At 38.6% G+C, this 72,089-nt stretch overlaps 2 protein-coding genes across 2 annotated transcripts; one reads left to right on the forward strand and one right to left on the reverse strand.

Annotated features, from left to right (window-relative positions):
• Positions 1 to 20,657: 20,657 nt before the first annotated feature.
• LOC107792758 (plastocyanin) lies at positions 20,658 to 23,325 on the forward strand. Its single transcript, XM_016614988.2, has one exon. It carries the CDS (start codon positions 22,700 to 22,702, stop codon positions 23,201 to 23,203), a length of 504 nt encoding a protein of 167 aa, XP_016470474.1. The 5' UTR covers positions 20,658 to 22,699; the 3' UTR covers positions 23,204 to 23,325.
• Positions 23,326 to 24,105: 780 nt separating this feature from the next.
• LOC107792757 (calcium-dependent protein kinase 29) lies at positions 24,106 to 28,308 on the reverse strand. Its single transcript, XM_016614987.2, has 8 exons — positions 27,485 to 28,308; positions 26,012 to 26,155; positions 25,621 to 25,773; positions 25,283 to 25,398; positions 24,912 to 25,079; positions 24,666 to 24,793; positions 24,472 to 24,571; positions 24,106 to 24,384 (listed from the first exon to the last, which is right to left on the reverse strand). The coding sequence occupies exons 1-8, from the start codon at positions 28,149 to 28,151 to the stop codon at positions 24,310 to 24,312; spliced, it is 1,551 nt and encodes a 516-aa protein (XP_016470473.1). The 5' UTR covers positions 28,152 to 28,308; the 3' UTR covers positions 24,106 to 24,309.
• Positions 28,309 to 72,089: the final 43,781 nt, after the last annotated feature.

Consider the following 72,089-nt stretch of genomic DNA (forward strand, 5'->3'; position numbering starts at 1 on the left):
CAGTGGAAATACTGCTATTCTGCTGATTTTTATTACTGTTGCAACTGCTGAAATTTACTCCTTCATTTCCAAGTACATATCTTTTAAATTCTATGTTGGAAAGAGACTCTTCATGACAAATCAATGAAGCTTGAATTGCAATTCTATTCTTCATTTATCTAAGTTCATTATTGTAAATTTCAATTTTGTTTCATGTTGGTTAGCATAGTATTATGCTTGACATGATAATTATCAGTTGATCATTCTCTTTTGAAATTCATATAAGTGTTGTAATAGTATTATCTATTCCATAATTTCATTAAAGTATAGTTATGATTGAATTGTTAAGATAGGGAACATGGCATGAAGTTGGCTATTAATTAAGTCCTATGACATTGTTAGTCAGGTATAAAGTATTCTAAAATATCAAGAAAATGCATGGTTAGCGTATTTCGATTTTTTGGTTGTGGATTAAGGCTAGATGATGTTGGTTGCATTTTGTCCATATATGGCGTAATAGCGATTATGATTATAATCAATAGTCGAAAGTTGTATTAGTATCTTTTGCTATGTTTGCAAATGTCAAAAATATGACGAATAATGTTGTATGCAATATCATCTTATTAAGTCAATTATGTAGATTTGTTCTCTCTCTTAATAACAAATGGCCTAGGATTTTTACAATGCGAATGTTAGTGTTTAGCAATGGTTCACATAAATTGAGAATCAAATCGGTTAGATTGTATATATCTTACATTCAACCATAAGCAAAATTAACAAAATAATTAGGCCTATTAGATTAAAAGCAAGTATATGAGAATAAGATGAGATGTACAAGCACAAATTGCAACACTTTATATCAGTGGTAATTAGAAATAGAATTTGCACTAAATAAAAATAATGAAAAATTGTTCAAAAATACTTCTTCCCTTCATAAATCATTTTTTTTAGTTTCATATACAATTCATTCTTTGACATATATATATATATATGTTGTATTTGCTAAAAATAGTATTAATCATATTTTTTATTCTTTTCTTTGAATTTGAATAGTTTGGATAAATATAATTTATACTCGAAAATTATAATCGACGGGCAACATTTAATAAGTTGTGAATTATTTTAAATTTTTTTTTAAGGCATCCCTTAAATGTGAATTTCTAAGGATTTTCATATAAAATGTGTAGATATAATAAACAATTCGTGGAAAACCCATAATACCATTAAGAATATTTGGCATAATTAGGGATACGTTCGCGTAACCTGATTATATTGCTAAAAGCAATTCGAATTATGCGTTCGCGCAACTTCGAGTGAACATTTTAATAAAAGGGATTTCTTCGAGGATGTAAAATAATTTCATACAACCCGGGATGTGCAGTTCACTGTTTAAATATAAGGGTGGTGACGTTCTTAATTCTATTTTAAATCACGAACATATGAATTTGTAATAAAGGATATAATATGGTCAATTATATTGTGTACACGTATGCGTGACATGATCCCCGTAATTATGGAAGGTATATAATACGAATATACGTACGCGTAATTCGTTTATATAATTGTAAACAATAAGTAAAAGCGGTAGTGAAATCATGCAATAAAAAACGTATTTAGTAAAATCAAGATAATTAAGCCAATAATAAAAACAGTTGAGCGACCGTGCTTGAACCACGGAATTCGGAAATGCCTAACACCTTCTTCCGGATTAACAGAATTCCTTACTCAGGATTTCTGGTTCGCAGAATAATAAACAGAGTCATATTCTCCTCGATTCAGGGATTAAAATCGGTGACTTGGGACGCCTTAAAATTCCCAGGTGGAGACTTTGAAATAATTAAATAAATCCCGTTTCGACTGTCCTTCAATTGGAGAAAACTCCCTACGCGCCCCGCGGGCGCGGAAAAAGGAGGTGTGACAGTTCTAGTGCCAAAGAAGGATGGAAAAACTCGAGTGTGTGTGGATTACAGTGATCTGAACAAAGTCCTAAGGATAATTTCCCTTTGCCGAACATCCACATCTTTGTTGATAACTGCACCAAACATGAGATACAGTCCTTCGTGGATTGTTACGTAGGATATCACCAGGTGTTGATGGATGAAGAGGATGCAGAAAAGACAACTTTTACCACACCCTGGGGCACGTACTGTTACAGAGTCATGCCTTTTGGTTTGAAAAATGCTGGAGCAACCTACATGAGGGCCATGACTACCATTTTTCATGATATGATACACCAAGAGATAAAGGTGTATGTGGATGATGTGATCATTATGTCCAGGACCCAGGATGACCATGTTCGGGATTTGAGAAAATTATTTGAATGGCTGCGTAAATATGATTTGAAGCTAAACCCAGCCAAATATGCATTTGGGGTTCCATCTGACAAACTTTTGGGATTCATAGTAAGTTGGAGGGGAATCGAGTTAGACCCAACAAAGATAAAGTCCATTCGAGATTTGCCTCCTCCAAGAACCAAGAAAGATGTTATGAGCTTGCTGGGAAGATTGAACTACATCAGCCGATTCATTGCCCAGTTGACATCTACATGTGAACCCATCTTCAAGATGCTAAAGAAAGATGCAGCAGTTAAATGGACATACGAGTGCCAGGAAGCTTTTGACAAAATCAAAGAATACCTGTCGAACCCGCCAGTCTTGGTCCCACCTGAACCGGGAAGGCTCCTGTTCTTGTATTTGACAGTGTTGGAAAATTCTTTTGGATGTGTCCTCGGGCAACATGACATGACCGGGAGGAAAGAACAAACAATCTACTATTTGAGCAAAAAGTTCACAAGTTACGAAGCTAAATATACCTTGTTGGAAAGGACTTGTTGCGCTCTGACTTGGGTTGCTCAGAAGCTGAGGCATTACTTATTGGCCTACACCACCTATCTCATCACCAGGTTGGACCCTTTAAAGTACATATTCCAGAAACCAATGCCCACAGGAAGGTTAGCAAAGTGGAAGATCCTGCTCACTGAATTTGACATAGTCTATGTCACCCGCACGGCAATGAAAGCCCAGGCTTTGGTGGATCATTTGGCTGAAAACCCGGTTGATGATGAATACCAGCCTTTGAGCACTTACTTCCCGGATGAAAAGGTAAATTCAGTTGAGGCAATATCCGAAGATACCAATGCTTGGAAAATGTTCTTTGATGGAGCGGTAAACGCGAAAGGGGTTGGAATCGGGGCAATCTTGATCTCTCCCACTAGCCAACATTATCCAGCCACGACCCGACTTCGATTTTTCTGCACAAACAACACCTTCAAGTATGAAGCCTGCATTAGGGATATGAACATGGCAATTGACCAAGATGTCAAAGAATTGTTAATCATGGGAGACTCGGATCTGATTATCCGACAAGCTCAAGGAGAATGAGAGACTCGAGATGTCAAACTTATTCCCTACTAGCAACATGTGGAAGAGCTTACCAGGTGATTCAAGTCAATAGAGTTCAAGTACATCCCTCATTGTCACAATGAACTAGCTGATGCACTTACTACTTTGGCCTCGATGCTTCCATACCCAGGCAATGCCCACATTGACCCCTTAGAAATCTAAATTCGGGAAAGGCACGGATACTGCAATACAGTTGAGGTAGAACCGAATATTCAGCCATGGTGTCACGACATCAAAAGATTTTTGAAAACTAAAGAATACCCCAAGCAAGCCATTGGAGACCAAAAGAGAACCATTAGACGGCACACGAGTGGTTTCTTTCTGAGCAGTGATGTCTTGTACACAAGGACTCCGGATCTCAACTTGTTAAGATGTGTTGATGCCGAAGAGGCCGGAAAGATCATGTATGAAGTGCACGCCGGAGTGTGTGGACCCCACATGAACGGGTATTTTTTGGTAAAAAAATCCTTCGGTGGGTTATTACTGGATAACTATGGAAAAGGACTTCTTCAGCTTCGTCCGGAAATGTCATCAATGTCAGGTGCACGGTGATTTTATTCATGCACCGCCTACAGAACTGCATTCTATGTCAGCACCTTGGCCATTTGTTGCCTAGTGCATGGACTCCATTGGGCCGATTGAGCCGAAAGCTTCAAATGGGCATAGATTCATATTGGTCGCAATCGACTACTTCACAAAGTGGGTTGAAGCAATTACTCTCAAATCTGTCACCAAGAAAGCTGTAGTAGACTTCGTACATTCCAACCCCATCTGCCGTTTTGGTATTCCTGCAACTATCATTACGGATAATGCTACAAATTTGAATAGTCATTTGATGAGGTAGATATGTGAACAATTCAAGATAACATATCGGAACTCTACTCCTTATCGTCCCAAAGCCAATGGTGCCGTCGAAGCAGCAAACAAGAACATCAAAAATATTTTGAGAAAGATGATTCAAAGTTCCAGGCAGTGGCATGAAAAATTGCCTTTTGCATTGTTGGGGTATCACACTACTGTGCGCACATCGGTCAGAGCAACCCTGTACCTTTTGGTTTATGGCACTAAAGTCGTAATACCTGCGGAAGTTGAAATCCCTTCTCTCTGAATCATTGTTGAAGCTGAAATTGAAGACAGTGAGTGGGTCAAAACCCGTTTGGAACAGTTAACCCTGATCGATGAAAAGCGAATGGCCGCAGTCTGCCACAGGCAGTTGTATCAACAAAGAATGGCCCGTGCCTACAACAAGAAAGTGCGGCCTAGAAACTTTGAAGTGGGGCAACTCGTTTTAAGGCGTATCCTTTCCCATCATCAGGAAGCAAAAGGAAAATTTGCTCCCAACTGAAAAGGCCCATACACTATCAGAAAATTGTTGCCAAAAGGGGCATTGTATCTGGGAGACATTGAAGGGAATAACCCTGAAACAGTTGTGAATGCAGATGCAATCAAAAAGTATTATGTCTAATCCTTATACAGCAATAACATTATCCGATTGGGATGGCGAAGGCTTTCATTCTCGCTACCCCAAACACTCTAATCTTTTGCTAACCCTTTGGGCCGGTTACCTTTCTTTCATTACCCTCTTTGGAACTTGAAGATGCTTGTAAAAAAAGAAAGAAAACAACAAAATAAAATGTTTTCCTGAACTACGTTCGACTTGATTCCAAAAGGATACGTAGGAAGCCTCTCTCTGGGGTTCAGTCACACCAAAATTAAAATCCAAATTCCCCAAAAGTAAAACCAGGGCAGATGTTATAATGGTTCGGCAATGATCCCGCCTGAACGGTTCCAAAGTTGTAATTCCATTCGAATTCTTCTTACCCAAACCTTGTTCAAGTCCTTCCGATCAATCGGTGAAAGATTTTCAAAATCGGAGAACGCAACTGTTTGGATCCGATGTAATTAGGATGAGAGAAATAAAATGAGAGAGTCTTATTGGTGAAAACCTATGGGCACCATAAGGTGATGGTGAGCAGAGAAACTGAAAATGAGAGAGTCTTGTTAGTGTAAACTCGTAAAGAGAACTATAAGGCAATGGCAAGAAGAGAAATGAGAGACGTCGATTGGCGAAAACCCGCAAAGGACGCCATTGATCGAAAAGAAGAAACCCCTCACCACCATTGGTATTTGAAAGAGTCCTGGCAAGGTTTCTCAGTTTTAAAAAATACGAGTCGCAATGGGTTTATGAGAAGTTGGATAGTTGTGAAATCGGGTATCCAGTTCAAGAAGCATGTCATGTCCATTGAAGTCTGCATGCACTCCAAATAAGTCCTTCTTTCCTCCCCTAAAAGGCCACTTCTCCTTAAATTCACTTTCTTGTCCTTTGTTTACTTTTTCTTGAATCCCTTTCGGTCTAACTCTATTCCGAAACTAATACAAAGAAAATGTGGCAAGATTGGTTTTACAGGGTTTTGCTTATTAAAAGCCAAGTCCAAAGAAAAGTACCCAGCCTCAGCAGGTGCATCAAGTCGATCCCGATTGGCCATGATGGCCGATGCTCTGAAATCAGAGTTATTGAAATTGAAAAGAAATCCAAAGTCAAAAGACCCTAGAGGCAGAATAAAGTTAAAGGGCCAAAGCCCCATACGGGTGAGCCGTCATGAGAAATTTTGAAAAAAGTTGAGGTCCTCGATTTTAGGAGAGAGATCAATCTTCAGAAAAGCCAGCAAGCAGCAGAAGTTCTCACCAAAGAGTTGGGCCGAGATCAAGTGATCAAAACAATCAAGGCCACAAAACCAACCACTGTTTCAAACTAACAATTGCTCTTTATTTGAAAAATTAAAACAGGTGCAATCCAAAGCAACCGTGCAAGAAGCAGGTGCAACCAAAAGGAAAAGATGCACAAGAGCTAGAAACAGCTTCGCAGCAATAATTAACCCAAAAGGGAAGTTTTCTCCAAATTCTTTCCTGCATTTTTACTAAAGAAAAAAGAAAAAAAATGAATGAAAAATGAATTGAACCGAAAAAAAATGATGATGATAGCTTAGGATTGCCAACCTCAATATTTTACGCTTTTGCCAACATTAGGGCCTCCAATCCATGAGTTGAGATTTTTAGACATAGGGCCTCCATTCCCTAGTCGTCTTTTTGCCAACATTAGGGCTCCAATCCCTGAGTTGAGATTTTTTAGACATAGGGCCTCCATTCCCTAATCGTCTTTTTACCAACATTAGGGCTCCAATCCCTGAGTTGAGATTTTTAGACATAGGGCCTCCATTCCCTAGTCGCCTTTTTGCCAACATTAGGGATCCAATCCCTAAGTTGAGATTTTTAGACATATGGTCTCCATTCCCTAGTCGCCTTTTTACCAACATTAGGGCTCCAATCCCTGAATTGAGATTTTTTTAGACATAGGGCCTCCATTCCCTAGTCGCCCTTTTGCCAACATTAGGGCTTCAATCCCTAAGTTGAGATTTTTAGACATAGGGCCTTCATTCCTTAGTCGCCTTTTTGCCAACATTAGGGCTCCAATCCCTAAGTTGAGATTTTTAGACATAGGACCTCCATTCCCTAGTCGCCTTTTTGCTAACATTATGGCTCCAATCCCTGAGTTGAGATTTTTAGACATAGGGCCTCCATTTCGTAGTCTCCTTTTTGCCAACATTAGGGCTCCAATCCCTAAGTTGAGATTTTTAGACATAGGACCTCCATTCCCTAGTCGCCTTTTTGCCAACATTAGGGCTCCAATCCCTGAGTTGAGATTTTTTTAGACATAGGGCCTCCATTCCCTAGTCACCTTTTTGCCAACATTACGGCTCCAATCCCTGAGTTGAGATTTTAGAAATAAAGCCTCCATTCCCTAGTTGCCTTTTTGACAACATTAGGACTCCAATCCCTGAGTTGGAATTTTAGATATATAGGGCCTCCATTCCCTAGTCGCCCTTTTGCCAACATTAGGGCTCCAATCCTTAAGTTGAGATTTTTAGACATGGGCCTCCATTTCCTAATCGCCTTTTTTGCCAACGTAGGACCTCCATTCCCTAGATGAGAATTTTAGATATAGGGCACAATTCCCTAATCTTTCCTCCTAAAGACACACAATCCTTATTTTATCGCTTTCAAAAAAAAAGAAAAAAAAGGGTTTAGATTTTAGTTACAAATAACTCGCGAAATTTTCCTAGTGCAAACTGGGGCAAAAAAATTTCGTTCGTTTATTTGTTTTGGTGTCTGAGCAGGTTTAACCTCGAGGCACAGGATTCAAGATGACCAAAAGAATGAGTCTCAATCCAGAATAAATAAAAGAAGAAAAAACAAAAAGAAGTGAACTCAGAATGCTGAAACGGAGAAAGATGCGGACTGCTCAAGATATGATTGAAGTCACAAGCTTCGCATGTCCCGCCTTGATCCAAAGCTGAAGAAAGAACCAGCACCTGCGGTTGACGAGCATCAAGTTTCAGATCGGAGTCTGCAGTAAGAACCAGCCAAGACTCAAGATCAACCTTCAAAAGATTTATATATAGGACTCTTGTAACTCGTAGTTGGTAGGACTAGCTAGCTTAGCTTTTTATTTTTTCATTTCGGTGTAATAAGGAGTTCAGCAAGCAGTAGCAGCAACAACAACAGTGAAATCACAGCTTCCCGGTAGTCCCATCTACCAAAACTTCCAGAACTACACTGACCTGATTCCTTTATAGCCAAGGATATGTAGACAACCTTTGAAGCAAGGTTCTGTCAGACTCTTTTCAAAAAAGCTTCTCATGGAGTGTCAAACGGGCAAAAATCCCTCATAATTGCTCATTTTATCTTTTCTCGAAAACCCTTCATGTCTCCGAGTAAAGAGGGGCGGCTGTGAGCACGTGATTTTTGCCTCACATGAATTACTCCTACAAAATTCCAAGAATTAGATTTTTCATTTTAATTATTTGTTATTTTAGGAATTATTGTAGAATTTTTCTGTTTGTTTGCATTTTGTGTGCATGTTTAATTTTTTTAAATCATAAAAAATACAAAAAATACTTTGCATTTGCATTTAGGATTTAATTTTATATTTTTTTAGATTAATTTGTAATTTAGTGTTTTACAAAAATAAAAAATCACAAAAAATAATTTATGTTTTGCATTTTAATTATTAGTTTTGAATTTTGGGCAGTTTCCTTTTAATTTGGTATTTAATTAGTTATGGTAATTATTATTTAGAGCTAACTAATTTAATTTGTTAGGATAATTTAATTTAGGAATTAATTTAGATTTTATTTTTTAATTTGAAAAAGAAAAGAAAATTAGAAATTGAAAGAAAAAGGAAGAAATGAAAGCAACCCAGATTTTTGGGCCTTTTTAATTGATTTCTCCCAGCCCAATCAAAATGCCTCCATAACCCGACCAAATCAGGCCCAAAACTGTTGTCATACCCGATCCAAATTGCAGCTTAACCAAACGACATCGCTCGATGGTCCAATACTTAGATCCAATCTAAGCCCTCTATGTCATCTGATCCAACGACCACAAATTATTCCCTATCCTCTTAAGAGTGTCTGAAACCCCCCATTAACCTAGTACACCGTACTGTTCCTGTCTCTTATCTCCCTCATCAGAGACACACCATCTCCCTCAACGTAGCGCCGCCTCTAAGAGTTCCTCTATTTTTACCGGCGAAACAGCTCCAAACCACCACTAAACTTTAACCACACAACCCTCACACCCCTGGGAACACAAATCCACCATTAATATCCCTCGAATCCTCGCCAAGCAGAACTCATCGTAGATCTGAAAGAAGAAAAGCAGAAAACCAAAAATCATCCGAAGTTTGACAAAGATTAAGGGTCGAAACTGGCCTTGATTGTCTGTTCTTAACAAGAACACATGATTGAGGCCAATATCGGCTCAAAATCGACATGTTTGAGTTTGTTTAACCCATGCTCGTTTGCTGCTTTCCGTTTAGGTACTCTCTTTCTTTTTATTTTTCTTTTCTTTTATCCTTCTTCTCATCTTCATCTCTTTTCTGTCTCCTCTTTCTTTATCATGTTTTCGTTTTAATCATGGTTCTGTTGCATAATTAGATTAGTAACAAGTTTAATTTTTTGTTTTGGTTCTTATTATTTGGTTATAATTAGTTCATTTACCCTTTTTCTTTTGGTTTCCATTTTAAAAGATTTTTTGGTTTTCTTTTGGGAAATTCCGATTAACCCATCAATTCAGTGAGCCTTGTTTGTGATTTAAATTGGGCTCTGAAAATCAGAAGCCCAAAAGAAGGGGTTAGCCCAGGTTTTACAGACCCATGTCAGTTAACCTTGGGTCAATTTGACCCGTTTAGCAGGCTGGGATAAATACAAGGGGTGTAAGGGTTGGTTTAGGGAATTTACGTAAGGGAATCTCTCATAACTAATTTAGAAAGCTGCTAGGAAGGTGGGTTTGGGACTGTTTTAACAAATAAAATTCGAATTTGAGGATTAACTAGCAAAAACAAAAAATTGAAAAGGAGTAAAGGTCAATAACTTGACTCATTTCTGTTGCTCTAAAGCTCCCTATAAAGGGCATTGGTTCTTCACTCTCAAGTCAGATTTTGGATTATAGAAATCCTAAAAAATTGAAACGGCTGAGACTTGAGTAAAACTCTGAAATAACACTGAAAACCCTGATTTTTTTTTGTTGAAAATTGCTCAAATTTCACTTGGTTTCAGTTTCCTGATCCTCTTTGTTAGTTAAAAATTCTGAAAAGTTTCAAGTTCTGGCACCTGATTGGAAAATGCCTTGAATTGGGATTTCAAAATTGGTTTGAGTTGCTGGTTTCATCACTGTTCCATTGTTGATTTTCGAGCTGATCCTGCTGTGGTTTTCCTCTTTATTTGAGTTTACTACTGCTGCTGCTTCTATTTGCTCCCAGCTCATTTTTTGTTTGTTTTGCTGTTTTGACCAGGTATTCCTCATCTCTTTGATATGTGAAATGAAGAACACAAAGTTATTTGATTGAGTTGCAATCTATGCCATATTAGTTTGTAAATGTTGTTTACTATATTTCTGAAAATCATCAGACTCTATAATTAGTTTGGTTTTCTTTGTTACGTTTGTTCCTTTCTGTTTTATTTTTAAGTTTGGTTTTTAATGTTGGATAAATTATGGGCTTTAGCCAATTAGTCTAGATGAGTTTGAATTTTGTATTTTTATGAATGGACTATTAAGGTTACCGTAGCAAAAGGTTTAGACCTGCTTTGGTTTGTTGGAACCAGTGTTGTTTTAGTATGGATCCCTGTTTGAACTTTTTAAAAATGACTAGTATTGTTTTGCTCCTCTATAGCTTGAGGCATAGTTCAAAGATTTCAGAAATTTATGTTTAATTCTGCCTCTGTTCATGTAATGAGCACTTTGAATTTTATTTTAAAAAGGATTTTTAAATGGAAGTTGAGTTTGATTTTAGCCTTGAGAATTCTCAGATTTAAATTCTTTATATTTATTCTCTTTGAAAATTTTTGAGTCATGTGGTCTTGTCTAAGTGTTGGGCTGAAATCAGAATTTAGTAGGAGGGTCGATCTCTGAATTTTTGATGTCAAAGGAGGAAAAAATTTGTATAAAGTTTTTGTTATCACATTAGAAAGTGTAATTTCAGTATAGAATGTGTGTTGATGTTCAAAGGTGTTTCACATGTGATTAAAGATATTAGTATTTATTTAAATTCAAAGATTGACATGAAGAATTGTAACGTTCTTCCAAATGTTGGTGCTGAAACACAAAATTGGGCTGTCAGTTTTAGCCCAGTTATGCTCAGTTTTTCGTTTGCCGATTCTGCGTTTTTTGATTTGGGCTCCCCATTGGGCCAGCTGCTCCATATAATTGTCATAAGTAGTTTTGCCCATATTAATGGGACCTGCCGCTGGTTTAGGCCTTTTGATGATAGAAATGCTTAGTTTTATTCTTTGTCAATCCATTGGCTACTAGATTTAGCTTAAATATTTGATTAAAATAAATTAGAAATCCCCCCTAGCCTTTTAAGTAACTAATTAGGTCCTTAATTAGTTGAGGTGTACCGTGCCAGCTAAAATCTGAAATGCATGACCCTCGCTTAATTAATTTTAATCCTTTAGAAATCGAGGTGTGCCATCTAGTTGAATTTCCCATGGCTCTCGCAAATTTAAAAATGCGTAGTTGCTTTAGGCGCGCTATTTTAAAAAATTAATTTCCTAAACTCGGGTGTGTATTTCATGTGACCCAACTCCAATTCTCAACAACGTTAAATAAAATGTGTCGTGGACCGCAGGTGCATTCATGTGGCGTGATTCAAGACGCGTTTTAAATAACGTTGAAGCTTCCTAAAATAATTAAAAGCGGTTAAATAAGTTAAAATATACCATAAGCTAAAACATGTATTAAAATCAGATAATAGGCCAATTGTAATCGTTTAAGCGACGGTGCTAGAACCACAGAACTCGGGAATGCCTAACACCTTCTCCCGGGTTAACAAAATTTCTTACTTAGAATTTCTGGTACGCAGACTTCAAAAGAAAAGTCAAAATTTTCCTCGATTTGGGATTTTAAAATAAACCGGTGACTTGGGACACCAGAAACAAACCATCCCAAGTGGCGACTCTGAATAAAAATGAATAAATAATCTCATTTCGAATAATGTCACTTAAATTGAAAAAAACTTCCTTATATCCCCTCAGGATGTGTAAAAAGAGGTGTGACACCTGCTATTACAGATACTGAATTTCAGAGAAGAAGAAGCTAACTAACGCAAAGCTAAAGCTAAGAAAAAAAGGAACTAAGGCAAGTAAAATAAAAGTTTTTCATTCATAGCATATGAAAATGACAAACTCGGTACATATAGAGGAAGTAAAACTTAGGGGTCAAAGTGAAATAAAATAATTACTTATAGGACTCAAATATAAAATGTAATAACTGATAGGTAAATAACAAACTCAACTCCCACGTACACTTCCGAAAACCTAGAGTACTACTTCCCACAGCTATTCTATTTCTAAATCGTATCAGGTTGATTAATTAAAACAGCAAATATTTAGGTACTTGCACTGAATTATGTTCATTGCCATATATATTATTATGAGGGAAAACTTTGGAGCAACAGTCAAGTTGTCTCTATGTAATTTATAGGTCACGAGTTCGAGCGGTGGAATCAGCCACTGATGCTTGCATTAGGGTAGGCTGCATACATCTCACCCCTTTGGGGTGTAACCCTTATTCAAATCCTGTGTGAGTACATGATACTTTGTGTACCAGACTGCCCTTTTGCCATTTATTTAATTATATTCTACTCAGTAGTTAAAATTAATAATCTTATGCTGAAAAACACTTATAATGAATTTAGTAATTTATTGCATCAATAAAAAATATATACTCTAATTACTACTTAATAATTATTTTTAATAATTTTTTTCTTTTTTTTGTTAATATTTTTTATACATAAGAAGAGACGGGAAAGGGGATAACAAAATGGAAAATCTAACTCTCCCCAACAACGTAAAAATTCAAATAATTAACCAATGAGTACTAAAATTCTCCAATAAATCGTAGGGTGAAAAACACGTAATTTGGTGCATATGTAGATGCATTATTGGAGGAGTAGTATACAAATTGGAGATCAACATTCGTGGTCCAAACCTAAGTTGTCAAATTGCTATACGCGTATCGAAAAGACGAAAAAGACAAAAATGAGAGGGCTCTACACGTGCCGTTAATATGTTTTGTGAAGAACGAAATTTTTTATTTTGTGTCTCATACAACTCTGACACTAGTTGTATGAGACAACTTTTTATCTTACAGTTTTGTGGACCCAGAAGTGTAAGATTGAGATCCACAAATTTATGAGACAAAAAGAAGCATCATACAACTAGTATAAGTTGTACGAGACACAAAATAAAACTTCTCGTCAAGAGCCTTCTTATTTCAAATGCGGAGACAAAATAAATCACAGTCCATTATTATCCAATTTGTCTTCTAAAAAATCAACAATGTCAATGACTCTAATCAATAAAAATGAGGCATAAAAAAATACTAATATGTTTATGTAACACGTATTCATCTCGCAGACTGCGCATTCCTTTAAAAAAAAATATAAGTCACGTTAGTATATACTCTACTATATAGTTATCCTCCGGAAAAAAAACAAAGGAAAGAAGATATGCTGCATGACATCTGTGTGGTTTTTGTATTGTTTAATAAGTTGCTCCCTTATTTTAATAGTTTGAATTTGACAAAAACTGGAATATGCTTATGTCACATTATATTCGAGTTCCGTGCAAAGACTCGAAAGGAACTGGACAATTGGCACTCAAGCCATGGGCCAACTCCTAAGCCTGAAAGAATATGAAAATGGAAAAATTAGACGCTACAACAAACATGCACTATATTGTTATGAAATAATATGAAGCAAAGTAAAATAAGAGTAATTTAGAGAGATAATTAATAAATTTTTCTTGATTTCTTACAAATAGTAAGGGAATCTCCTATTTATAGGAAGAAATGAACTTGGTCCCAAGTAATAGCTTGATCCTAACTAAATAATCTCATAGTAACTAGGCTAGCTCCTATAGTTATATTGACCACTAATTATTTAGCTTGCTCTCCAAGTAATTCTATAATAAATGGACATGCATAATTAATGATATTTATAACAATCCCCCTACAATATCCATTAATAGATGATATGTCTCGTTAAAACCTTATTAGGAAAATCATGTGGAAAAAAGTCCTAGTGAAGGAAAAAGAGTACACATATCTAGTAATACACATTTCAAGCTACCTCATTACAAACCTTACAAGGAAAATCCAGTGGGACAAAAACTTGGTTAAGGAAAAAAGAGTGCAACACGTATTATACTTCCCCCTGAAGAAAACAACGCGTATATCTCCGAGGTGACATATTTTGATCTTATATATCGGCTTCTTAAATGTGAAGGACAACGGTGCCTTGGCGAAGAAAACTTTCCTGAACAAATTGGTTGAACATTTTTATCACCATACTTTTGATTGAGCTCAAGTATTATCTCCATATAATATTGCTACAATCTGCCTTTCTAGAAGAATATTGCATATTTTCTGGATATCTTAAATCTTTCTCTGAGCCGAATACTTGCTTCATAAATCATCTTGGCATAATCTCTTATGCATCAATATTTGACTGTTTTGTAAATCAATATGATATGATAGCATCCCAATGCAAATAGATAACTTGTACGTAAAACGAACTTGAGGTAATGAAAAGTTTCCTGCTGCATAACCAACAAAACCTTGATAATATTTGTTAAGATAAAACAAATCTATATCAATGGTTTTTGTTTGTAATGTATTATCGATCTCATTCAAATAGCTCCACACGAAAGTAATTAAAACTATACCATGTTAGCACATTGTCGTGTGCTCATAGTTTATCAAGATAAATAACTGTACAAATCGCACTAGATATGATGCTCCAAACCAAAATATATTTATCATTTCATGAGGTCTTAATAGATATTTATTTATATCATACGTTTTCACAATCATTGGAGTATTCAATGAAATCTCTTTAGAATCTTTTGTAATTTTGGATCTTCCGAAAATCATTCATTTCAAATCAATTTAGTAGATAATCTACTGCTTTTGAAACTCCCCAGGATTCAAGTAACTATGATACACAAGAATTTTGTCAAATCATATCCAAATTATTTTATAAAACATAAGAATAAACTGGGTCATTTTTTTTACCCTTCCTTTAATAGGTATTTGTTAAGGCAATTATATCACATGCACCCTAATTGTTTCAATTCATGAAGATTTTGAAAGCTTTCTTGAATAAATTTTTCGGGAACCTTTATATGCTCCATAACATACTAAATCCTTTAAGGATTTTCATATAAGCTTTGTTGTCTAGCTAGCCATATTAATAATGACAACAATTTACTATACGTATATTAAGATTTTCATGTATTGTCACTCTACCTGAAAGCAATTGCATCCACCACAAGAGAACTTCTCTCCATATAATCAATGTCAGGATATTTGCAATATATCTTGTACCACAAGTCGTTGTTATATCCAGCGACTTAACTTTTTTTATTTAACTTTCGCAAAAAAATCACAAAAATACATTTATACCTTCACTGCTTTATACATTCAGGCGCTGGGATTATCCGTCCAACCTTACATTCTTCAGGTGAAGTCAATTTCTATTGCGTGCTTTTCATTTGAACAGTCATTTATTTGTCCAAATTTCATGACAGATTTGAGCCTAAGATCCTCATTAGTATTAATAATATTGAGCGCTACATTATATCAATAATATCTTCGACGACCATTTTACATCGGTTTCATCATACCTCAATAAAGACATAACTTATCGAAATCTCATTATTTTTAGGTACCTGAGCCTCTCCCATGAGGTTTTATAAAGTGTTATGTCATGGTGCTCTTATAGAGCACTTGCTTCTTTATTATGACTATCTTGACCAGTTGTTCCTCTCCTAGTTCACAGAGTTTTATCTTTGGAACCGATTGATCTATTACGATTCATGCATGCTATAGACTCTGTCCAGCATAGACTTTATTTTATTTGAAGCATTAACAGCTGAAATATGACATTTAGCTTTGAGTCAACAAATGCGCCTGGTAATATTTTGCAAATGAATTATCACTTGAAGTTCAAGTTCACATTTTCTTGTACAAGGATCTAGGTGTACTCATAACAATTTATTCCATGTATTACTTTATCAGCTGCCCATTTTCTCCCCCTAATATTGTAATTACCAACACATATGCCCAACCTTCTTTGAGGATCCATCTTTGTGCATTGTCGTAGAATAGTTAAATTATATAGCATATTCATATTTCTAGATGGAAATTATTTGGTTCTTAACCCTGAACCAATTGTGATGAGGAGAATTTAACATAACTTGTTGGCTAGATGCGTACAAGTGCTGCCATATATTAAATAATAAATCTCATACCATAATTATTTTTGAGAGTTTTGTTCTCATAACCAATTGTTTAGCTATAATTAGAGGCATACGATTTCTGCTAAACCAACTTGGATTTAAACCAACATTATCAAGATAAATCATGAATTACATTCTGAAACTGTGCTCTAATAATTTGAGCAAGCAATTTTGCAAAAGTCAAACTGCAAGTTGATAACAAATGCACATGTGACCATACAATAGATGCACCTATTAAAATCATATAATAGTAAACGGTCCAAATGGCAGGTGACTGAGCATATATATATATATATATCACATTTTATTCGTTCCAGAAATTAAGGGATCTAGTACCAACTTTAGCTGATATATCATGAGAATATGCAGCACAAGTGAAAATTTGAACAATCTTCTATTTCTTCAATATATGCCAATGTGAATTCTCAATCATTTGTGCATCATAATTGAACCGGGATGTCCTACCGGTCATGCCAACTAATATTTGTTTCATTAAACCTCTAGTTTACTTGTGGCATGCGATTCCATTCTTATGCTTATACTTGTGTAGTACAAATAGAAAAAAGTCTGGTAACCTTTTATATTTACCCGATATGAATATAGTAATATACAGATATTTAATCTTCCTTTTATTTATAGTCTCAATTTGCCAACTACTTTGGCTAATATGTATGAAACTCAAAAAGTTTTTTTGAGACTTACTACAATACCAATGTCATGAATAATTTTATTCATGAGGATAGTAATAAATTCGCTCTTTCGGAGCTCTCAATTATTTTGCACTACAAGATCTTTTATCACACTATCTATATGGTAAATGTCTCATTCACGGAGAAAATCATATCATAATAATTGTCATGGTTAAAATCATCATAAGCAAAATCATTTTATGCTGTAATTTTGCCTTTAATAACTTTTTATAAGGCATGGCAAAATATTTTTGGCGCACCACATGTACACGACCAATGACATATTCATGTAACCACACCGTAATATTCATTATCTTTCTTTCTCTCAAACCTCCCTTAGAGGTGAGTTGTAGTATTTATTCAACCATGTATAAGCACATTCTTTTGTATAATTTCTATCACATATATATTTTCACATTCACTTTTAAGAATGAGTTTGTATTTACAATGCTTATCACAAGTCACTTTTTTTAAGGGATGAACTATAATCATGTGGACGTGTCTCGTATTAACAGACCACATTAATGCACATTTCCTTCATATTTGAAGGATTATTTTGAGAACCCTTATTATTCTCCTTTTTTCAATTACGATAATGATGACTATTATTATTTTGGTCGCTGGCACGCCCACATTCATTTATCAACCACTTATCTTCATTTAGACTTATTATGCACTGCTACCACATTCTTTTCATAGAATGGAGCATTATTTTGCATCAGTCATCATTATATCATCAATATGGTGCATTGAGACTCAAATCCAATGTCTTATCCTCATAACAGTGTGTTACTCTAAAATGCAGTGACACTCGAACCCAACTCTTATAATCATGATGCATCAGGACTCGAACCCAATGTTTTATCTTTACGGTATGCTGGAACTTGAACCTGCTGTCTTAACCTCAATCAAATCCATAATAGCCCAAAATGCACTTGAACTCACACTCGAGTCTTTAAAAATATACTCACTAGAGTAGTTATAGGTAAAAATCATTCAGTCATAACAACTTTGTAAATATTAACACTTAAGTCAATATCGAATGTCGTCAAATATAATCTGGTTCATTATATAATATGATTTGATATTTTCAAATTGAAGAATCAAAAGTTCTTAAAAGAGAGAATGGACAAATATGTTTATATTTGATCAATATTCGTTCATTTTAAATACTTTAATCAGCTGGTACCCTATTAGTCCATTGAAATATCAAAATTGGTTGCCCTTTTCATTTTCTCTTCCCAATATAATCAAAGAAATAATATTTGTAGTATCCTATATGGCATGCAATAAAACTCGGTTACCAACATAAAAAATGCAAATTGCTTAACTAATTTTGCATTAACGAGAGATAAATTTTACATCTAAATCATACTGCAACATGTAAAATCTCCAGCAAGTGAATCAACTAAAAGTGTGAATGCATATCTACACAATTCACAAACATACTTCACCAATATCTTGTTAATTAGTAGTAATATGTAAACTAATTATATATACTTTCAAAAATCATACTGTTAAGAGATAATTTTAGAAAAGCCTAACAGTTAGATGAAACTCCTTGGATGAAAAGTTATGCCTCTTGTTTTCACTATTTCTTCAAATTCATAAAATTTGAAATTTATGGTTCATTGGCCTGGTGATGGAACTTACTGCATTGTAGAGAGAATTGGTTGGAACTTGTTTCCAAATCATAAACAAATGCTAACAGAAGCATACCTGCTTTTGTACTTACTAGTTATAGCAGTTATTCTTTTATAATTCTCATAATGAGATTAATCAGAACATGGGCGGAAGAAGAACCAAACTTAAATCTCAATTGGTTAGAGACTCGTGCTGATAACATGTTATGAAATAATATAAAACAAAGTAAAATAAGAGGAACGTAGAGAGAGATAATTAATAAACTTTTCTTGATCTCTTAAAAATGGTAGGGAACCTCCTATTTATAGGAAGAAAGAACTTGGCCCCCAAGTAATAGCTTGATCCTAACTGAAATAAGAGAGAAACAACCTCTCGTAGCTCAGTTAGTTACTCTACCTACTTAGTAAGCGGAGGTCTTGAGTTTGACTCTCAATGAGAGCATTCTATTTTTCTAGAATACGAATACAGTCGATATATGTTATATGCTTTATATACATCCCTGTATTTCGTTTTGGTTGTATTCGTAGCGGAATGAATACAGTAAGCGGAGATCTTGAGTTTGACTTTCAACGGGAACATTCTATATCTACAATACGAATACAGTCGATACAGGTTATATCCTTTGTATACACCCCAATATTTCATCTTAGTTGTATTCGTTGCCGAACAAATACAGTTGACAGAAATTATTGAAATTTCCATTATCGCAAAATTATATAATTAGAACTAATAGCGGTGGATGATGTAGCATGGTTCAATGATTCCAACATTTTTGATATGGAGTATAGGATATATGTTAAAGATTACTAAATTGCAAGAAAAAAAATTAATTTTAACCTGTGATTTCTAAATGTTAATAGATTTATGGTAAGAACCTAAAGGTTGAACCAATCAATATAATTTCTCGATTCACCTCTTTGTAATAGTGCACCATCTTCTTGGAATCTCTAGATGAAGAATTAACCCAAATAGCCATCCACCCAACTGCTTATACTAAAAATAGCCAGTGAAGGTATAATATATGCATAATTTATGAATTACATGTGTATAATTATGTATAATCAATGTATAAACTATATATATGGCTAGAAAAATAAATAATAAATATAGTAGGCTATTTCTGTAAAAATCCCTTCTTAGATCCGCCTCGGAAGAAAAGCCCAACAAGCATAATACATCAGAAAGTAAGTTAGAGAGTGAGGAAGCAAGAAGAGCAACAAAATCAGATTTCACTGTCTCTTACTCTGAATTAGTTAGGACCTTTGTCTTTTAAAATGTTGTAGAAGGTTAGGCCAATAGATGTTTTTTTTTTTTTTTTTGGTTTTTCACCGGTGTTCGGTACCCGTATGGGAGCTTGACTATATCCGGATTCGTGCTGCGTAGGACCTCATTCGGGAGGAAACGCTCTCTACCAAGGATTTTTTAATACCTAGGGCTCAAACTCGAAACCTCTGGTTAAGGGAAGAACAGTCTCATCCACTGCACCACATCCTTTGATTTGATGGTGGCCAATAGATGATGTATAATTTTGACGATGAAAATATTGCAGCTAAGAAAGAGTAGTCCCAAAAAATTTCACAATCTCTTAATCCGAATTAGTTACCTGTAGCTGAAGGTTAGACCAAGAAAATGATTTACTAGAACGTTTGACGAGAAACAAATTGATGAAGATAAACATCATCCTCAATACGGCATGTCTTTTGTTAACTGGATTTTGTTATATCCTTAATTAAGGGCAAGTTTTGTTCTGTTTTTTCCTGCCACACTTCTTAAAAAAATTATGAAAGTGTAGATATATTTTCAGAGCTGAACGTAGCCTATTTATTCTTATCATTGCCTTCCTCCAGGCAAATTAATCTTAGTACTGTCATCAACGGTCGCGTTTCTTTCTCTCCTCACCTTATCTTTTGCACATTAATCATACAGATTAAGGTAGAAACAATGCAGTAGGATAAAGGTAAATAGTACAGTTGTAGTACAACATATAGTCAATAGTAAGGGTAGTACATCCTAGTACCCTAACGAACTCAAAAAAGGAGTACAAAATGGAAGTACCATCCTCATGAAAGAATTCCCTCAAGGATATATTAATATAATATAATGTACTTTTTGTTTGTCAAATTTTCTTCTTCATCAATTCCTATATACTTGTGAATTACTCTTTGGATCAAGAGGGGAAACTTCTGCCTCTTTGTTTTTGGGGTTCCTTGTTTTAAAATGATAATTTGTCACACATCTCGACTATTTTACCTCTCAGCAACACAAGTATTAGGTAACTCCACCTAGCATCTTTTCTTCTTTGGTATCAATAAGAGAAAAGATCTGAGGTATCAAACATGTTCTACTCTCAGCTGGGATGGCGTGATCGATGGGAGGGCGTTGTTAGGGTGATTGCCATTGGAAAGCCAGAATTATAGAATGGACCATCAATTCCAGACGTGAAACATTGACATTGGTGTGGTCGATCAGCCCTCATTTCTTGCCGGGGAACCATTTATGAAGTTATACAAGTTCATTCACCTTCTTTAGCGTTCATTTCTTCTCCGTCACCACTCACCCTCTTAAACCCTCTTTTTTTTTTTTTTGCAATCCACTAGAAAGCGCATAGGGCTAGTTTTTTATTAATAAAAGAAAAGAAAAATACAACAATTAGGAACCATTTATGAAGTTATACAAGTTCATTCACCTTCTTTAGCGTTCATTTCTTCTCCGTCACCACTCCCCCTCCTAAACCCTCGTTCCCCTGGATTTCTTTTTTTTTTTTTTTTTTTTTTGTGTATTTTCAATTTCCCCTCAGGCACCCCATGTCCCCCTCCCCCACCCAAAAAAAAAAAAAAGAAACTTTTTTTACTTTTTTCTTTTGTATTTTTAATTTCTGCACCACCATGGCCCACTCCTCCCTCGCGGCAAAATATATATATATTTTCAGTTCTGATTTTTTTTATTTTTCAGTTTACAGGTTCGAAATTTTACGAGAACAAAGTTATGAGTTCAGAAGTTTATGTATTTGGAAGTTTGCGGGTTTACAAATTATAGAGTTTACGAGTTCGAAAGTTTAGCAGTTTAGAAGTTTATAAAATTTGTGGGTTCGAAAGTTTATGACTTCATGTTTATTGTATCTAAATTATTTATTAATACTCTTGAGAAGTTATTTTTCTTAATTTACGACATGCCAAACACCAAAAATGAGTAAGATTATTACTTATTTTTCAAGAAAATATTTTATTGGAAAACATTTTCCGTTATACCAAACACACCCTTAATGTCTTTTCACTTGATAACTTTTTCCGTTTGCAGTTCTTTGTAGAATTACAATGGAGTATCAATGTAAGAACCTAGGGGAACTTGAACTTATCTATATCCGGGGAAAAGAATTGCTCTTGCTAGAAATCTTGTTATCTTCCAAGTGTTTGGCTTGTAATTTTTGGCCCTCTTTACGCAGCGTCTCATGTCAATGCCACACAATAAAGATAAGGAAAGGAAAATGGACAAAGTATTCGTTGTCGTAACTTGCAAAAATATCATACGGACTGCACATATCTAAAATTTTATTTTGTGACACTAGGTGGGAACATAGTACAAGTACTATAACAAATTATTCAATTTTAAATATAGTTCAAGTTGAAGACAGAAATTGCCCATTTGGGAGATAACATGTATCACGTGGAATTAGCCGATGTGCGGGCAAGCTGATCCTATCACCACGCTTATTAAAAAAAAATTATGATTCACTAAAATCCCAACCTGGTCCCAGGATCCTTTAATCTGAAGAACTAAGGCAAAAATTTAATCCTCCGTTTTAGCCGAACGGCCAATTTTATATTCTGCCCTTGGAAAATTCAATTTTTGTAGCACAATACTCTTTTACTTTCCATCTCACATATACTCCTCTTGATATAAATCCATTTCCACGTCAAAGTATATAATCCATCTCTACCAATAGCATTCCTTCCTACCAGATAACAACTCATCATCTCACCACAAACACACACCACACATAAAGAAAATCCATATTCCCTCACAATCAAACACATAATATAACCTCATCATCCCTCCTTATCTTTCTTGATCCAAAGTTTTCACTTAGCCAGTTAGAGAAGTAACAAGAATAGTGAAAAGCAAGACAATGGCCAGTGTAACCTCTGCTGCAGTTACTATCCCATCATTCACTGGACTTAAATCCGGTACATCTTCCAAAATTAGCAATGTAGCCAAAATGGTGTCAACCAATCAAACATCCAAAATGGTAGTAAAGGCTTCACTAAAAGATGTAGGTGCAGTTGTTGTTGCTACAGCTGCAAGTGCAATACTAGCTAGCAATGCCTTAGCTATTGAAGTATTGCTTGGTGGCGATGATGGCAGTCTTGCTTTTGTTCCTGGAAACTTCAGCGTTAGCGCCGGTGAGAAAATTACGTTCAAGAACAATGCAGGGTTCCCACACAACGTTGTATTTGATGAAGATGAAATTCCAGCTGGTGTTGATGCATCTAAGATTTCAATGTCTGAAGAGGACCTTCTCAATGCACCAGGGGAGACTTACTCTGTCACTTTGAGTGAGAAAGGAACCTACAGTTTTTACTGTTCACCTCACCAGGGAGCTGGAATGGTTGGCAAAGTTACTGTTAACTAATTCTAGTTAGCCTCTTTATCATGTGTGAGAGTTAACTTGTTTCTATTCCAATCCCCTGAATCTTTTGTTGTATGTCTTTTTGAGGATATAATCATAAGTTCGTGGAGTTACATAGTTCTTTATATAGCTTGGGATTTAAGAGGTTTGTGTGTTTCACAATTGAGACGGAAAACAATAAAATTGTACTACTACTAGGTAAGAAGGTGCTTCCATGTGACCAGTAGGTTATGAGTTTGATCCGTGTAAACAGCCTTTTGCAGAAATGCAGTGCAAGACTGCGTACAATAGACCCTTGTGGTCCGTCTCTTTCCCGAACCCCGTGCATAGCGGGAGCTTTGTGCACCGGGTTGCTCTTTCCCTACTGCTAGGTAAGTTTCCTTTAATCCGTTTTCACAACAATAACTAGCAAGCTTTTACCGGTACAGTTGCTGCCATGTGACCATGAGGTCATAGGTTTGAACCGTGGAAATAGCCTCTTGCAGAAATGCAAGGTAAGGTTGCATACAAAAGATACTTGTGGTCCGGCCCTTTCCGGACCTCGTGCATAGCGGGAGCTTTGTGCACCGGCGTGCCCTCGCCCTACTACTTGGTAAGTTTCCTTTAATCCATTTTCACAACAATAACTAGCAAGCTTTTACTAGTAAAGTTGTTGCCATGTGACCACGAGGTCATAGGTTTGAACCGTGGAAACAGCCTCTTGCAGAAATGCAGGGTAATATTGCATATAATAGATCCTTGTGGTCCAGCCCTTCCCTGCATAGCGGGAGCTTTGTGCATCAGGCTGCCCTTGCCCTACTACTAGGTAAGTTTCCTTTAATCCATTTTCACAACAATAACTAGCAAGCTTTTACATGAAGAAACCAATTAAATCAAATTAAAAGATCATTTTCCACACCAAAATATGAGGTAAGGTGCACTTCATTGTAAATGGATCTTATTCTTGGTATAGTACAAATGCAGTTACTATAAACAGGGTCAGCTTGAGCAAATCAAACAACCCAAATTCAACTACTGAAAGATCTTATTGATAGAGAATGCTTGCCATTTTACACTCAAGTTGATCCACATTTGCAAGAAATGAAGGCAAGAGCATAATGGTTAATCTATCAATGATTTCCTTCACCATCAACCGTACCTCTTTTCATCATCGCAACAAACTCATCATAGTTAATTTTCCCATCCTGCATAGTTAAAGCAAACCACATATATAACAAAAACCTCAGAAAAGAAATTAGAATATGAGATATAGCTTATGAGAAAACACGAACCTTATCTGTATCAACGTCATCAAGAATTTCATCGATTGTAGCTTCATCCCCCATTCCGTACTCGGTCAAAGCATGTCTGAGTTCATCTCTTGTAATAAATCTGGTGATTCCAAAAGAAGCCGTATGATGCCGGTTAAATATCAAGTACTATAACTCTGAACAAACATATTTGCAAGAAAATAGGGAATACATACCCACTACAATCCTTGTCAAAATACAGAAAAGCCTTGAACAAGTTTTCTTCTCTTTCGAGTCTGTGTCGATGCGTTGTAGCAGTAATGAACTCAATGTAGTCTATACTCCCACTTTTGTCAACATCAGCCTGAAAGAGGAATAATTTGAAGGAAAAACTTAACTTTCTTATATGAAGCAGGCTTTTGTTTTAACTTTGACTGCACATAAATTGATCTTAGGAATATCAAAAGATTGCAAAATCTTACTGCTTCCATCAGTTGCTTTATTTCTGATTCAGTGAGCTTGGATCCTAGCCTAGATAATCCAGTTTTAAGTTCTTCATATGTGATTGTACCACTTCCATCAGTATCTATGTTGCTAAACATTTGCTTAAGTCCCTTGATTTCCTCTTCTGATAAATTCTCTGCAATAACCTTTAAGCAGTAGATACTACAGCATCAGAGGGGGGAGAAAGGAATAAGGAACTAACGAACGGATATACTAAGTATCTCATCACTTTTCTAATATGAAATATACAATATGCACTTGGAAATCTTGTGGGAGAAACAGACACCTAAAAGGGGTTTTAAGTCTTATTGACAATATCTAATGACATGTTAAGCCAAGTGGTTACTACCTTAAGAGCAAGTTTTTTCATCTTGTTCATTGCTCTGAATTGCTTCATCCTGACCAAAACAGCACTATCGATAGGCTTGTCCGAGGCCTCACCATCTTCCTTCAGCCATGGATGTTCTGGTTCATGAATCAAGATTCAAGTGTTGTTGCAATTTAAAAACTTGTACAATAATCTAAAATGTGACAAACTTGAACTATGTGTCTATAGATAAATCTTTTATGAAAGGAGCATCAGTGAGAGATGTCACACGAGAATATGGTTCATCTTGCATCTGATAATATACGGATTACAACTTTGAAGATTTACCGATAGAAGCTAACATTTGTATGTCCACTTACCGAGGGCTTGATCTGCAGTGATCCTTCTCTTAGGATCCACTGTCAACATTTTCTTGACAAGATCCTTTGCAGAGGCAGATATAGAAGGCCAGGGAGAGCTTTCAAGATCCAGGTGGCCTTTAAGTATCTCTTCAAATATTCCTTCTTCGGTCTCTGATATACAAGAGAATTGTAAACACAAATTGTTGATCAACTAATGTTGAGTGTGCGAACAAAGTTCCATATTGGAAGTTGATAAGAAACTACTCTTTATAGTATGAAGTCTGTTGGGTAAAATCACCCCAAACGGGCGATTTAACACCATATTAATAGTGATTTTGGGTTTGTTTAGCCTAAAAACTAAGATGTACCATACAACTAAGATACTGTGCTAGGCAAAAAATTCACTTACCAGCTGAGAAAGGAGGAAAACCACTCAACAAAATGTATAACATGACTCCAGCACTCCAGATGTCTATCTCCGTCCCATAGTTATACCGTAACACCTCAGGAGCCACATAATATGCACTTCCAACAATATCCTTATAAACTTTTCCTGTAGAATAATTCTTTAAATCTTAGTTGCAAGTTGATTGTGAGAACTAAAAGATAGTAATAATCTCACTTCATGGCTAGAGCTTCAAGAAGTTTTATGTCTCTATATATCATTTACAACAGACTGGCAAGTAAACATGAAGCAAATTCTTTCTTCCCGCTTCAAGACATCTATAAACTTGCGCTACACTAAGGGATACTTCATATTTAGCAGTCTATAGATTGAATAGAGCAAGTATTTTAAACTGAAGATACTTCCATGATCACGAACATGGGAGTGACTTATTAGAATAACGACTTGAGTTTAAGTGCGTAAACGCACTGACAGTATATGTATGGGTCAAGATCCGACTGAGGAAATTCGGTACGAAGAGGTGATCAAATGTGAAGATTGCAACTCGTCACGGACGGCTTGGTCGAGGTCGATCAGTGGTTAACAAGAATGAGCCATTGCATTAGGGCCGAGGTCGAGCAGTAGGAACAGAAGTAACGGCTAGAATGACTTTGGAACTTTCAAAGGGAATATTCCATTGAATATTCCTTCTGTCTTACTTTTTAGGGTTCTTTGGGAATATCCCATATAAATAGCAGGAGAAATAAGGCAAAAGACATGTAATATTCTATATGATAAGAACTCTTGTGAAAAGTTGACTCTAAAGAGACATACAAATATTGCCTTTCCATAAAGATTCGATTTACTGTCTATCCCATATTTCTCGCATCAGATCCGAGAAAGCCCCCTATATTCTCATATTCATTTGTCTTACATCATTATCAGAGAGAAGAATCATCCACCTCATTCAATGTTTGGGTGAATCATTCTCTCTATTTAAATTTATTGTCATTTAATATATTTATTGCTAATAATTATTCTCCCACTCATTCATAACAGTATATTTTAATACTCGCTGTATTAAATTGATTAAAACGCATTTCCATGCTATCTGTGCAAACATGTTTTTGATCTAGGATTTATTATGTTTAAGTAGGATTAACCCATTATCTTCTTATTTAATTAGTCTAACAAAAGGTTTCATACTTTTTGATCAAACAGTATAAAAGATATTTACACAATAAGGCCAGTTATTAGGCAATTCTCTTTGGCAAGCATTAATTAGTAATGTGGTAAAAATGGTATAACATGCTATCACATTGTAGAATTACTGACAGTGTTAAAAAATCTTTACATTATCAGCATATATAACTTAAATACAAGAGACTTAGCTCTATGCAGTAAGTTAAAAGCATATTGTGACAAATTTTCTTTATTAATCCGTTTCACATAAATTGATACGGAGGTAGTACTATATATTTGGAAATTGGAACTAACCTTCCTCAATGAAAACAGAGAGACCAAAATCCGTGGCCTTCAATGGAGAATCCTCAGCCTTACTAACCATCAAGAAATTCTCAGGTTTAAGATCTCTATGCATCACTCCCATAAAATTACAAACATGAACAACATTCACAATTTGCCTTCCAATATTTGCAGCTTCTTTCTCAGAATAATTTCCTTTTGCAGTAATACGATCAAAAAGCTCTCCACCACAACACAACTCCATGACCAAATGTAGATTATTCTTGTCCTCATAAGCACCTTTGAACTCAACAATATTAGGCTGTCCACTCAAATACTGCATTATCATAATTTCCCTTCTAACATCTTCTATATCCTTTGGAGTTACAAGTTTTATTGTGGATATAGATTTACATGCATATTTTAATCCAGTGGATTTGTCAGTACAAAGATATGTTATTCCAAATTGACCTCGCCCAAGTTCTTTGTCAAGATCATAAAGGGTTGTAATTTCAACGTAAGGCTTGCCCAAAATTGGTCCAATATTACTGCTATTACTTCTTGGCATAGTATTGAAAGAAGGGATCACTGGCTTTGGAGGTGGAAGTGGTGGTGAAGGTTTTTCTGGTTGTTTTTGAGAAGTTATTGGTATTGAACGCCATTTTTTGAACCAGAAATCTTTAGTGAAACAAATGCCCATTTTGATTTTTTGACACAAAGAAAATTAGAAGAAAGAGTGTGGGAAAACAGTGAGCTAGAGAGTTGGAGTACGTAGTTTCAGAGTTGTGTACGAGTACTTTATAATACTATTTTGGTACGGTAAAGCCTGTTTGGAGAGAATTTTTCTTTGTTTCCTCAAATGTTTCAAGGAATTTCTGATGACTTTTACATTGGGCTTTAGGTGCTTTTCTTTGCTTTTGCTATGCCTCTTTGGATAACTGGATTGTTGCTTTGGTCTTGGTATCATTTTCCACTTTTTTCTTGCTTACGTTTTTTAACCCTAGTCTAAAGAGAACGTCGACTATTTACGGCCTAAGGGTGGGTTCAATTTAACTTTACGTGTCGATATTCATGAAACATTTTAATAATGTCCTCTTGCCGGGGCAGATGTAGAGTATTACCATGTTCATATGAACTTAGTACTTTTAATGTAAAATGACAACAAATAATAGGCATGAATCCATAATTTTAAAAGTACAATGAGTTGAATGCTAAGAACTTTAAATGTTAAAATTAAATCCTATATCCGTCTCTGCCTCATGTCCCAAATTTACTAGTTTTTGTATAAGGTAAAATATGTTCATATTAAATGCTCGCATGATAAAGCGACACATGCAGTCGAAGATAGAAGGCAATCAGGTATGAAGGCAACGACTTCGTTTGTTCCCGAAGGGGATGGTGTTCATAAAGACGAAATAAATGCGTACCACCTGGTAGCATTTAATAAAGAACATCTATAGCATTAAGTATATGGTCCATTACAGAGAATATGACATTCACTGCCTACCGTTACACATTCTTCAATGAGGGGCTTGATCCTAGGACCTTGTTCCCTAGGTACCACTATAAATAGTGAGCTCTACAACAACCATTGTAGGGAGACGAATTTTCTAAGAAGCACATTCTATACTTTGTTCAAAGCTTAACAATATTTTACCTTCTTGCTTATTGATATTATTACTACTGCCTTCAGAAGCTCTGCTCCCTGAATCAAGATTTCTACTGTCTTATCTCGATTTCAATGCTAAGTCTTATATTTTTGCCAATTTATTTATCATTTTAGGATCAATCGATTCACTTGTCTATAGATCTCGTATAAATTTAACTATACCGTTTTACTGGTAAACAGTTTGGCGTCCACCATGGGGTTTAGACAGTTGTACAATTGAGTTGGTCCTTGCATCTATTACTAACCTGTTTAGTTCTTTGTTCTTAGAAAAAATCATAGAAAATGGCATATAACGATGTCTACATCGCACACAATGTTGAGGCCCAAGGAAATCAGCCTCAGCATTAAGATTCCACAGTGATACCCGCAACGAGGGGGATGAGGCCACGCCGGTCTATGGCAGGTAGTATTCATGTCATGTTCGAGAGGCAACTCCTGATGATGCTGAAGACGAGCATGTCGTTGAAACAACAAGGATTCTGAGGGAGCAACAAAAGGCCATTATGAGACATCTCTCACGACAGGATTAGGTTATGACAAAATTGAGGCAAGCATTGTTGGGTGCTTCCAAGCGAATGGACGAGGTCCAATTCCTCCCTGTGCTCCCGCAAATCAAACAACATAGAGAGTCGACAACAACACCCGAGGGGCGAAGTCAGCTTTGATAGGGACGGGGGGAACGGTAGCGGCTTCGTCAACAATAATGAAAATGATCCCTTTAAAATTGAACTCATACGGTTTATAAGGGAAATAAATGCCCGAATGGATTAGATTCCGGGCGCACCACCAGTATTGAAAGGACCATACTCAAAGAAGTACACCCAATAGTCGTTCTAACCAAGCACAATACCAAAGTTAACCCCGAAGCGGTTCAAAATGCCAGAGGGGCCGAAATATGATGGGACTTCAGATCCTCAAGAGCATATCGCCACCTATACAATGGTAGAAAGGAAACGATTTAGTTCTGCACGAGATTGAGTTAGTCTTACTAAAGAATTTGGGAGAGACCCTCACGAAGGGGGCCCTGACATAGTATTCACTTCTGTCGAGCACTCTATAGATTCATTCGAGATGCTCGCGAATTCCTTCATCAAGGCCCATACCGGGGCTAGGATGGTGCAGGCCCCAAAAGGCCGACATATTTAGGATTGCATAAGGAGAGCCCGAATTACTACGAGAGTTCGTGACCAAATTCCAAAAAGAAAGAATGTTGTTCCCGACCGTATCAGACGAGTGGGCAACTAAAGCATTTACTAAAAGGCTGAATCCGAGAAGTTTCGATGCTTCCCAAAAGTTGAAAGAAAGTCTGCTTGAGTTTTAGGCAACAACATAGGCAGATGTTCACGACCGTTATGAGTAAAAGATGAGATTTAAAGATGATCGGCTAAGTTTTCTAGCATCAACAAGGGTCAGGATCGGGAAAAGAATAAGGAGAGTCAAATGATGACTTCGAATCAGATCGACGGTCTTCAAGGGGTCGATTTTTGACCTATGAAAGGGCCGAAGGACAAGACAGAATTTTTCGATTGGCGGATAGATTTGCTACCGATAAGTGAGCTGATCGCGACCAAAATAACAGGTTACAGGACAAGGAGATATCAGGTTCTTGAGATTCCTCCTACCCAGGCTTTCCGAATACAACTTCAACATCAGCATAGTAGATTTGGTGTCGACTATGAGAAACATTAAAGAGGCATGGTTCCCAAAGTCAATGAGAATCGATCCCAACCAAAGGGATCCTAATTTTTGGTGCGAATACCATGGGACCAATGGCCACCCGACAAGGGACTGCCGACATCTGCGCGAGAAGGTGGCAACATTGCTGAAAAATAGCCATCTGAGATAATTCTTAAGAGTCTGGGCTTAAAACAACTACGACTACAATCATGATAATGTTGAACCTTCGAAATTAGGAGAAGATCCTCCACATTTGACAATCAACATGATTTTTAGGGGAATGAGATTAATGGTGTGACTTTTTTGGCGGCAAAGAAGACGAAGGTATCAGTTACCCAAAGTAAGAGACTCCAGGAAGTCTGACGACATTAATTTTGTGGGGGGAAGACGCAAATGAACTATTGTTGCTGTACAACGATGCCCTAGTAATCTCTTTATATGTGTTTTGGCAGGACCAAGATGTTCGGTCAATATTATCCAGTAGAGAGTGTTGGAGCAAGCCAAGCTGACCGAAAGTATTATTCCGGCCACAAAACTCCTCGCCGGGTTCAATATGGCAAGTGTGACAATCCGGGGAGAGATCCTGCTACCCACGAATGCCGATGGGGTGATGAAGACAACCCTTTTCGAGGTAGTAGATGGTGATATGGGCTACAATATTATACTGGAGAGACCATGGCTGCACGAGAAAAGCTGTGCCATTAACATATCATCAATTGCTGAAATTCCCAACTCCCGAGGGAATTAAACAAATTAAAGGAAACCAACCGCCAGCAAGGGAGATGAATACAATCTCAGTTTCCAGTAGCAAAGGGAAAGAACATACAACATAGAAATTACAAGAATCGGTGCCTGCTCCTGAGCTGAGCAAATTCAACTGAGGGGAGGAGTCATCGAAATCCCATCAGGTACCAAGATATTTTTAGGTACCAGAAGAAACGAATGTGACAAAATCCACAGTGGAAGAACTTGAACAAGTCGCGTTGTTCGAGAAGTTCTTGGAGAGGAAGTTTCACTTGGGTACAAGACTAAACCTGAGCTCAGGTTTGGATTTATCGAATTTCTTAAATTTAACGTTGATTTTTTTGTGTGGTCGCATGCAGATATGACAGGTATCCCTTCGGAAGTGCCCGTGCACAAACTAAGTTTGGATCCTAACATCCCTTCGGTAAGGCAAAATAAAAAATGTCCTATCGTCGAGGTCAGAGATAAATTCGTCAAAGAAGAGGTTACTCGTTTGCTTGATATCAGTTCAATCTGAGAGGTAAAGTATCTTGACTGGCTAGATAACGTAGTAGTAGTTCCAAAGAAGAATAATAATTTTCACATGTGTGTACACTTCAAGGATCTAAATAAGGCATGCCCAAAGACTCGTTCCCATTACCGAACATTGATCAAATGATTGATGCAACAACCGGGCACGAGTTAATGAGTTTCCTTGATGCTTACTCCAGGTACGACCAAATCAAGATAAACCCAGAGGATCAAGAAAAAACTTCGTTCATAACGAACTTCGGCACATATTGTTATAATGTAATGCCTTTCGGGCTAAAGAACGCCGGAGCCACTTATCAACGGCTCGTAAACAAAATGTTTGAGAAACAATAGGGAAAACTATGGAGGTTTACATAGATGATATGCTGGTTAAGTCTTTGAATGCAGGTGATCATCTTAAATACCTACAAGAAACCTTTGACATCTTAAAGAAGCACAACATGAAGCTTAACCCAGAGAAGTGTGCGTTAGGGGTCAGCTATGATAAGTTCCTGGGATTCCTGGTGTCGCAAATGGGGATTGAGGTTAACCCTGATAAAATTAAAGCCATCGAAGACATCCTGAACCAGTTATCAAACGTGAAAAAGGTTCAAAGGCTAAAAGGGAGACTGGCCATTTTGACTTGAGTCATTTTCCGGTCTTCAGAGAAATGCCATCATTTATTTTTGCTACTAAAAAAGAAGAACAATTTTGAATGGACTCCGGAATGTCAACAGGCTTTAAAGGATTTGAAAAGGTATTTGTCAAGTCCTCAATTATTGTCAAAACCGAAGGAAGGCGAACAATTATTGATCTACTTAGCGGTCTCGAAGGTTGCGGTAAGTGCCATTTTAGTTTGTGAGGATGAAGGTACACAATATCATATTTATTATGTTAGTAAAATTTTAACAAGACCATAAACTCGCTACCCACATATCGAGAAATTATCCTTAGCTCTCGTAGTCGCCGTTCGAAAGCTTAGGCCTTATTTCCAATATTATTTGATAGCCATGGTGACCACTTTTCCCATGCGAAATGTTCTTCATAAACCTGAACTTTCAGGTAGGCTGCCAAAAGGGCAGTTGAAATGAGTGAATTTGACATAAAATATAAATCTAGGACTATGATTAAGTCATAAGTTTTAGCCGACTTTGTGACCGATTTTAGTCCGGGATTGTTACCTTTGGCTACCAAAAAAGCAGTGATGGTGTCAGAATCGACATCGGGAGTTTGAACTTTATTCACGGACGGAGCTTCCAATGTCAAGGGGTTTGGGCTCGGCATAGTGCTAACCACGCCCTCGGGAAAAACCCTAAGGTAGGCTAGAAGAACCATTCCTCTGACTAACAATGAAGCAGCGTATGAAGCTTTGATTGTAGGACTCGAGCTGGCCCGGGGACTAGACTCTGAGGTCATAAAAATCAAATGTAATTCCCAGTTGGTAGTAAATCAGGTCTATGGGATCTTCGAAGCCAAAGAGGAACGCATGCAAAAATATGTAGTGGAAGTCCAGGCTTTGCTCGCTCGGTTCAGGGAGTGGTCAATTATGCACATCCTGAGGGAAGAGAATGCGAATGCAGATGCACTAGCTAATCTTGGATCATCCACAAAAATGAAGGGATCTAACTCCGGTACGGTCGTACAACTTATGAATTCGGTATTGGACACAGATAGCTATTACGAGGTAAATACGACCAATTTGGTCTGGGATTGGAGAAATGCGATTATTGATTATCTCGAGCACGGAAAATTGCTTGAAGATCTCAAGGCATCTCGGGCACTGCGCACTAAAGCAGCTTGATACAACTTTAAGGGAGGACAATTGTATAGAAGATCTTTTCCAAGGCCTGTTGGCCCAATGTTTGGTAGCTTCTGAAGCTAACTATGTTATGCGAGAAGTCCACGAATGGATCTGCGGAAATCACTCAGGCGCAAATTCTTTAGTGTTAAAATTAATTAGGGCAGGATACTACTGTCCTATATGGAACAAGATGCCAAGGCTTGTTAAAAAATGTGGTAAATGTCAATGCTACGCACCGTTGGTACATCAATCGGCAGAGCCACTACACTCAATTTGGTCACCATGGCCATTCGTGAAGTGGGGGATGGACATAGTCGGTCCGTTTCCACCGGCCCCCGGTAAGGTAAGATTTCTTTTGATTTTAGCTGACTATTTTTCTAAGTAGGTTGAAATAGGTCCTTATCAGAAGACTGGAGAATGCGAAGTGTTAGATTTATTGTGGGAGAATATAATTTGCAAATTCGGGATACCAAAAGAGATAGCCTGCGACAATGGGTCGCAATATATAGGCGCAAAGGTCACAAAATTCCTTGAAAAGGATCACATCGTCACCCTATCACCCAAGCGCAAACGGTTAAGCAGAATCAATAAACAAGGTGATTATACAAAATCTCAAAAAGAGATTGGAAGTAGCCAAAGGCAAATGTCCCGAAGAGCTACCAAGAGTACTATGGGCGTATCGAACAATGACCAAATCAGGCACAGGGAGACTCCTTTCTCTCTTGTGTACGGAGCAGAAGCCCTGATCCCGGTGAAATTAGGAGAACCTACCCTGAGATATTTTCGGGCGGATAAAGAAACAAATAATGAAGCAATGTTGGTCAAATTTGAGCTGCTCGACAGATGCAGGGACTTAGCACATATAAGGATGGCATCCCAAAAGCATAGAATAGAAAGATATTACAATCGAAGAGCCAACCTCGTTATTTTAAAGTAGGAGACTTGGTTTTAAGAAAAATAACTCAGAACACCCGAGTGCTCAATGCAGGAAAACTAGGTCCAACATGGGAAGGTCCTTACCAGGTTTCAGCTGTCACCAAGAAAGGGTCATAAGAATTGGAAAATCAGGACGGAGTAAAGTTGCCGAGCAACTAGAATATGGCACACCTCAAAAGATACTATTGCTGATGAGCCTCGCTTATACTGAAAGTATGTGCTATGCTCTTTTTCCCTTCATCCAGTTTTAGTCCCAATTGAGTTTTACTGGAAAGGTTTTTAATGAGGCAGCAAAGAAAAGCATATGTCACGCCCGAACCTTGGTAGGCATGGTTGGTACCCGGTGTCGTACTGGCCCGAGTGAACCACTGTGTAACTCATGATTGTTCGATGAAAACTTGAACATACGTAGGTTGACTTGGCTAAACTTATTCTTCCTGTAACTATCATGGGACAACATGGCCATAACTCATAAGGTTTGAATGTAAGTGGGCAAACGCTGTAACAACGAACCATCATACTCAAAACATGAATACACACGGGCTGTCAAGGCCTCTGATATACTGTACATAATGAACCTGTGTCTACAAAGCCTCTAAGAGTATCTGGCATTAAAATGTGGTCAGGACAGGACACTGACCTACCCATAAGTGTATATATATATATATATATATATATATATATATATATATATATATATATACACACACACACACACACAATCTAATAACCTCTAGACTCGGCTGCACTCCAGATGAAATGAAGCTTTGCCAATCCTCAGCTGGATATCAACTCTGTCTATGACAAGAGCCTGCCAAACTAGATACCTAAACCTACAGGCATGAATGTAGTGCCCCGACTATTGGACATTAGTACAAAGAAATGTACTAAGTATGTAAGGTAGATAACATATGAATAATTGAATTAAACTGAATTGACATGTATATATGATATATTGAAAGTAATTTGGAGGGTCAATGAAATCCTGGAATCATACTTACCTTATCCCGACTCGTAACATATCTAAGTATTGAACTATCTAACTTACCTTACAAAGGATGTAGACCAAATAGGAAGGCTCCGTTGGCCGAGAACATCTAATGTCGTATATACATCTAAGTCGTGTCATGTTATACCTTAACCTGTTCCCGTATGCAATCTGTACTAGAAACCATCATATTATGGAACTTCATCTATAACATTCTTCTATTCATCATACGTTATATCTGAGTACTTACCTCAGACAGATCAAACATCTCTAGGGCTACATTGAAACATAAAAGTGGCACTTACGCATTTTATAAGAGACCGTCCATAAAGCTCACTCATAAACATGAATAACTAGTGGCTCATACGCGTAACATATTAGACCGTCCGTACGGCTCCTAATACTGAGGTTTGGCTATGTGTGCAACTGAGACTGTCCATAACCAACCTTCATTATACAGACACTATATTGCTTCTGATTCATTATACTATTCGTGTGTAATCTTTAATTGACATCTGGACGTCTTGTTACATATAGAAGAAATGAACCTTTTTGGAAGGCTCTATTTACTCGTTAAGAATACATGAAACTATGACCAACACAATCCATTTCAACATTCATATTAAATAGTGCGTATACAAAGAATCAACCCCTTGAATACCTTATAAGGGCAACGTAACTTACGGAATCATACTAAGAAAAGAAAGGAAGATCTTACATACCTAATAATATCCAGTCCAATTCTCAAGCTAACTTAACCTGCAGCTCCTTTGTCTACAAGCAATAAATAATACTATCGTCACAATACAGATGCCATAACTTATCACATTTGAACAACACACTTTATTCTACGATAAAACGGACAGCACCAACCCCTGTTTATATGACTTCCCACAAGTTACAATAGCCAATAATAGCCCAAACAACATCAACAATTACTCATAATAAGCCTTTCAAAATATTTTAAGTTTGCCAACGAGCGGCAAACTCGGTTTGTGACTAAACAACTATAGTTTTAAACCCCTTCTTCCTTCCAAAATTTATCAAAAACATTAACCTCCACTTATTAAATTATCCCTACAAATTTCAGCCACACTACAACTTTAAAATGACCCCATAACAGTCCGACAAGTTCAGAAACTGAAAACTGATTTTCAGATTACTAATACATGTTTCCGACTTGTTTCTTTTCTTTCAAATCGAGCAACACAACTAATAGTATATAAATAAGTATCTTTACATATAAACTATCCATGAATTCAACTTAAAAATGAGTTCATAACCAGCCAATAGTTACACAACAACAAACAACATACTACTCTTTCGAAATTTGCAAGTTCTAGTCTTTACGATCGAGCTACAACTCGTCGAGCTACAACTCATAGAAGCTTAGATAAGGAAAAGAGAAGCATAAACTGACCTTATATTGAGTATAACCCGCAAAACCTAGTTCATCTTCATCAAAATTCAGTCCCCCAACCAACTACAAGAAGGAGAAAGGGAAATTAGCAAGTTGTCCGGGCTTTTCGGCGCTAGAATCACTTCGTATCACCCGAAATCACCTAGGGTTTGTGTGAGAATTTTGGGGGAAGAGTTGCAGGGGTTTTTTCGTCTGTTTATCTCATGAGATTATGTTTAAAATACGAGATAATAATCCCATACAAAGGGTCCTGGTCGCCCTTTTTTTGTGATTTATTATGTCTCTTTATTTAAACAAGTAGGTGACACAACTGCTTGTCACCTACTAGTCTGTGCAGTCCTACGAAAACGCAAATATCTCTTAACTCCGATATCATATTGATGAAAGGTTTAATGAATTGGAAACTAGACTCTTAGATATTCAATTTGGTAGGTAGATCATCCCGTATTTCTAAGTATATTGGGAGAAAATCTCTGATACATTTGACTTAATTTTCAGCACATTATGAGTGTGACTTGTGATGACCTTTGCCAACTTTTGTTCCACAACTCGCTTGACTTCAAAACGTAATACATGACTATCATACAATTGAAATAACTCATAACATAACCTCCTTATCATGTTAAGCACCTCAATCTCGTTATAAAAGTACGGGTTATAACATTCTCAACTTCTCGACATCCGACGAAACTTATTTTCTTCAATTCATTTAGCTTATAAGCCTTCCAACCATCTTGTTACTTGTTATTCATGATCTTAAATATTTGTAACCTCCACAGTAACATTATTAACTTACTTTATGTACTTCCAAAAATGATCTAATTTTTGAGCTTACATCAACTAACCTGCGATGTACTTTTACGTACGAAAACATGGGGTATAACAACATAATACGAAGAAAGGTTCGTCATTAGAAATAAGACCTTTATTTGACAAGGCATGCAAGAAACAAGCCTCTATGGAGCGGTTAGATAGTCTTTTGCTCGGTAGCAAAGTTCCTACAGGAAATTTAAGCTTACTGTCGGGAAAAGATTACTCGACCGTTCTCAAGTGCAAACCACTGGGGGATTGTTAGATAATCTTTGGCTCGATAGCAAAAGTTCCAAAGGGGAAGTGAAGTTTGCTATCGAACTGAAGATTATCTAACCACTCACTAGTGGAATCTCCAAAGCTGTAAAATTTTTAGTATTCTAATTCACATTCTTCGCATTCAAACACTGGGGAGAATGATACGAGAATACGACAACAATAACTGACACATCGACCAGGAACACAAAACCTGTAAACGAGTGTTATCATCGGAACCGAGGACTGCGTGGCCAATCCCGTAGAAACAAATTTTACAAGTTAGCCACAAGTAATGGCAATTTCTTTTTAGCACAAAGAATCCTTATGTACTTTTGAAAATGGAAGGAATAAAGTAAAGTTCTTTTATTTTTATCTTGTTTCTAGTCCTATCGATGAATTAATTTTTCCATTTGAAAGTTAAACAAGTACTTTAAATGCTAGTGCCGTAATGAACAGTAGACGTCCTTTTCAAGGGCACCATAAACATAAGAGGACCCTCTCTTATGAAACCCTCACAGTAAAGGGTTGATTCTGGAACTAAATGCTCTCGGGAAAAAATACACCCGAAACCTTGCATAATACAACACAAAGAGAACTTTGATGCGAAGAGAAAAACTTGTGCAAATACTTAAACGAAAAGTACGCAAAGAGGAAAATTTGCATAATACTTAAATAAAAAATACTGCTATGCACAACAAACGTGCCAAGTAGCACAAATAGAAAGGTATGTAAAAGTAAAAAAAGCAAAAGGCTAAACTACCGCATCCCTGAAATCTGGAGAAAGAGAAGTATATGCACCCCCGGGAGAAGTAAGCGGATTCGCCGCCGACTCGATATCTTGGCCTTCAGCATCTTGGCATTCTGATTCTTCTTCAGATCCCGAGACCTCAGAACCAGAATCAGAAAAGTTGGTAGCATCAGGCCGGACCAAAAGACCCTTCAAGTAGTTGACTTTAGCTCACAAGCATTAGCCATTTCCGCATCAAAGTCAATGACGCCCTCTTTGGCCTCTTCCAAGTTTTTTCTCCTCATGTTATACATAGAATATATTTTTTCAACAATTAGGGAAACTGCTAGAAGTTGAAGTTCTTCTTTAAGACGGTCAAACACGGTTAAAAGGTTATCCCGCTCGGATCTAGAAGCCTGGAGGATGACATTAAGGTCATGGATAGTGGAGTTGAAAACTTTATTATGCTCTATGACCCTCTTAAGCCTCTCTTTCAATCGGTATACTTCTCCTCGACAATAGTAACTTCTTTAGCTTTGGAGTTTAAGGCTGCCTCCAAATTATTCAATCTTTCAGCAGAGGCAGCCTCACGATCGGATGCAGCAAGAATGACATTATGGACTTCAACCCATTTGGCCCTAGCCTCTTCGAATGATACCCTTAACATGGCAGCTTCTTGGCCAAGGGTCTCTACTTCTTGCTCTCTTTCATGCAACCAAGCCTCCAACTCGACAGCCTCCGCAGCTCGTGCTTCTAATTTCGGGAGACGAGCAACAATTTGGTGTCGCTCGGCCAACAGTTGGTCCCAGTCGAAGGTGAGTTCCTCCTTATCCAGAATCAACATTTGAAGACCCTTGGATGCAAGGAAGCTAGCCTGCAAAGAAGAAATACAAACTCAAAACCATGCCATAATAAAGATATAATAAACAACAGAGGAAACAAATATTATACTACCGCTGTGTTGTGCATGGAATTGTTCAACAAACACTCTTCTAAGAGAGATTATATTTTATTCCTATCTTTTTCTGAGGCTTCAGATAATTAGCAAGTTCCATCGGCCGTAACAACAGATGACATCCAATAGAAACCGAAAGAGAGACATTCCTACTCCTCTGAAGGTCTTCGGAGGAGGCAGAATAATTGTGCCCCAAATTCCCATGAACTGGGGACTGGGGAAAAGGAACATACTCCTCTCGGATGACTGCTATCGGTAGAGATGATGTAGCACTTACTGGTGGCAAATGCATGGTTGGAGAAGGAGGGTATGAAGTTGATGGTGTTGTAGGTTAAGAAGCAGTTGCAGCAAGTGCAGTGCTAGTTGTTGGTTGCTCATCAACCGAAGACAGAAGAGACTCGGTACCCAGCCTCACGGTACCGGGCACAACGACTAGGACTCGGAAGCGATTTCTTCCACCATATCATATTCCCTCTAGAGCGTCGGGACGTCGTCTTCGGTTGGTGTAACTAGATCAACAAATAGAGAATTCTGTTGAGCTGATGAAGGTAATCGTTTTCTATGTAGAGAATCCCCCTCATCACTAGCTACTCCATCATCATCGATAACCATGGTGTCTATGGTTGGCTCGGGTACGACGCTCATCACCACAACATTTGAGGACGGCTCAAGCGCAACATTCTTTGTTTTTTTATTTTTTCCCTCAGCCGCGGAAGAATGTGACCTTTTTGGTTTCTTGTTCTCCGTCCAGGGACTCCAAGAAGAAGAACGTACACTAGAAACAGGCTTGGAGACACATGTTCGGGTGAAATCCTCTTGCAGCAGCCTCGCCATGTCAGTAGGATCAGCCAAAACGTCTTCCTCGGGGACGGTAACAGAGCCCTATGGTAGACCTGAATCAACAAGGAAGAAAGGTTAAACGACTTTCCTACACGATAAATAAAAACAAGATAAGTTCAACCTACCATGATTTTTGGCATTCTAGCCATATTTGATGGCTAGTTCTTTTCACTTGCGGGTCTCAGGTGTAGTGACATCCAGAATCTTCTAGACCCACAGGTCCAAGCCTTCAAAGTGGTATTTACCGAATTGTTGAAATAAATGAAAGAAGAAGGATCAATAGCATCATGGGTCAATCTTTAACTAGAAAAAAAGACAAATAGTGAAGTTTTGAGTACGGTTCTATAATTTTGGAAAGGATGGAGTCCTGGCCGGAATAATATCCCTGGTAGCAATTGCAACGAACCGTTCCATCCTTCCACGGTCGTTATCATCATCCATGCTGGTTAGCAAAACATGGTGACCATGTTTACTGAAATTTATCATTCCCCACGGAAGATCTTTAGGGAATAAAGGTTTATTAGTGTTGCGACCAAACACACTCACGCAAGTATACATGGTCGTCAAGTAATAGAGTAGTGAGTAGAGTATCGTTCCCACGAAGACTTATGATTAACTTTTGACTGATTCAAACTCAAATACTTTATCCATTCAAGAGATTTCTCACAAAATATATAAGTGACTAATTTACTACCTAAAACTATCAAGCAATAAATTAACTAGAAATCAACCAAAATAAATAGCAATTTTGAATAACAATCAGTAAGAGAGGATATTCCAGGGTCACGGGTTAGCTAACAATCATGTTGCATTCTTGGCTTAAAATGATTAATTGATTTATCTAGATTGTTGATTGATAAGGTTGATATTACTCATAAGAATCTGTCGAGTCCTTACTCACCTACTCAAGCTAACTTAATTCCTAGATGTTTATGGAATTAAGATTAACCAAATGTATTTACAATTCCTGTATTTCAACCAAGCAGGGCAATTAGGTATATGTCTATCCTAATTGCGAATCCATTCCCCGATGACCGGGTTCAAGAACCTTCTCTATTTAATTCTATATGCAATCTAAAATTCACTTTTGATTTCAACTCTAGATTCGTGGATACTATTTCACTGTTAGCTACACAACAAATAATTAAGAACAAAATTAAATAAACAATCCAATATAAAAAAAATCAACTTCATCAAATTAAACTTCAAACATCAACATTCATGTATCACCCATGACCCTAGAACAATAGGGTTCTTAGCCACTCATGTTCATACAATCATAAGAAATAAGGTTTTCAAACATAAAATCAATGAGTACTAGAAAAGGGATGGAAGAATTGATCAAATCTGCGCTCCCAAGTGTTTGGCACTTTTGTTATCCTCTCAAAGTCACGTTCCCCCCTTCAAAATAGGCTTAGGTTGGCTTTTATATGAGTTGAGGGCGTCTTGGGGTCAAAATTACCGAGTCCTAGTCGAAAAAGACCACTTTCCCGTCTTGAGCGTCTAGGGCAGCATGGGGCACTAGCCCTGGCGCTCAAACATTTCAGCTACTGTAACTAGCCTTGGCCCTCAAATTTTACTTTTTGCCTTTTCTTCCCAATTTCGCTCCAATTCGCGCCATTTCATTCCAAATTGCATCTAAATGATCCCTACATATAGAAATACCACAAATTAGCACAAATAATCATATTAAACATCTCTAATCGTCGAGACATGAGCAAAATATGAGGCGATATATATCAAAATATGCATACATTAAGCCGATCATCAACACCCCACACTTAGACTCTTGCTCATCCTCGAGCAATGGAACTATATTAACACCCCCAAAACGTACTTATCACTATGAAAGAGCACTTCACAATTAATTCAATCAAACACCCTACGTTTTGACTATGATTGATATCAACAATTAAGCATGAACACACGAATTTCATATTCTTCCCGTTTTTAAACTAGCCCAAGTATACTCAATATTATTCAACTGACTCAAGCAACCTCTCTACAACCACCTTACCTCAAGAGACGACTCGTTAACACTAAGCATCCTCAACTCGTGCACTCACCTAACACAAGAAAGTGTACAACATCACCAATCCATCATAAGACCAAGTGCCCTCACCACAAGCAAAAGAGTGAGCATCAAAGTAGTCCACACATTCACATATTTCATTGAACATAAATTAAGGACATCACATAATTGAACAACATTCACTCACCCTCACAAAGAATTCATGTGCATCCCGTGGTCGTACCATAAGCTTGCCTATAGTGTACATCTCTATTAATCTAAGCTAGCCAAATATAGGATCAATTAGTACTTTAACGTTGTAATATAGGCTAAGTGACGGGTAAGATACATTTAGGTATAGTGACTAACCCTCCTAAGAACTTTAGTACACTATACTCACAAATCAAGCGCAATTTCATTTCAACCCATTCACTTGTCATACACCATATATAACATAGCCATCTTTTCAATTAAGCACCTATATGGATTCACTAGCATGAGTGAGAAAGATTAGGAGGTGTGTATCTTTCTACATTATTTGAACTTTTATTTTCTTTTTCTTGCAAAATTTTTCCTCTTTTTTTTTACCTTCTTTTTCTTTTTCTTTTTCTTCACACACTCCATACATTGAAATTCATAAGCTAGTGACTTTCTCTCATAATTTTAGTACACCTTAAGATCCCTTCCATGGTTCCACTCAAACACCACTCCCCAATCTCTCACCTTACCTCTTTTAGAGACTAAGTGCCTTAGGAGGTAAAGGTTCAACAATCTCGAATTAAGAACAAAGTAGGAGTACAACTTGTAATGTGGGTGCCAAGGAAATAGTCTATAGGCTCAAAGGAGCTAGCAATGGGAAGTATTTATTTGTCAGTACCAAGCACCTTTATGGTCAAGCAAGAAATGCCTACACCATCTCCTAGACTAACACAACTTAATGATATTACGTTGATTAACACACGGGGTAAGGTCTAGACTATACAGAATATCAACAATCCTTACAAACACATGGCACTTGACTCACTCAAGATGGTTTTGTGCACTTCTCAAGTCAATCAAGCATAGAAAGTTGAGAATTTTTAAGCAACAATGCACTAGGTGGCATACAAGTCAATCAACTGAGAAAAAGGCGTCAAAGAGTAAGCTACTTAATTTACTTGGGCATTACAATTCAAATCATATATGCATGAAGACAGAGCGCATGCCCTAACTTAACTTGCCAACACCAAACATGTCAACAGGTACCTCAGAGCAATCTCAGTTTTCTCCCTTATCCTACTCCTAAGAAAAAAAAACTAAACTAGAATACCCGGTTCGAGCTACACCCTTGGAAAAGAACTGGTGTCGAAAGATAAACCAAGGGGTTCTACCTAACTACCTAAAAAAAAAGAAAATCTTTTTGTTATTTTTAGTCGGACTTTAATCCCTCAAGAAAATTATCTAACAGATCCATCATCAGGTAAAGTCCAAGCTTTTTCTGATTTTTTTTATAATTTAGCTAATTAGACTATGTTAGTCATAAACTAAGCTAAAAATGATTTAAAAAAATAGTAACACTAAAAAAAGAAAAAACAATTATACAATTACAGTTCAAGGAGTACTCCCCACCCCACACTTAAATAATGCATAGTCCCCGATGCATAATAAATTCAAAAATATAGTGAAGTGGAAAGAAAGAACTCCCTGGTAGTCGGAGTCTACCTCCTCAGGATGCCCACTAGCTGCGGCAATGGGCTCATCATTATATCCTAAGGGTACCAAAGCATTGGTCCCGTAACTTCATCATCATCCGCATCCTCATCATCAGATTCCTTGTTAGTGTTTTCATCCTCAGACGGATGAATGTGACTGCCTGGTGATATGACCAACATCTCCTTAGAAGAACTGGAGAGATCACTTCGCAATTGCGTGCGCTCCTCATCTGACACCCCTAGCCTACTCATAATAACATTGAGGGATTTGTGAAGATACTTGTTGAAATTTTCGTCCCACTCATTCCTAGCAGCTTGGGTGAGCTTTGATGTGGACCCTAGAAAGGATGTGATATCTAGAAATGCCATGGGTTCCTCCACTACCTCATCATAACCAGGGTACTCTAGTACCCCACGAGAGAGCATGTACTGTGTTAGGATGTTGCCAAAAAAGAACCTTTTGATCCTCCCTCCAAAATAGGTGCGAGCCATCTTCCTAAGCATGAACTCACCCACATTTATGGGCTGCCCGGTCATCAAAAAGTAGATCACGCACACTCGAGCTCGAGTGTACTCACTATTATGCCCAACAAGCATTAATCTAGCCTGTACAAAGTTCTGCCAAACCTTAGCCGTCTTGTTGAAGTCGAACCGGGGCATTTCAAGGTGAATATCTCCCTTAGTCCGCGTCGACTTTGCATTAGAATCAATGCCACAAAGTGTGTGACGTATTGCTTGGTAGCGTGGACTTTTGACGAACTTTCGAAGCCTTCGTGGGTTCAGACTATCAACTCCCAAAAAATGGCACAAGGCTTCCCTATCCATTGGATTTCTTTCCTCTAACTCATGACTCGTCCTTTTTCGCATCCCAGTTTGCATATAACTCTCTGATCATGCTTAGATTTGCAGGGCCCGGAAATTTGAGGAGCTTATCCATCTTCTTTTCTACCAATCGGCCAAGTACATCTGGGAAGTTCCATTCTAAGGCCTTTACATTGATCCCAATTTCGAAGACATATCTTCCATATGTCACAAAAGTGTCATGCCATCTCTTGGCATCATCTCGCACTAGTTCCACCCGAGGCCGTGATTGCTTCGTAGACTCGCTAGCAACTTGCTTTACCTTGGATTGTCGGGAAGAGCTCTCACCTTGCTTGCATTTATTTGGAGGGGGAGAAGTAGGGGAGGACTTCCCTACCCCTTTTACTTTGGTGGTACTATCACGAGCCATAGCAACCTACACATGAGAAACACAAAGATAAAAGTGAATCAAGAAATTTCGCCTATGGTCATCGTGTTGGGCAAAGAGGAGCCCACACTTAAAACCGAAGGCTTTACATAATCGACCCAAAATATTGGTTCACATGCACCAATGTGTCATCATAAGGCTATAGGTACCCAAGACTTCCCTATGCCATACAATTCAAGTAGTCTAACATGGTTGTAACTTAACTATGGTGCAAGCATATCAAGGCTAAAGTCTAAACTACTACACTAATTTAGTACACTAACTACGACTTACAAGAGTTTAAAACAAGATACAACGTCCCCAAACACCCCACACTTAGCCCAACCACATATACAACTACACTCGGCTACTTAGACTTCACCGATGTTCAAATTTACTCTATTAAGCATTTTAGCAAACACCTTGCGGACATTAATTTTGTTCCTTTTATTTCAACAATGGTGGAGTAAGGTGTCCCTCCAAAATTTACATGAAACAGAGGGAATTATAGTTTACTACTTCAAACACACATTCACAACCAAATTTTGCACCAAATTTCGTGTACCATAAGCCACCCACCATAACATCAAGATATGTCCAAAAAAACACTATGGGATTTTGGGGTTATTTGAGAAAGAGGACTAGAATAACACTAAGAAATTTCAATATACAAGAAAAGAGAGAACAAGAAGAACATAACTTGTAGTCTTGAGATGGAAGTGAGCAAAAAAGATTTGTGAACTTGAAAACTTAAGAGAAAACAAAAAAAAAATAGAAGAAGAAGCAAGAGAGAAGCGGCAGAGGCGTGGGCGTTGGGAGGGGAGGGAGGGGAAGGTTTGGTTTTTTAGCTATTTTAATTTAAGTGGGGATGGGTGTCGCTCCCCCTTTTTCCTCGCGGAATCCGGGTTTCAACATTCATGGGGGAACAACTTGTTTCCTTTTGGGAATTGGGTATCTGAAGAGTCGCCACCTAACGGATTAAGGTGCATTAGGGCACCTAGAGCGATTAACTCATATAACTAGTTTGCATTACCAAAGATTAGGGTAAGGGCTCGAAATAACCTTGAGGAGAAGGTGTTAGGCACCCCTCGCGATCCATAATGGTGGGTCCCGGCCGAACTTGAACTATGCGAATTAGTTAATTAACAAATAAGCACATATTTGCAAATAAAGTAGTTTTCCCATCTAAATGCATATATGATCAAGGAAGTTCAGATAATGAAAGTAAAAGAGGTTTGGATAGCGTACACACACATATATGTAAAGAAAAAGGAAATTTAGATAATTTAAACATATATAGAAATTGGGAAAGGGGAATCCTAAGTTGATTAGCCTACAAGATCAATCTGTGCAATGCCCGATAATCCTCCTCAACTAGAGGGGCTACACGTGACATTAGCGCACAAGTCATCATATCCTTTTACTACCCATTACCCCCTCCCTTAATAGTTATATAAGCAAGTTTGATTAACGACCTCTAAGCGTGCTGCTACCCGTCCCTTCCTTGTGGCCCCGGAGGAATTTAGGACCTATAGACTTAGGTAGTTCTAGACAATCCTAAAGTATTTAAAAAGGGAAAAGTCTAGGCGACAATGAATAACATATAGGACTGTCAATTAAAGAAGCAGATAAAATGCTCATGTTTACCTCCACACATACATAGGCAAATAAACAGCACGTCCTAAAGAGCTGATTTTGAAGAGGTTCAGAAAGCCTAAGAACATGATATCTAGATGAATGTTACAGATACAGGATATGTAATGTTTGTTTTAAGGGAAGTGGCAGAATCCTAACCAGTTTGCCTACTGGTTTTATAGCCGTTAAGCCTGGATAATTTCACACATAAACAGAACTGGTTTCACCATTATTTAACAGCCTAAGGCTTGCCTAAATGTATATATGCAATCCCAAATCCGGGGAATACTTAAACAGTTTGAAGTTCTTTTATCCTATAGGCATTCTTATCTAAGTGGTACAGATTATAATAGGCAATTTATCAATTTATGTTTAGAGACATGATACTTATGCGTGAGTCTGTTTTAAACATTTTCATGGACAACTATTGATTTAATCGAAATAGACGTGGTTCAAACAGATGCAAATAGAGTTCCTAAGAACATAGTATCTAATGCATATAGGAATGACAGTTTTATTAAGGTTATTTAATAGCAGGATGTCTACGTGATAGTACTTGAGAAGAAACAGAAATGAAGCATGCAACATGCTGAAGCAGTAAACATGAATGCCCTAGAAACAGGATATCTAGTGCACAGGTTCAATATGGTTTAAATGTAAATGAACACATCAATCCTAAAACATAGCTTCTAATACAGATTTGCAGGATATAAAACCTATAGCATGTTTTCTACCCAGGTTTTACCCACAGTATTATACAACTACCCTCCCGTTTCACTAGTTACCCCAATATCTATTTACAAATAATTATTACAGACAAGAATTAAATAAATTACATAAATGCAATATAAATTATGTTGTAGGGAGCCTGATGTAGGCCCAAAGAAAACCTGGGGTACCAGGCCTTCAGTAGTCTCAAATGCCAGAGATTTCATTGCCAAATTTGTGTCCAGGTGTTTCAGAGTTTCCTAAGGACCTCAAGGAATCCAGGCAGTGCTCACACCCAGACTTTTCTCAAATAAAGACTGATTATGTGCAGTGTGGAAGAGCCAGCCCTAATATGCCAGAGTTCAGAGATATCTCAAGGGTCTCTAAGTAGTACACATACCAGAGGGGCAGAACTTAATAACCTAAGAGTAACTGAGAGTGCTTGACATAGTTTGAAAGACTTAGTGAAAATAGTTTAGGAGTGAAAAAGGTTTTTCTAGAATAGACCAGTTTTTGAGAAAATACTACTCCATCCGTTTCAATTTATATGAACTCATTTGACTGGGCACGGAGTTTAAGAAAAAAGAGAAGACTTTTGAACTTGTGGTGTAAAATGAGGCACATATATTTTGTGTGTCTATAAATCATTGCATAAAGATAAATTGATTCCAAATAAGGAAAGGGGTCATTCTTTTTGGTACAGACCAAAAAGGAAATAGGTTCACATAAATTGAAACGGAGGGAGTAGTAATGAAAGCTAGTTTTTTTTCAAAAGAATACTGACAACATTTGAAAACAGTTCAGAAGAGAGAAAATTAAATAGGTAATCAGTCAGTCATAGAAGGTTCAAATTCACAAGTACTATAGCAGGCAGGTTTGCACACAGGGGTGAAAGGGGATTGGGAATATATGGGAATCTCATTGAGGGTACCTGAATAGGGGCAGGGAGGCATGTAGACAACATATAACACTTAGGATCTTCATAGTCTTACTAAATTAACCAGGATAGCAGGCAACTAAAACATAGAGCAGAGATGTGGAAGACAAAATCAGACACACAAGTAGGGTTATAGCATGATCCCATGGCTAAAGAATTAATCACAAATCAACACACAGGCTGGTCAAGCATCAGATAAACACGTAAAGTGCAAACATACTAGTTGTACATTGAATAGGGCAAAATTTAGGCATGCTTAAACAAAGAAGTCAAATTCATAATAAACTAATGCAGGAATGACTCATATAGAATTTGGGTTCAATTTTAACTAGAGACATACCAGTTGAGGAAAAAGAATGCAGAATATAGAGCAGGTATAGTCCAATGTCTAGCCTTGGCTTTCAGCCGACTAGACCCACAATAGCACAAGTAGCCAAGAAGGAGAAGAGTTCGAGTGTATGTGTGTGTTATGAACTGATGTTCGTGTCAAAGGTGAGAATAGAGGAGAGTATATATAGCAGTTTAGGAGCGGAGCAGAATAAGGTAAAAGAAATCAACACTCAGCAATTAGGGAAATCACAAGATCAATTACACAAAATCAGCATAGTCTTCCCTTAATTGAGGATACTTAACGGTTAAAGGACGAGAGTCGTTTAAGGAAAAAAATCAAATCAGACCTAAGTAAAGAGGTAAACAAACAAGAGTCTAATTAAGGAAATAATCGTGAAGAATCAGTAACATTACATGCAATTAAATAAGGTAAGAAGAATAATTAAAGCCGTAAAAAAGGGAATAATTCAAGAATCAACACATAAGTTTTAACCGAGCAAATCAGTAAATCAAAATTCAAAATAGTACTGATTTAAAAGGGGGAAAAATATCAGTTTCCACAAATAGACAAATAGGCTAAATAAAACTTCATAAACACACAGAAATTAGCCGTGAGATTGACTCAGAAACCCCAGTAAAGAAGAACTAGGGTAAAAGTCACAAGATACTGAATTAGACTAAGGAGAAATCATGAAAGTCAAAGCATAGAATGAAACAATGCAAGGAGTGGCACGGAAAAACCCAGAAACGAAGCAAAAGTATAAGAAAATTAGGGCTTTAGCATAAATTGACTAGGGTCCAAACAATTTTAGCGGAAATCAATCAATAACACTTAAGAACAGACGATTAACATTCGAAAATCAGAAAATCTTTAGAGAACATAACTTAGGGTAAACTTAATTTTTAGGAAAAATGAAAAATCAGTTGAAAAAATCAGGAATCTTTCAAGGAAACATGTGAAATACGTCCAATCGGTCTTAGATCTGTACATATCCGAGAAGATCAAAGGTAAAAATTAGGTTTTTTTAGAAGTATAACAGAGATGAGGTAATGGACTTAGGAAACCATGGATTTAAGACGAAAAATGAGAAAGATCTTACTCAAGGTCGAGCTAAATGGCCTGAACCCGATCCCTTAAGAATATCCTCAAGGATCTAGGAGATGGAGATACCATAGCAAGGAGGAGGCCAATATAGGCCTGAGACGACAGAGAAACATCGTAGAACGGAGGGCTAAGTCGGTGACGGTGCCTGAAGATTAGGGTTTAGGTAGAGAGCGCTTGAGAGAGGAGGGAACGGGTGACGACAGGATATGGTGAGAAAAAGATTTAGGTTATGGGGTCGTTTGGATTTAAAAATGGTAAGAATCAATGTGGGTCGTTGATCTCAGAGATCAATGGCCAAGATTAGAGGGGTCTGGGTCGGGTCTAATTGCCTTTGGGCCTGGGTGAATTGGGTTAGAAATTTGGGTTGGTTTTTGGGTCCGAAAATTAGTATTTCCTAGGGGCTAGATTTTAAATACCCAATTAATTTAATAAAACAATTTTATAAAATAATATATAAATGATAAAAATGTGACTTTGCATTAAAATACTTTAAAATACTTCCTTAATATTGTAAAAATATGAAATATCATTTTTTGTATAGATAATATAATTGTTCATATATATAGGCTATTGTTGCAAAAATATGCAATTTTAGCCTAAAAATGCAAAAGTGATTGCAAAAAAAGGCAATTGAAATATTAAACATTATATGAGCATAAATGATGAATTTAGATGATTATATCATCATAAAAATAATATGAGGAATAATTATTGTATATTTGTATAAATAAAAATACAGAAATAAATTGATTTAAAGCCTTTAAAATTATAAAAATACTTGTGCATGTTTGTAAATGCGTATACAATATTTTGAAAGTATGTAGGCATATTTAAATATATGAAGGAAAAATTGGGTATCAACAGCTGCCCCTCTTTACCCGAGAAGGATGAAAGAGTTTTTGGGTAAAGAAATGATGGCCAATTTTGACCGAATAGGATGTTTTGAAAGATAGAGGCAGGACTCTGGTTTTTGAGCTACCTACGTATCCCTGGTTTTACAGGAATCAGGCTATGTGTAGTTCCAGACCCATCAGCGGAATGTACTAATGAAGTCATTACAAGAATGGACACGATATTTTGGGATGGATGAAAGAATGGTTATGGTGAACGGTCAAGTTTGAATAGTTGAAGGGACTGGAGCGAGGTCGCTCATGCTGGGATAGCGGCTGCTTACTGGTCACCTATAGATAAAGAGATGCTATGAACATGTATTTGTGCAGAAATTTAAACATGATGCAGATTCTCTTCGGACCATGAAAGTTGTCTTTGGACGGTGCGGATGGTGTCCATAGACCATGATGTCCTGGGCCATGAATTGTTCAGTGAGGGATTCGTAGGCCATGAAATGATTTTCTCGGGCTATAAAAATGGTGCCTCCGAACCATGACACCTTTGAATAATGATATGCAAATTTGAGAGATCATCAGGCCATGGCATGGTGTCTTCCGGCTATAAGGATGATGCCTTTAGACTATGATGCCTTTGGATATATTGGCGATATTTCAGCCCATGAAATGCAATAATATGATGTTTAACAAGACAAGGCTTAGTCTTGTGAGGTTGAGGGCAGAGCTTAGCCCGAAAGAGGAGCAAATAGATAGTGCCGGAGAGACAGTGCTTAGTCTCAGTGAAAGAATGTAAATTGAAGGCAGAGTTTAGCCTCATGCAGGTACGGGGATAGAGCTTAGTCTTATGCAAATAAAGGCAGAGATTAGCCTTATGCAAATTGTGAAAATGGTAATAACAATTAAATTTGTTGATGGGACTCTAAAAATACGTGATCTATTTTATGCTAGTTGTTGAACAGTCGATGCTAGATATGTAAAGATAAAAGATGAAATGCGAGCTAAAATAGAATTATAATCGAACCGGGGGGTTTAGCTATTCGGGCCTCGGACTGACCGATGCGGGGCCTCGATATTGATGCCTGGGTTCACGGTAAACAGTTTGGCGCCCATCGTGGGACTAAAAATAATAGTGATTACTTTTTTTCTGGTTTTGTCCTATAACGCAAGTTATCTTTCACACTTTTTCTTGTCCAAGATCTTCGATTTCAGGTCAAAATGTATGGCTCAGTGAACAGGGTTGAGAACGAAAACCTTGAAAAACACGGAAAATATGTGTGGCTGTTCCAATTGCTGGTACGCCACCACAGAACCCCGAGAATGCTCCTGGACCTATTCCAGTGGATGTGGGTTCGCAAGACGCACAACAGTTGGACGAAACCTCACACACCGACAAGAGTATATAACATGGCGACCAATAGGAAGACCAAAAAACCCCAGCTCGGGAAGAACGGGAAGTTAGCCTTCATGTTATTTTTGAAATGTTGCAGGCACAACAGCTGGCTATCGCTCAACTACAAAGCAACCCAAATACTCCCAGCACAGTAGCACCGGAAGCTACTCCCCCGGCCGAACAGGTATCGGAGAGATCGAGTAACAACGAATCGATAACTGATCCTTCCATAGTCAAAATGTTCGAGGACCTCACTAAAAGGATAGAGTCGGGTGAGATATTGATAGCATCCAATGATAAGAAGGTCGAAACCTATAACTTCAGGGTCAACCAAATCACGACCCCGGTCTTGAGAGGTATAGATTCGAAAAAGTTCGTGCAACGGCCGTTCCTAGAGGAAGCGGCTCCGAAATCCATTCCAAAGAAGTTCAGAATGCCAGAACTCCCAAAATACAACAGGACCTCAGATCCCAACGAGCACGTCACTGCCTATACGTGCGCAATAAAGGGCAATGACATAAAAGATGACGAGATCGAGTTCGTCTTACTGAAGAAGTTCGGAGAAACACTCTAGAAGGGGGCCGTGATGTGGTATCACAACCTAGCTCCCAACTCCATAGACTCATTTGCCATCCTAGCAGACTCCTTCACAAAGGCACACACCGGTGCCATCAAAGTAGCAACAAGGTAGTCCGGCGTATTCAAGATTAAGTAGAGGGAGAATGAAATGTTGTGAGAATTCGTATCTCACTTCCAAACTGAGTGAATGGAACTACCCCCGATCTCCGACGACTGGGCGGTGCAGGCCTTCACTCAAGGCTTGAATGAATGAAGCTTATTGGCCTCAAGGCAGCTGAACGAGAATCTGATCGAGTATCCCGACGTAACCTGGTCGGACGTCCACAACCGGTATCAGTCAAAGATCAAGGTCGAGGATGACCAGCTGGGATCCCCCTCGGGCTCAGTATATCTGAGAAGACTCCTGGCGAAGGAGTCGAAACCGAACAAAAAGAGGTATCAGCCGTACCCCGAAGATAGGAGGAATACCCCGAGACGCAATCTGCCTCGCAATGATTGATTGGTGAACCGGTGATAGAACCCTCGGGGACTCTTCAACAGAGGCAGATTCGACGGGGACATAGGGCCAACAAGGGCACCTCGCCTATTAGAATACAATTTCAATGTCGATGTATCAGACATCATGTTTGCCATCAGCAAAATCAGGAACGTCAAAGGCCTAGGCCTGTACAATCGGATCCTTTACACATGAACTATAACTTGATATGCAGGTTTCACAACTCGCACAGACACAGAACCGAGGATTGCCAGCAACTCCGGGAGGAAGTGGCCCAGCTACTTGATAACGAACACCTTCGGGAATTCCTCAGTGACCGAGCTAAGAACCAGTCTCGAGAAAGAGAAACAACCAAAACGAACAAAGAAGACGAATCCCAACATGTCATCCACACGATCTTTTAAGACACACCCTCGACTGTATTCAAAAAAAGGACCACACCGCATCTGCCAAACAAACGCCGAAATCCAAGAGTGCCATCGCCACTAAGGTATAATCATCTCCCCCTATTTTCTATTTTGTACTTTACGATAACTTTTGCACAGGCCATCGACCAAAGCAGTCGAGATGCCGATCCAACTCGAGGACCTCGAGGTTTCGAAGCATCCATTTCACTCTTTTCCTTCGACCGAGTTTTTCTCCCAAATTGGGTTTTTACCATCAAGGTTTTTAACGAGGCAACACCCACACCCTACCTAAGGAGGATCCAACCAGCGTACAAGGCTTCTTTTGCAATCAACCCCGAACATTGGAGGGCACCTCCTTGAGAGGTCATCCATTCGGAAAAACCAAGGAACAACGAAAAAGGTTCCAATAGAAAATGATGTACCGGGCGGTCAAATGAACCGTGTCCGCATAAGCCGGACTCACGACAACAAAATGACATATACTTATGCCAAGCAATCAAAGAATATATTTCGCCAAAGCATCTCGTACTCCAAAGGAAACTCAACATTTTCACAGCAAAGATCCCTCCACCAAGAACGCCTCAAAATACTCGGAGACTAGCCTCAATAACTCGACGCCCGCATGGCCTCAGGGTCGGAACTCCAAACTCATAAGCCCTCAATGGGGCAGCACGAAAATTATGAAACATCTCCAAAAAGGAAAAATGTCTCGAACACTCGGAGAGTGGCATCACAAACTCAGAAAACGCATGACCTCAGGGTCGGAATCTCCAAAGTCATAAGCCTCAATGAGGCAATTCCGAGCTCACGAGTAACAGCTCCTGAGCCAAAGCAAACTCGATAACTCGGAGACTGTCGCCAATCGTCATTCATTTAAAAACCCTAGGCCATAAGACCCCGAGCGGGTAGACTTGGTCTAGTAAGACCTATTTAAGGCAACAACGACAACTGTAAGACCTCAAGCAAGGCATGAATAATACTTGTACCAAGTATCAACGAAAACTGTAAGACCTCAAGCAAGGCATGAATCATACTTGTACCAAGTATCGACAAAAATGTAAGACCTCAAAAGGCATGAAAATTTTGTAAGACCTTACTACAAGCATAAACTCAATCCTAAAGTTTAGGTTATATATCGCATTTGTAAGACTCCCAAAAGGGCATACCCTCGATATAGACGCCTAAACTACTACACTCGGGGACCAAAAATGGCTCTAGCCAAACAGAAATGACTACGGTCATACAGATGTATCAGCCGAATTAACGCGACTCGGGGACTCCTGACCGTCGCTACAAAATCATAGGCCATTACTTCGAATCTACTTCGAAAAGAACCGTTTAAACAGGTTACCCTCGACAGGCAAAAGAACTTCAACCATGTCAGCTCCAAATAACAAGGCTTCGGGCTACTCAGCCTACGAGCCAAACCTTCCGAGTGCTCAAACATCACCACAAATGACTTGAAATCGAGGCTCTTCCCGAATGGATGACGAGTTAGGAAAAATCATTTCAAAAGTCCTTAATGAGAGGAAAAAAAAGCCTACATAAAAGGTCACATCGACCAAGTGTGTAAGAGCCGTTGTCGCCATCCTAATGAGCCCCAGGGCCATACATACTAAAAGGTCGCATCGACCAAAAGCATAAGAGCCACTGTCGCCAGCTTAAAATTTGAAAGCTTGAGGGTCAAAATGAGCTCGATTCGTAACTCAATTCAGAGACCGGACCCAAAATAGTTAACTATACATGCCTAAGGGAAAAGCGTAAGAGCCATTGTCGCTAGCTTAATGAGCCTCAGGCCGTGCATATAAAAGGTCGCTTCGACCCAAGGCATAAGAGCCATTGTCGCCCGCCCATGAAAACACAAAAACTTGAGGGTCAAATGAGCTCGAGTCGAAGCCCGAATCGGAGACTAAACCCAAAATAGTTGAGCAAAAGCATAATAGCTCTAATGCCAGCTTACATTAAAGGTCGCATTGACCGAGCGCGTAAGAGCCCCCGGGCCTGCCTAATGAGACCCAAGGCCATATCATGAATCTAAGGATTTTCACAAACTCTGAAACCAATCCGCCTGGTCAGAAGCGAAGCATAAAGGGGTACAGAAGAAATAAAGCCTCAAGTTTTCTTTTATTTACATACGTGAAAAAGTGCATTCTCCATCTACAAACACGCTATGAAGATATCGCATACAAAATGGCAAAGTCAACGCCCTGCCCCTGAGGGCTACGACCTATCAGCCTTATCTTCACTCTCCTCGGTGTCGGACAGGAGTGACCGAGCACCATGCTCGTCCGCCCTAGCTCGCGCCAACTTTTCCGGGAGAATAAAACCACTGGCACCGATCTCCTATAGAACCCTTCTTCGGGATCTACAGCGAGCATGTTCTTTGATCCTCTCTTCATGATCGAGGACCCTCTTCAACTCGTCTTGGGAATTGGTAGCATCCTTCAAATAAATCGCCATCTCCTAATCATCCTTAGTCCGACTTTGTGCTACTTTGGTCTAAGCATCAACGATCTCAGCTCTGACTTTAGAAAGTTTGGATTCGAGCTTCGTGACCATATCCACTTGAACTGAAGCGTTATCACAAGCTAAGCGGAGTTGGACCTCGAAGGCAGGAACTTTTTCCAAGGAACCTTTCTCCTCTGAAGCTTGAGCCTGCGCCCGAGCTCCTAGCTCACCACAGTCATTCCTGATTCGGTCAGCTTCACCCCTAAGGCATTCCAGGGCCTCCATCTTTTTCTGCAGCAGGGATAGGCGAAGAGTTAACCTGAGAAGTTAAAAATCGAAATGCGTACTCGCCCGGGACGGGAAGTTCCTTGCTCCATCAAATAGCTCTCATAATACGAGCTCCGGTACGCCTCATATTGCGGGTGTGCCAACTTAACTTCCTTCTCCTCGAAAAGAAACCCAAGGGACCTACCCTCATCCAGAGCTTTCTGGAGCCTATCCCCATGATGGAGCATCTCAGACCTAAGCCTGTCAAAGGCCTGCAAAAGAAAAACTCGATAAGGAAGGGAAGACACGAGATTCGGAAGGCCTGTGCCAAAGCTCACCGCAAAGTGAAGTCGGTGGACTTCCTCGAAGGCTGAGCACACCTCTGTTAATCTAGTCCCCTCGGTCCTGGAAGAATAACCCCAGTCAAAGCACGATCGCTCAGAGGAACGACCTCTCCAGAAACAGAAACTTTGGGTGCAGCAGGCTTGGACGATGTTTTCTTCTCAAAGACCCGACCCCATTTTGCCCTGTTGTGAGCGCCATCGCACTGCAAATGCATTTCCCGTTTATTATTGTCGTCCTTTAGCTCGGAAGCTGGCAACCCCTCCCCTTCTCCGGAGGAGCACGACCTCGCCCTTGGAGACCCTCCAATACCTACGACGGAAAGATTAATACATGAAAAGGGAAAAATGTCTTCCCAAATATACAAGGGACAAGGAAAAAGCAGTAAACACACATACCATGATATTTTGCTTCCTATTTGCCCCGGGACACAGCTCGCCACCTACGATCGTCACAAGTCAAATGGATCGCCAACTTCCGAACCCAACCAGGAAGATCGGGAACTTCACCCGGTGCTCATGAAATTGCTGCAGAAAGGGATGAAACACGATTACTAAACTAGCTTCCACCATGAACAAATCTGAGAAGCACGAGACACTCCACTCACACATATAATTCCATTCCTCGGGGAATGGCATAAGTTTCTACAGAAATAACGTTAGCCGTTCGGACCTGGACGAACCGACTAATCCATTCTCGATATCCATCTTCCTCATGTCAACAACGAAGGGCGTGGACGAAAGGCACCGCAATGTTAGCAGACCTCGATGATGAAAGGGCCGGTACAGCCTGACAAGATGACTAAACGTGAATTCAAGCCCTGCCTTCTCCGCAAAGAACCTCATCATCAACACTATTCGCCAAAATGATGGATGTATTTGTGCTAAAGTAACCCGATACTTTAAATATAAATCGAGCACGACCCTATCAAGGAGGCCCATTCCGAAAGGGTACAAGTACACATTCAGGAATCTATCAACAAGGTCCGTAATACCCTCATTTGGGGGAAGCACCTGTAACGCTACACCCTCGCCCCATCCGCAGTCTCTCCTCACCAACTCAAAGTGCTCCTTTCTTATCAAAGACATAGTTTCAAGGTAAACTCCCTTGGATCCTGAGCACTAGGAGTGGAACTCTCCCCTCTCTGTCAGGTAGACCCTGAAGTAGAAGTCATGGCTACAGCAAGACCAGAGAGATAAAGCGAGAACCTACACAAACACTCTAATGCTAAGGTAACGAAGGACTCAATGCAGAAATGGAAGGATATCTTTCTAAAACAATGGGATCTCCCAAGAAGCGGAAGCGACCCCATATATATATATATGTGTGGGGATACAACAACTGTCCGCCTGACCAAGACATGCTCCGGGAGGCCAATAACTTCCATGCGAGTCCCGAGGTGGTACCCGACCTCGAGGGCCTCCATCAAAAGGAAGTTAGGCTTCAAAAGGCCAACAACGTCATCTCCAGTCCTGAGGTGGTACCCGACCTCGGGGACCTCCATCAACTAGAAGTTAGGCATTAAGAAGCCAACAATATCGTCTCCAATCTTAAGATGATACATGATCTCGCGAACCTCCTCCAAGGAGGGAAGTTGGGCTCTAGAGAACCTTCAGCACCGCTATAGAGTTCGAGAGGGTATCTGACCTCGAAGGTTCCTTTCAAGAAGAAAATTAAGCACTTCAAGCTCCGTCCATGAGGGCTCGACCCTAGGACATCGCCTAAATATAGGTAACCCCTCCTCAGGGACCTATCTGCAATGCCTTAAAAGGTTATCTACATCAAGTTCAAAGTAATTCTCTAGGTGCCTGAAGCTGACCTTCACTCAGAGACCACTCTAAAAAATTCCAAGGTTCGATGCGCTATCTTCATATGACTCGAGGGTCCTGATGGCCTGAATTTATTGGACCAATTCAGTCTTGATCCGAGAAACAACAGTGGGCTTAGAAAGGAGCCATTTCTATCAACCAAAGACCGGAGAGAATACTCGCACCCGAGTCAGATGCTGACAATCATCAGCAGAGAGATAACGCCAGAATACCCCCATTTATAGGAGATAATGACACGACCTCAATGCCTTTGGAAGACTGACCAGCAGGTAAAATTAATGCATTCTTGAAGAATTGAATCGATGGCGGTACTGTCACTTTGAAGAACAGGAATCGACAGCTATCACCCCCTTTTTTCCCTCCGCGAAAAGAGGTTCGGGTTTCAACATTTATGGGGGGGTAATAACTCATTTCCTTTTGGGAATTGGGTATTTGAAGAGTCACCACCTAATGGGTTATGGTGCGTTAGGGCACCTGAAGTGATTAACTCTTGAATTAGTTTGCATTACCAGAGATTAGGGTAAGGGCTCGAAATAACCTTGTGGGGAAGGTGTTAGGCACCCTCTTAGTCCACAATGATGGGTCCCTGCCGAACATGTACTTACGAATCAGTCCATCAACAAATAAATAGATAAATCAGATATTTTGCAAGTAAAACACGTTGGACGTTGTATAACTCAAATAACAAGGCAAAGATTTTGAACAAGTTGTATACATATAAAACAAAGTTTTAAACAAAAGGTCTTTTGGGAAAGGAGGAGTCCTAGGTTAGTTAGCCTACAGGATCACCCCACACAATTTCCCGTAAACACCTCAATGAGGGGCTACACGTGACATTAACGCGTAGTCATCATATCCCATATCTACCTTTCCCACCCCCTTAGTGTTTATTAATGCGAGTGTTGGTTAGCAATCTCTATTGCGTGCTATTACCCGTCCCTTCTTAATGGTCCTAGAGGAAATTTAGGACCTCTACCTAAAGGTGGTTCTAGATAGATCCCTAAGGTTTAAAGGAGAGAAGACTAAGGCGAAAGGCAAGAACAATTAGGACCTTAGCACATAAGTCAGAAATGAGCAAATAAGAGGCTCCGTTTAGCTCCACAGGTAAGGCATGTAAATAGCACGACTCAAATACAGATAAGGGCGACAATATCCTAAGACATGATGTCTAGGAGAGTATCAGAACACAGTAGATATGCATGTTTATTTTATAACTCAGAATCAGGGGCCCTAATTAGTTTGCCTATTGATTTTAAGCCTGTTAATTATTAAGCAGTACACAAAGGGGTAGTTTCCAGTTTTACAAGAAATTGGATTACCTAAGGCTTGCCTAGGCGTAAGATAATGCACAATTGTTACCAGAACTATTAGAACAATGAAGGAGTTATTTCACCTAAAAGCATATTATTCTAAGTGTTATAAAATGCAGGGATTATTGCCAGTTTATTTTAAACAGGATAATCAAATGTGAAGTTGTTTTTACATCTTCCATAATCAGCGGTTTACACTAGGTGTGACTGAGCAAGTACGAATGAGATCCTAAATCATGGTATCTAAGATGCACGTATAAATGTAGAATGATTTATATGCAGGGTTCCTAAAGCAGGATTTCTAAATGCATGGCAGGATTGCATGATTTCAAAATTCATAGGTGGCAGTTTATCTTTAATGTCGTTTATCCTAGAAACATGATTTCTAAGTGATAATAGAGATGTCAAAATGAGATGCTGAAAGCAGTAGACATGGAACCTAGGAGCATGGTTTCAAATACATGATATGGTTTTGCATGTATTGGTCCTAAACATGAGTTCTAATGTAGATACAGGAGAATATAAACCTAAAGCATGTTTTCTACCTATTGATATTGATAACATGTATAACTACCCTCCCATTTTCACTATCCAACCCCAAATCCGTTTACAAATTATTACAGGCTAATATCGAACGAATTACATAAGTAGATAGGAAAAATAAGAAGTTACTCTATAGGGAGCCTACCAGTAGGCCCAGATTTCCCAAAGTTCCAATGCCAGATTGCCTCATAGCCTTTCATATAATCCAGGTGTGTCAGAGTTCCCTAAGGACCTCAAGGGATCCCGAGCAATGCTCATACCTAGATTTTATAGTCATAGTTGAGTAAGTGCAGTGTGGAAGGGCCAGCTCTAATGTATTAGAGTTCAGAGGGATCTTATAGGGATAAAGCAATCACACATTAGAGGGGCAGAATTTAAAACATAAGAGTAGATGTGAGAGTGCTTGAAAAGATTTAAGCGGGGAAACAATTTGAAAAAGGACTTGTTTGAAATAGTTTTGTGAAAGACAACAGAGACAGTTTTAAAAAATGATTGGAGTAGTAAATAACATTCCAAACATAACACCTCCAAACAGGTTCATACAAGGCTAGAGATCATAGAACCTAGGAAGGTTCAATAACTACAAACATGAGTCAAGGAATTTGGGGACACATAGGTCATGTAGGTAAACACATAGTTACAGGAGCATAGCAATCCTTGTGAGGGTTTATGGGATTAGAGAATAGCTAGTGATATCAACACAGTATAGATTTTAGAAACAATCATAGAATCAAACATCTAAAGTGACAGTTCAGTTTGCAAAGTAAGTGCATGTCAAAACTGGACAACAAGTAGACAAGTATTCAAAGCAGGATAGGGTCATATTGAAACAAACTACCAGGGGGTAGAACTAGCATGTTAGATGAAGCCATAATACAAGCATGTCAATTACACATTGAACAACAGAACCATAGATAGAAACAAATCAGAAACGTGATAAGCTGAAGCAGTAAATGAAATATATTGGTTTTGGAACTTGAATTGAAATCATGACATAACAGTAAAGTGACAGTAAACAAAAAGTGAAGAATATGAGAGCACAATAGTTAGCCTTGGCTTGCATCCAGCTAACTTAGAACAGTAGTAAGTAATCACAAAAAGAGAGCAGAGAGATTTGAGAGAGAGAGAGAGAGAGAGAGTTTTGAACTAATGTGTTCTTGTCTGTGCTAATGAAAGACCAAGGTATTTATATTTTGAAAGCAGGTGGCAAATAAGGTAAAAATTAAAGTTCATTAGTAATTATGGGGACTCAAAATCAATCAGCATAAAATCAAAGGTAAGTACTCCCTTCAATTGAGGATTTAACTTCAAATGATAATAAACATGTGACAAATAAGGAAGGAAGTCATATAAGGCTGAGTATAAAGAATAAGGAAATATTTTCAGCATAGTACAAGTGCATAACATGTAATAAAGACTAGATTCAGCATATTTCAATCAAGAAAATTCTTAAGAAATGAATTAATAGCATAATTGACGATAGAATAAGGTCAGAAAATATTTTACAAGGTTAAAAATCAGTAGAGTGTATCGTGCGAAATTAGTGAAGGATCAATCACAAAGACTCAAGGATTCAAAAGTAGAAAATAACACTGATTTAGCACAACTTTATGAGAACAAGCACATAGTAAGCAAAATCAGAACTCTAAGAAGCAGAATCAGGAAAAAATCATATGAAAATTAGGGATTCATGTAGAGCATAGTTTGAATTAATAGAATAAACATGATACAGGTAGGAGAAGTGAAGAATCAGAAACATTGATGAACAAAATAAGGTAAAATCACATAATAAGCAGGAATAATCATAATCAGGAACCCTAACAGGCAAACATAGATTAAAAATCACAGAATCACAGAAACATACAAAATATTTGAACACATTATCAAAACGAACTTAGAATCACATGCCAAACCCAAGAAACTTAGGGCTTTAACATAATGAATCGGATAAAAGGAAAACTTAAATAAACCATTTAAACATAGTAGAAATCATAGAATAATACTGAAAATAAGAGGAGAAGTCATTTTGAAGAGGGGTTAAGAAACCCTAGTTTTGAAGATGAAGAGACATTTTTGCAAAATCGGAAAGATTATCAAGAAAACAGTAAAGATCACTCAAAATATACTAAGATCTGTTACAGATCTAAGAAATCAGGAGCTAGTATTTAGGGTTTCATAGAGACAACCCAGAAAGAAAGAGAATCAGCCTAGAAACTACATGTTCTAGCCGGAGATGCTAGAATCTTATTCGGACGGCCATGGACGGTCTGAGAACGACATAAAAACCATGGGAGGTGAGTGAACTGCCTTCTGGTTCCTTTGAGGGACTCAAGGTAGCAAGGATCCTCCATGTGAGGGAGCCATGGAGGCTAGAGGTGGTGGTGGAACCACCATTGATAACAGCGAGCCAACGTCCGGCGAATAGAAGCTTAGGTTTAGCAGAGGGCTTGAGAGAGAATGACAGGGTGAGATGGCAGAGAGTGATGAGAGAATGAGAGAAATGAGGGTTTGGGGGGGGGGGGGTAGTCTTTTAGGTTAATTAAGGAAGGAATCAATCTGGATCGTTGATCAGAAATGATCAACGACCAAGATTTGGACGGAATTGGGTCAGGCAGGATTAGGTTTGGGTATGGGTCTTGGGCTGATTTGATTGGGGTTTTGGGGCTGGTTTAATTGGGTTAAAATTAAAATAAAATGGTCTCTTTGTTAAATACCCAACTAAATTAAATAAAATAATTTATAAAAATAGTTGAAAATTGTACAAAATAAATTTCATGCATAGAAAATAGTTAAACAAGATTACTTGGTATTTTAAAATACAAATGATTAATTTCGGGTCAAAAATAATATGAAATCATATGATTATAGCCAAAAGATGCCAATTTAGCCAATTATGAAATAATTTGATTCAAATAAGACCATAAATAATAAGTTAAATCAAGAGATGCTTCTTAAATAATTTGTAATGCCATTTTGTAATTATTTATTGGAAACTAAAATATTGGATAAAATAATAAAAATATAGGAAAAATACCAATTGCTATTAATGCATGATTTTGAAGGTATATATGCGATTTTAAAATATTTTGGGAAAACATTGGGTATCAACAGCTGCCCCTCTTTACCCGGAAAGAATGAAAGAGTTTTGGGTAATAAAATGATGGCCAATTTTGACCGAGCAAAATAGTTCGAGAGATTAGGCTGCACTCCGGCTTCTGAGCTGCCTAAATATCCCTAGTCTTACAGGAATCAGGCCATGCATAGTTTCGGATTCGTCGGCAAAGTATACCGATAAAGTCATTTCAAGAACGGACGCAACATCTAGGGCTGGGTGAGTGAACGGTTTACGAGAATGGTTAGGTTTGATATGGCTGAGAGAACTGGATCGGGATCGCTCCTGCTGGGATAGCCGTTGCTCGTCGGGTTACATGCAAATAGAAGCAATACAAACGTATACTGCGCATAAATTTAAACATGATGCAGGTTCCCGTTGGACTATGGAAGTTGTCTTCGGACGGTTAGGGATGACGTCCTTAGACCATGATGTCTTGGGTCATGAATTGTTTGATAAGAGATTCGCAGGCCATGAGATGATGTTCTCGGTCCATGAAAATGGTGCCATCGAACCATGACGCCTTTGAATAATGATATGCAAATTTGAGAGATCCTCAGGCCATGGCATGGTGTCTCCCGGCTATGAGGATGATGCCTTTTAGACTATGATGCCTTTGGATAGATTGGCGATATTTCAGCCCATGATATGCAATAATACGGTGTTGACAAGACAAAGCTTAGTCTTGCGAAATGGAGGGCAGAGCTTAGCTCGATTGGAAAGCAAATAGATAGTGCTAGAGATAGAACAATATTTATGCCGAGGGGGACGGTGCTTAGTCCCATGCGAATGTGGAAGCAGGGATTAGCCTCATGCAGGTAGGGAGGTAGGGATGAGCCTCATGCAAATGGGGAGGCAAGGATTAACCTCATGCAGATATAGAGGCAAAGATTAGCCTAAGGTAGGATGGAATCAAGGATTAGACTCATGCAAATAGGGAGGCAAGGATTAGCCTCATGTAGGTATGGAGTCAAGGATTAGACTCAAGCAAATAGGGAGGCAGGGATTAGCCTCATGCAGGTATGGAGTCAAGGATTAGACTCAAGCAAATAGGGAGGCAGGGATTAGCCTCATGCAAATATGGAGGCAGGGATTAGCCTCATAGAGTCAAGGATTAGACTCATGCAAGTAGGGAGGTAGTGATTAGCCTCATGCAGGTATGGAGTCAAGGATTAGACTCATGAAAGTGTGGAGGCAAGGATTAGCCTCATGCAGAGAGCAAGTAGCAAGTAAGAGTAGTATATGTCTTAGCTGGAGATATATTTGGTGTCTAATGGCCTGATTGATAGTGATTATCTTTGTGTATACATGTTTTGCGAATGATATCGTTACGTCGAATGTGCCTGTGTTCAAAGAAAAATTATAAGTTTTGTGGGGGGAAGGTTGGTTCGTACTCCTATCGGCTGGCTTTGCTTTGCTCCGTTCTGAAAGCCTTTCGAGTTCCCCTAGGTGACACCTGACTATTATAGAAATAGAATTTTCTAAATTATACAATTATTGATAATAATAGAGTTGTTTTGGAAACGTATTAATATATCAAGTAATTTTTGATGAACTAGTGACCGTAACACATTTCAAAGGCATTGCAACTCTCTTATGCTGGAATTTTGAGGGTCCTCCTCAAAATTCTGCCCCAGTTTGGTGGATGATCTTTTGACTGTTTGCGGATAATAAGCCTTGTTGAATCTTTTCGGAATTTTGAGAATCCTTCTCAAAATTTTGCCCCAATTTCTTAACTGATTACTGACTTTCTGGCATGTGATGGCGTTGGCTGGACTTGCTCCGGAATTTTGAGGGTCCTCCTCAAAATTCTGCCTCAGTTTTTGAGCTTGGGGGAAAATGAAAATTTTATTATGATATGACCGAACCCATAAGGCTGCCTACGTATCCCCTCTTAAATGGGAATCAGGTCAAGCGTAGTTTAATTACATCAGAAAAGAAATGTGAAAAAATCTAGGCCTAGTGTCTCTTGACTGCGTCTGAATTGATTGGTTTTAGCCAGATTTCTCCGTCCATTTCTACAAGTATGAGTGCTCCTTCTATCAGCACCCTGTGAACCATATAAGGACCTTGCCAGTTGGGAGAGAATTTCCCTTTGGCTTCATTTTGATGTGGGAAAATCTTCTTCAGCATCAGCTGTCCTGTGCAAATTACCTTGGTTTGACCCTTTTGTTGAAAGCTCTGGACATTCTATTCTAATAAAGTTGACCATGACACACTGCATCCATCCTCTTTCTATCGATAAAGGCCAATTGTTCGTAGCGACTCCTTATCCACTCTAAATCGCTGAGTTTAGCTTCCTGTATAATTCTTAAAGAAGGAATCTCTACCTCGGCTGGGATGACAACCTCGGTACCATAAACCAACATATAGGGAGTTGCCCCGGTTGATGTGCGAATCGTAGTGCGGTATCCCAATAAAGCAAAAGGTAGATTCTTGTGCCGTTGTTTGTGGTTGTCTACCATCTTCCTTAGTATCTTCTTAATGTTTTTTGGCGGCTTCTACGACTCCATTCATCTAAAGTCTGTAGGCTGTGGAATTTTTGTTCTTGATTTTGAAAGTTTCACACATATCTTTCATCAGATCACTGTTGAGATTGGCGGCGTTGTCAATAATAATGGACTCGGGAACTCCAAATCGGCAGACAATACGATCCTTGACAAAATCTGCGATGACTTTCTTGGTTACAACTTTGTAAGATGCAGCTTCTACCCATTTTGTGAAGTAATCACTGGCTACTAGAATAAACCTATGTCTGTTTGAAGCAGTGGGCTCAATCAGACCAATAACATCCATTCCCCAGGCAACGCGAATGGACAAGGTGAGCTTGTTGCATTGAGCTTATTTGGTGTCACTTTTATCATGTCGGCATGCACTTGACATTGAAAGCATTTGCGAACATACTAAATGCAATCCATCTCCATGGTCATCCAGAAGTAACCTGCCTTGAGTATCTTCTTAGCCAAGACAAAACCATTCATGTGCGGACCATAGGTCCCAGCATGCACATCCTCAAGTAGCTTAGAAGCTTCTTTTGCGTCAACACATCTTAGTAAACCCAAATCAGGGGTTCTTCTGTACAAGTTCCCTCCGCTGTGGAAGAAGTGATTTGACAATCTCCGGAACGTGCATTTCTGAGTGTGATTTGCATGCTTCGGGTATTCTCCTTTTGATAAGTATTTTTTGATGTCATGGAACCAAGGCTTTCCATATGCTTCTTCCTCGACATGAGCACAATATGCCTGCTGATTATGGAGACTCACCAGAATGGGATCAATGTAGTTCTTATCTGGATGTTGTATCATGGATGACAAAGTGGCTAATGCATCGACAAACTCATTCTGAATTCTGGGTACATGTCGAAATTCTATCTTTGTAAATCTCTTTCTCAATTCTTGCACATGGTGCAGATATAACAATATCTTGGAATTCTTGGTGGCCCATTCTCTTTGTACCTGGTGCACAAGCAAATCTGAATCACCGATCACCAGCAGCTCTTGAATGTTCATGTCGACTGCCATGTTGAGCCATAGTATGCAGGTTTCATATTCTGCCATGCTGTTGGTGCAAGGAAATCTGAGTTTGGTAGATACCGGATAATGTTGACCTATTTCCGATACCAAAACTGCTCAGATGCCCACTCCTTTAAAATTTGCTGCTCCATCGAAGAACATCCTCCAACCATCGTATGCTTCGATAATGTCTTCCCCTACGAAGGACACTTCTTCATCAGGAAAATATGTTTTCAAAGTTCGTATGCTCCTCCCACCAGATTTTCAGCAAGGTAATCTGCCAATGCTTGTCCTTTGACCGTTTTTTGAGTTACGTAGACGATATCGAATTCACTCAATAGTATCTGCCATTTATCCAACTTCCCAGTAGGCATGGGTTTCTGAAATATGTACTTTAGAGGATCCATCCTATATATGAGGTATGTAGTATAGGTATAGAAGTAATGCCTCAATTTCTAGGCTGTCCAGGTCAAAACACAGCAAGTGCGTTTAAGTAGAGAATACCGTGCTTCATAAGGTGTGAACTTCTTGCTCAAGTAATATATGGCTTGCTCTTTTCTTCCTGTCTCGTCATGTTGTCCCAAAACACATCCGAAGGCTCCATATAATACATATAGATAGAGTAGCAAGGGTCGTCCTGGTTCTGGCGGGACCGGAACTGGTAGTGTGGACAGGTATTCCTTGATCTTGTCAAAAGCTTTCTGACAATCCTCTGTCCAGCTTGTTTTAGCATCTTTCCTCAGCATCTTGAAGATGGGTTCACATATAACTGTGGACTGTGCAATGAAACGACTGATATAGTTGAGATGTCCTAAGAAGCTCATCACCTCCTTTTTGCTCTTAGGTGGTGGTAACTCCTAAATAGCCTTGACTTTAGACGGATCCGGCTCGATCCCTCGACGAGTGACAATGAATCCCAGTAACTTTCTTGCGGGAACCCCGAGTACACACTTTGCGGGGTTCAATTTCAAATTTTACCTCCTGAGCCTGTCAAAGAACTTTCTCAAGTCCGCTATGTGATCTGCGTCCCTCTTGGATTTGATAATGACGTTGTCCACATACACCTCTATTTCCTTGTGTATCATATCATGGAAGATAGTTGTCATGTCTCTCATGTAAGTATCCCCAGCGTTCTTTAGATCAAATGGCATCATCTTATAGCAATATAACCCCTATGATGTAATAAAGGCTGTTTTCTCTGCGTCTTCTTCATCCATCCAAATCTAGTGATAACTCGCGAAGCAATCTACAAAAGATTAGAGTTCATGCTTGGCGCAATTATCGATCAGGATGTGTATGTTTGGCAGTGGGAAGTCATCCTTGGGACTTGCTTTGTTTAAATCCCGATATTCAACACATACTCTGACCTTCCCATCCTTCTTCGGAACTAGCATAATGTTAGCTGACTAGGTTGGGTACTCAACCACCCTGAGAACTTTGGCTTTGATCTTCTTGGTAACTTTCTCCTTGATTTTTAAACTCATGTCTGATTTGAATTTTCTGAGTTTCTGCTTGACTGGAGGACACATGGGATTAGTAGGCAACTTGTGAGCCACTATAGATGTGCTCAAACCGGTCATATCGTCAGATGACCAAGCAAAAATGTCCTCATATTCTTTTAGGAAATGAATGTATTCTTTCTTCTTTGACGGTGACAGGTGAATACTTATGTGAGTTTGTTTGATGGTTTCAGAATCTCCCAAATTGACTGTCTCGGTTTCGTCCAGGTTGGACTTAGGTTTATTCTCAAAATTCTCGACTTCCCTGACAACTTCCTCATGTATCTCATGTTTTTTTTCCAAGTCACCATCCTTATGTTGCATTCTCTCATTACATGTCACAGTCGTTGGTTCATCAAGGTAAGAAATATTAATGTTGTAGAAGAAAAATGTGAAAGATTACAATAATAAAACAATAATTTATTTCTTAAATGCTGAAACATTAAACAAAATATCGTCTATATGACTTCGAATCAATGTTTCCCAAAAAATACTGAAAGAAAGGTGTTTTCAAAACTCAATGCTCAAAGACTTCTTGTTGTTATTTTTCGAATAACATTAGTAGCCATTCTACCCCGGTACTCGTCTGGCCCTTGATGGTGTTGCGGTATAGTTCCTGAGAAATGCTCCTCTCTTGGAGGAGGAGGATATGGGGTACCTCTTGATTTGGTATGATATGTTGATAATGCCAGTATGAGTGAACATACCTAAGGGGATGAGAATAATCAAAATAAAGAAAAACAAAAAAGGTAATAAGTCAGTGAGGATCCTGAAACATTTGTAGTATTTAAATACATATTGCGGAAATATAAATTTGTGTCCTACTTTGGGAACCTCATTGTGCTCGAGGTGGGCCTAGCGACAAATAAACTTGGAGAACTTTTAATGCCAATAAATGCTTCATTTCATAATATAAAAATAGACAAATCCCAAAACGACACTAAGATAATAATAAAATAAGTCACTACTGGCACTTGGCCTTATTACATTTTTAGGAAAAAGCAAATAAATCTAGCCTATTTGGTCCCAGAAGGACCTTCCCCAGATTCGATCTTCCGGACTCATCATATAGATCCCCCAGCTCGTGCAACCCCAGCAGCAAGTAGGCTCTGGCCAAATGTCCTCTTCAGTTCCTTCAGCGTTCTGGCAATTTTCAATCCTCTTTATGACTCTACTTTTCATCTCCACTATTCCTCGCTCCAGATATTCCAATTTCCTGTTTGAAGTGACTGCCATCTCTTTCACTCCTCGATCAACCTCACATTCCTCTCATGTATTTCTCGGTGCTCATCCTCAGAGTCGTGGACCCTCTTGTGTAGCCTGTTGTATTTGACTTGAGCTTCAGCTTCCTCATCTATGATTCTGTTCCCTCAACCGGCCCCTGGTGTTACTATTTCTTTCAGATTGTCCTCCAACCATGCCGGGTAGAGAGGCTCGCACCCTGCATGATACATGTCTAGCTCAACAATGTTCTTCTCTATAATGATTTTGTAGTGCCACATGTGCTGAGCTTGGCACTTGTAAGGGACATCGTCATCTTGAAAGTCTGCCCTGAAATGATTCATCTTGACAACCCTTGGTACAACTTGTTTTCTGCCTACTTGCCTCATAACTCGCATAGGGATATATAGGTATATCCCTCTCAACCCGATCAACACTAAGTGTGGAGCATCCCTGGACCTGATAATAAATTCGTCTGTTGGGAAACATTCAAACATCCACTGTATCTGTTCCTCGGTCAGATTGTCGAAGAACTCTACCCATTCTCTGGCGCTTTCCGGCTGAGCAAATCTGTCTGGAATGTAAGTCATCTGCTTAGGGTGATGGAAGGCAATATGGTCATTCCAAGCCCTTCGCGAAAATTCTTGGTGATAGCGACCCTTTTGGAAATGCTCCAGCAACCATAACGGCAGCAACAAATTACAACCCTCGAAATGCTTGACCCCTCTTTGACAGCGCTCCAGAGCCCTATAGATCTCGGCTATGATCATGGGGACTATGGTATATGTCTGTCCATTAATCTCTTCCATCAGAGTCTTGGCGACCATGGCCAACCTAGAGTGGATTCTTCTCTTTTTCACTGGGAACACTATCAGGCCTAGGAAGAACACAATGAATACAAACACTCTGCGGTGGATGTAACCCAGAGAAGTGAGAGATATCTCATCATGGTAAGTACAAAAAGACTTGCTATGGCCATACCTCTAGTACAGGTATTCGAAAGGTATGTAAGATTCCTTCAAGCACACCAGGTCGACATTCTTCTTCAGTCCCATCATATTCAAAAATCTATCCCAAGCGGTGTCAATTCTATGTCACCGAAATGAAACACAACCCATTCACTATCCCAGAATAAAGTGGCAGCTTCGATCAATTTATTGTTTGGCTCAATATCTAGTAAGGAACGCAGGTTACCCAGGTACTTTCTCACATGTTTCTTGTCAATTGAGCGAAGGTCCTTCCACCAATCTAGCAGCAATGGTGGGATGTTGCTAACCATACCAAATCTGGGGACCTCGTGCCTTATTTTCTGCAAAACAAAAGGGTTAGACTTTACCCCCACTGGACTCGACTATTTATACATTTATGATCAACATATCGGCATTTAGTTCTCCAAATTAATACACAGAAAGTGGTCTTGTCAGTTGGGATTATGGAAAATCCAATGGACTTTGGACAAAGCTTATCTTAAAGGATCATTATGTGGACAACATAACTGATCCGACTAAGTTTGACCATGATGCATGCACAATTTTAACCAGATTAAGGTTTCTATGGGGTTTTAGATTGGTACCCTCAAGTAGACAACTCGAGGGTGAAGGCACAGAACCATTGACTGCACCGTTGATCGACTGGTTTTACCGCAAATAAGCCTTTCCGAATTTAAGGGTAGTAAATAGGAAGAGCGCAACCACTCATTAAAGCGTTGCTATAAGATTTGATACGCACGAGTGGAATATGATGCGGAGCATGATTTATGCAGCAATTAATAACATGTAGTCAAGTATTTGCACGTAAGGAAAAATAAATACAACATTTAAATAATTGAAAGACAGTTACAGGGAAAAAGAAAACA

This window comes from Nicotiana tabacum, chromosome 1 (genome assembly GCF_000715075.1).
Source record: "Nicotiana tabacum cultivar K326 chromosome 1, ASM71507v2, whole genome shotgun sequence".
Lineage (NCBI taxonomy): Eukaryota > Viridiplantae > Streptophyta > Magnoliopsida > Solanales > Solanaceae > Nicotiana > Nicotiana tabacum.

Excerpts from the sequence above, each read along its gene's own strand:
- LOC107792758 (XM_016614988.2), top strand. The coding sequence starts at position 22,700 with ATGGCCAGTGTAACCTCTGCTGCAGTTACTATCCCATCATTCACTGGA.
- LOC107792757 (XM_016614987.2), bottom strand. The coding sequence starts at position 28,151 with ATGGGCATTTGTTTCACTAAAGATTTCTGGTTCAAAAAATGGCGTTCA. Across the intron at positions 25,774-26,011 it reads TTTTCCTCCTTTCTCAGCTG|AGACCGAAGAAGGAATATTT; the intron begins GTAAGTGAATTT and ends CTTGTATATCAG. Across the intron at positions 24,794-24,911 it reads TAAAGCAACTGATGGAAGCA|GCTGATGTTGACAAAAGTGG; the intron begins GTAAGATTTTGC and ends TTCCTCTTTCAG.